The sequence below is a fragment of the Temnothorax nylanderi genome, unplaced genomic scaffold, assembly GCF_030848795.1.
Source record: "Temnothorax nylanderi isolate EJ_2023f unplaced genomic scaffold, tnyl_v1.0 TNYL_tig0280_pilon, whole genome shotgun sequence".
Classification (NCBI taxonomy): domain Eukaryota; kingdom Metazoa; phylum Arthropoda; class Insecta; order Hymenoptera; family Formicidae; genus Temnothorax; species Temnothorax nylanderi.
In genome coordinates this window covers 60098-131366 of record NW_027249342.1, presented here as the reverse complement: position 1 = coordinate 131366, position 71269 = coordinate 60098, and the positions used below count along the sequence as shown (strand labels likewise).

At 35.9% G+C, this 71269-nt stretch overlaps 6 protein-coding genes and 2 long non-coding RNA genes across 15 annotated transcripts; 4 read left to right on the top strand and 4 right to left on the bottom strand.

The window, feature by feature from the left end:
- The first annotated feature begins 5206 nt into the window (after nucleotides 1-5206).
- On the top strand, nucleotides 5207-10443 carry LOC139780462 (brefeldin A-inhibited guanine nucleotide-exchange protein 2-like). 2 transcript variants are annotated; one of them, XM_071719079.1, is made up of 10 exons: nucleotides 5207-5389; nucleotides 5780-6005; nucleotides 6149-6260; nucleotides 6348-6521; nucleotides 6913-8245; nucleotides 8491-8722; nucleotides 8833-9089; nucleotides 9192-9403; nucleotides 9484-9869; nucleotides 9939-10443. In XM_071719079.1, the coding sequence occupies exon 5, from the start codon at nucleotides 7368-7370 to the stop codon at nucleotides 8226-8228; it is 861 nt and encodes a 286-aa protein (XP_071575180.1). In that variant the 5' UTR covers nucleotides 5207-5389; nucleotides 5780-6005; nucleotides 6149-6260; nucleotides 6348-6521; nucleotides 6913-7367; the 3' UTR covers nucleotides 8229-8245; nucleotides 8491-8722; nucleotides 8833-9089; nucleotides 9192-9403; nucleotides 9484-9869; nucleotides 9939-10443. The 2 variants fall into 2 exon arrangements, with proteins under 2 accessions (XP_071575180.1, XP_071575181.1); XM_071719080.1 differs by lacking the exons at nucleotides 5207-5389; nucleotides 5780-6005; nucleotides 6149-6260; nucleotides 6348-6521 and adding an exon at nucleotides 6544-6660.
- LOC139780463 (uncharacterized) lies at nucleotides 10300-14316 on the bottom strand. Of its 6 annotated transcripts, none has more exons than XM_071719081.1 (7): nucleotides 14254-14316; nucleotides 14024-14138; nucleotides 13727-13937; nucleotides 13572-13642; nucleotides 13220-13382; nucleotides 13010-13096; nucleotides 10300-12493 (listed from the first exon to the last, which is right to left on the bottom strand). In XM_071719081.1, exons 5-7 carry the CDS (start codon nucleotides 13311-13313, stop codon nucleotides 12294-12296), a joined length of 381 nt encoding a protein of 126 aa, XP_071575182.1. In that variant the 5' UTR covers nucleotides 13314-13382; nucleotides 13572-13642; nucleotides 13727-13937; nucleotides 14024-14138; nucleotides 14254-14316; the 3' UTR covers nucleotides 10300-12293. The 6 variants fall into 6 exon arrangements, with proteins under 6 accessions (XP_071575182.1, XP_071575185.1, XP_071575183.1 ...); XM_071719084.1 differs by having other exon boundaries at nucleotides 13727-13866; nucleotides 14116-14185; nucleotides 14254-14268; XM_071719082.1 differs by having other exon boundaries at nucleotides 13727-13866; nucleotides 14116-14284.
- Nucleotides 14317-15103: 787 nt separating this feature from the next.
- On the bottom strand, nucleotides 15104-44766 carry LOC139780472 (uncharacterized). The gene is made up of 5 exons (XR_011720251.1): nucleotides 44233-44766; nucleotides 18054-18202; nucleotides 17108-17344; nucleotides 15523-15762; nucleotides 15104-15347 (listed from the first exon to the last, which is right to left on the bottom strand). It is a non-coding gene; the product is annotated as an uncharacterized lncRNA (long non-coding RNA).
- On the top strand, nucleotides 31158-34616 carry LOC139780473 (uncharacterized). 2 transcript variants are annotated; one of them, XM_071719114.1, is made up of 5 exons: nucleotides 31158-31298; nucleotides 31573-31711; nucleotides 31819-31998; nucleotides 32097-32232; nucleotides 32313-34616. In XM_071719114.1, exons 2-5 carry the CDS (start codon nucleotides 31676-31678, stop codon nucleotides 34100-34102), a joined length of 2142 nt encoding a protein of 713 aa, XP_071575215.1. In that variant the 5' UTR covers nucleotides 31158-31298; nucleotides 31573-31675; the 3' UTR covers nucleotides 34103-34616. The 2 variants fall into 2 exon arrangements, with proteins under 2 accessions (XP_071575215.1, XP_071575216.1); XM_071719115.1 differs by having other exon boundaries at nucleotides 31165-31298; nucleotides 31557-31711.
- LOC139780475 (uncharacterized) lies at nucleotides 35659-40783 on the bottom strand. The gene is made up of 5 exons (XM_071719116.1): nucleotides 40503-40783; nucleotides 38057-38072; nucleotides 36466-36711; nucleotides 36248-36365; nucleotides 35659-36181 (listed from the first exon to the last, which is right to left on the bottom strand). Exons 1-5 carry the CDS (start codon nucleotides 40603-40605, stop codon nucleotides 35882-35884), a joined length of 783 nt encoding a protein of 260 aa, XP_071575217.1. The 5' UTR covers nucleotides 40606-40783; the 3' UTR covers nucleotides 35659-35881.
- LOC139780471 (uncharacterized) lies at nucleotides 38463-39638 on the top strand. The gene is made up of 3 exons (XR_011720250.1): nucleotides 38463-38600; nucleotides 38946-39046; nucleotides 39174-39638. It is a non-coding gene; the product is annotated as an uncharacterized lncRNA (long non-coding RNA).
- Nucleotides 44767-45497: 731 nt separating the features above from the next.
- On the bottom strand, nucleotides 45498-48565 carry LOC139780470 (uncharacterized). The gene is made up of 2 exons (XM_071719112.1): nucleotides 48142-48565; nucleotides 45498-47220 (listed from the first exon to the last, which is right to left on the bottom strand). Exons 1-2 carry the CDS (start codon nucleotides 48196-48198, stop codon nucleotides 46546-46548), a joined length of 732 nt encoding a protein of 243 aa, XP_071575213.1. The 5' UTR covers nucleotides 48199-48565; the 3' UTR covers nucleotides 45498-46545.
- Nucleotides 48566-50561: 1996 nt separating this feature from the next.
- On the top strand, nucleotides 50562-56033 carry LOC139780477 (uncharacterized). The gene is made up of 2 exons (XM_071719117.1): nucleotides 50562-54698; nucleotides 55219-56033. Exons 1-2 carry the CDS (start codon nucleotides 54633-54635, stop codon nucleotides 55927-55929), a joined length of 777 nt encoding a protein of 258 aa, XP_071575218.1. The 5' UTR covers nucleotides 50562-54632; the 3' UTR covers nucleotides 55930-56033.
- The last annotated feature ends 15236 nt before the right edge of the window (nucleotides 56034-71269 follow it).

The following is a 71269-nucleotide window of genomic DNA, read 5'->3' as shown; positions in this document are numbered from 1 at the left end:
ACCCTCACACAAACGGATACAAGATGATTATTGATAGCATCCCGATCGCACTTAACTCGCACGCATAATCTGGAAAATATTATTATTAAACGGTTAAACATCTTACATTTAAACATCTTACATTTACTTATACATTACATACAAAGATGATATTTATATATAAACAGTACCTATCTAAGTGAGCTAATGTCGACAGCAATCCTGACGACATCTGATTAAATATGCGATATAAGGAGATCGTTTTTGATAATCCTCTCGAAGTGATTTGAAGAGCTTTCTACATCCATCGTCATTAAATAGACGCACGCAACATAAAGTTTCATGAAGATGAGCTATTAATGCCCTATCCTGCAGGATTATAGCTTCTGCCAATTGTAGTTGTAAAAACGCAACCAGGTTCGTTTTCTTTCTGAGACCAACAATGTCTCTGTAATAAAATTTTATATGCGAATATTTGAACATTAAGTAATTAAGTAATCCATAAAAAAATCCACACTTTTTGTTTTGTACACCATGATTGAAAATAATACAATAAATACCTCTGAAGTATTCCATGGAATGTGTCCATGAAGGTCAGCAGTGCTAAGTACCATACGTAATTTTCTTTTAGCATCCGCAAAAGCATAAGAGAGTTCTACATTATTCGGATCGATTGAAAGTCTTTTCGTCTTCCACCTCTTTTGTACGGGACTGATTGCTTTCGACCAAGGCTGTATTGCTAGCTGCGCTTGGCTTTCTTCTGTATTTCGCTAATATATCATCGGTAGTATCTGAAATTAATCAAAAGAACAATTTATTACTGTCTAAAACTTGCAGGAAAACTTTTCCTTTTTTTTTTAGCATTACTTTCCGATTTATCTTCGATTCGATTCTACAAAACTATTAAAACAGAAACCGTTATATTGTAACAAAATAATATTGCTTGAAACAAAACTTTATATTGCTTGTCTCGAAAAGAACATTCTCTGTTCCAAATAATACATCTATCCTGTCATCCTCTTTCTTATAACGCACCTGATTTGGCGATGCACCTAGCTCCAGAGCTTGACGACCTTGAGCAATCTTAGAGAGATCATTGACGAGCTTCTCGAAGAGATTCGCTGCTGAGAGATCGCAATCATAGTTAACGTAGATGTCGACGACGCTCTGGGCATCCTCGTAAGCGCATGTATGACCATCCACTTGTGCTCGAAAGAGCTGCTAGAGGTCTCGAGAATGTTCATAAAGATCTCCTTGAAGAACACCTCAATCTGCATCTTGAGGTGCATCTTGAAACGGGCGAGCAACGCCAGGAACAGTGCTAACGACAGCTCGAACACTTCCGGCACCCGAAGACACGCCAGTCTTCGACAGCGCGACACACAAGTACTGTTTAATGGCGATAACAAACATCTCGTTAGAGCGCAATATTGGACCGGCATTCTGCAAGATTCCCAGAAGTAACTGAAGCGACAAGATCTTGGAACGGAGCTCGTGCGATCTTGGATCGGGAGTGCCGTCCGGCAGCGGTTTCATAGAGAGCTTGCAGAGAGCGCGAAATACCAGGACTGCATCCTTTTGCAGCACATGGGTGAATTTCGCAGTTACCATGTTGTCATTCTCAGCGGCCGCCTCGTCAACGTTGTCCTCCGGACTGCCGTTCTCCAAACTGACTTCCTCTTCCAATGGCACCACGGATTTTACTACATCATCAAGAATACTCTTGACAATAATTGTTTGAGAATCAATGTTATCATTACTAGGAGCATTCTCTGGACTTAGCTCGGCTTCAGTTTCGCCGTTTGCTATGACAGAACCCTCCTGCTGATGTTCCCCATCAAGCCTCACGTTCTCTTCCTCCGCCAGAGTCTCCATTCGCGCGAAGATCACGTTGATAATCTGCGTGAGTCGCATGGGCTGTTTGATTCACCAGGTTGCGCGACGCCAAGTAAACGTTGTAAACAGTACGAATTGTTAACAGTACCGTACCCTCGTGTACCTCCACATGCTGGCTTGTCATTACAGTCAGCAAAGCTTTAATAATCTGCAGCTGCACACCCTCATCGGTCTGTGGACCGGTGAAGCAACCGCAAATTGTCTCGACAATGCGCACAATCAGCAGCTTGTTAGGCTCCGTTGAATCAGGCACATTGCCAGTGAGATGGCCATATGCGATTAACTTCTGCAGGCAGTCCAGTGCTGTGTCATCACAATCCGCGGTGACTTGATCTGACATGCTAACTCAAATGGCAAGAAGTACTTCTCAGCGGTAATGACATTTGAGTCGCTCTGGGGCTATGGCAGGGCGTTTTGAGATAACATCTTCACCCTGCACAGCTGGTACATCTTTGATCTCGTTACGGAGGTCCTCTGCAAGATGGAAATATATGAGTGACAAACTTAATTAGCAACTATCGCTTATAGCTACAGGCTTATAGCCTGTATATTTATTTATTTCAGTATAAATAATTTTTGAAACGTTTATATTAATTCTGACTGCAGACGGACCTTCGGGAACACTAGTGCCTTCTTCTTTTAACATGAATAACTAAAAATCTATATTTCGGCTAATTACCGAGTTTATAAATATTTAATTAAAATTATCTGGGTGACTCACAAACCTTTTTAATCACACTTCATAACTCTTCATACAAAATACAAACGATTCCATATAAAAACTTTTATTAATTTATCTATTTCGGCTAAATGCATGGTGTAAAATAAATAATTAATTACAATTAAACGAATGACTCACAAACCTTTTCAATTGCACTTCAAAAATCTTCATACGAAATACAAACGATTTAATATAGAGATTCTTTAAAAAGACGTTTATTTCCGGCCAAATACATACGAATGCTCCGTAACGTCAAACATCCTCATTATCGATACAGGTCCTACCTTACTGCCTGGCATTCCCGGAAGGGGTTTACCTACATACAATTTTTGCAATATCAGTATATTTCTAATTGACAGAGTTGCTGTTACTTTTAACACATATTTGAAAAATATATTATTACCTATATAATGGTCAATTTCAATTTGCTGGAATGTCAATGTATCAACTTGTGGATTCAAGGTAGCGGAGGAGCCCTGCTCCATTTTGCAGATGTATTTTCTTGTTCAGGTCCCTGTGTGCATAAAAGAGAATTATTAATAAGTAATATAAACATATACAATTAACGTAGTATCATGAAAAACTGTTGTTAATAACTGGAAATATAATGAGGACAGAGTGAGATGAACAAGTTCAATAGTGAAATGAATGATTACCTAAATTTGGGCTTCTTCTTGGGAAAACGGTTTGTAATTTATTTACTCATGTTTTCTCGTGCACAGGAACATATATCAACAGAATCCTGATCCTAACTCTCGCTCCACCCTAGCAGAGGGAGGCTGACCCAGGAATCTGCGTGCGCAGCGAGGGCTGCGAGGGGAGTTTCCACAGCAGTAAGTATGGCGTTCTCAATTCAGCCATGAAGAAACAACTGCAAACACTCTAAAACAATAAAAACAATATATTTTAAAAACATTTTATATAAATAAATATGAATAAAAAAAAAAACAAGAAAATATATTCTTTTGGGCTTCATTTCTCTGCTGTTTTCTGCGTGAAGTTCGCGAATTGATTCAAATGCTATGAACACCAGTGCAAAACAAATTAAAGCAAACAAAGTATTCGTCGCATTCAACTTTTTCCATAATACTTTATTTGTTTATGCGGTCGCGACCATCATAACTCCACACTCTTGATTCACTCCGCATAAACAAATAAATTAATATGGACAAAGTTGAACCTCACTAATACTTTGTTTCCTTTAATTTGTTTTATTGTATGTACGTAATGGTAATTATACTAATTATTTAGTTTAGAGTTTAGGGGCCTTACCTCAAATATCGATGAAATTATGCTCAATCGACGCGTTTTTGCACGAAACGAAAGAAAAAAGTGACGCTCTGCCCCGCGACGCGAGATATTAAACGTTTTAAAGTTGACAGGAATCAGGTTACAGGTTATGAATGTTATGATTCGTGTCGTAGCAACACCATCAAACACTGAACGACACATGCGCGCGCATTCATCGAAATATCAATGTTCGACCACATGGGTTGATATTCGATGAATCGCTAGTAACCCGAGGCAGAACGTGTGACGTCATTAATCGATCTCGGGTCGATCAAATCCGCTTCAATCGAAAACGCTATTAAGGTGATCCTAAAGCCAAATTACCGACAATTGCAGGGAAGGGTCTAGCTTTGCGTAGACTGCACAGAACTTAATTTTTTTTACACAATTAAAGTATGCACGAAACACATTGCGCGAGTGTGATTTCAAGACAAAATATTTTAAAAAATTACAAATTTACATTTTCATAAAAAATCGATAAAATACTTTGCAATACCTTGTGTATATAATAATAAAATAATAAAATTATTAACACTAAATTACACATGATTACATATGAAAAGCAATTGTATTTCCATCTTTTGGCATTGTAAACTGAAGTAAATAAATGTTTCTATTCTTATATATTAATAAAAATACTAGTTTATACTTTGTTTTAAATTATGATAAAATATTCTATAAGTATACCGTCACTGGAGAAGCTCATATTAAAGACTCTTTTATATTCGCTTCTCCGTCGCGTATCGTATAAGAATATTTGAAATCATTAACAACAAAGATTAAAACGAGTGTTTTTTTCGGAATATATAGAACAGTCGATAATCAGTTTATCTTCAATTACCACCGGGCCCCCGGCCAGTCACGAAAATTTACCCAGGATTGTCTCTTTAATAGTATCTCGTCGGTGGTCTAGCTTTGCGTAGACTGCACAGAACTTAATTTTTTTTTTACACAATTGAAGTATGCACGAAAACACATTGCGCGAGTGTTGATTTCAAGATAAAAATCGATTTTTTATGAATGTATTTTTGTAATTTTTTTCGATTTTTGTCTTGAAATCAACACTCGCGCAATGTGTTTTCGTGCATACTTTAATTGTGTAAAAAAAAATTAAGTTCTGTGCAGTCTACGCAAAGCTAGACCCTTCCCTGCAATTGTCGGTAATTTGGCTTTAGGATCACCTTAATAGCGTTTTCGATTGAAGCGGATTTGATCGACCCGAGATCGATTAATGACGTCACACGTTCTGCCTCGGGTTACTAGCGATTCATCGAAATATCAACCCATGTGGTCGAACATTGATATTTCGATGAATGCGCGCGCATGTGTCGTTCAGTGTTTGATGGTGTTGCTACGACACGAATCATAACATTCATAACCTGTAACCTGATTCCTGTCAACTTTAAAACGTTTAATATCTCGCGTCGCGGGGCAGAGCGTCACTTTTTTCTTTCGTTTCGTGCAAAAACGCGTCGATTGAGCATAATTTCATCGATATTTGAGGTAAGGCCCCTAAACTCTAAACTAAATAATTAGTATAATTACCATTACGTACATACAATAAAACAAATTAAAGGAAACAAAGTATTAGTGAGGTTCAACTTTGTCCATATTAATTTATTTGTTTATGCGGAGTGAATCAAGAGTGTGGAGTTATGATGGTCGCGACCGCATAAACAAATAAAGTATTATGGAAAAAGTTGAATGCGACGAATACTTTGTTTGCTTTAATTTGTTTTGCACTGGTGTTCATAGCATTTGAATCAATTCGCGAACTTCACGCAGAAAACAGCAGAGAAATGAAGCCCAAAAGAATATATTTTCTTGTTTTTTTTTTTATTCATATTTATTTATATAAAATGTTTTTAAAATATATTGTTTTTATTGTTTTAGAGTGTTTGCAGTTGTTTCTTCATGGCTGAATTGAGAACGCCATACTTACTGCTGTGGAAACTCCCCTCGCAGCCCTCGCTGCGCACGCAGATTCCTGGGTCAGCCTCCCTCTGCTAGGGTGGAGCGAGAGTTAGGATCAGGATTCTGTTGATATATGTTCCTGTGCACGAGAAACATGAGTAAAATAAATTACAAACCGTTTTCCCAAGAAGAAGCCCAAATTTAGGTAATCATTCATTTCACTATTGAACTTGTTCATCTCACTTCTGTCCTCATTATATTTCCAGTTATTAACAACAGTTTTTCATGATACTACGTTAATTGTATATGTTTATATTACTTATTAATAATTCTCTTTTATGCACACAGGGACCTGAACAAGAAAATACATCTGCAAAATGGAGCAGGGCTCCTCCGCTACCTTTGAATCCACAAGTTGATACATTGACATTCCAGCAAATTGAAATTGACCATTATATAGGTAATAATATATTTTTCAAATATGTGTTAAAAGTAACAGCAACTCTGTCAATTAGAAATATACTGATATTGCAAAAATTGTATGTAGGTAAACCCCTTCCGGGAATGCCAGGCAGTAAGGTAGGACCTGTATCGATAATGAGGATGTTTGACGTTACGGAGCATTCGTATGTATTTGGCCGGAAATAAACGTCTTTTTAAAGAATCTCTATATTAAATCGTTTGTATTTCGTATGAAGATTTTTGAAGTGCAATTGAAAAGGTTTGTGAGTCATTCGTTTAATTGTAATTAATTATTTATTTTTACACCATGCATTTAGCCGAAATAGATAAATTAATAAAAGTTTTTATATGGAATCGTTTGTATTTTGTATGAAGAGTTATGAAGTGTGATTAAAAAGGTTTGTGAGTCACCCAGATAATTTTAATTAAATATTTATAAACTCGGTAATTAGCCGAAATATAGATTTTTAGTTATTCATGTTAAAAGAAGAAGGCACTAGTGTTCCCGAAGGTCCGTCTGCAGTCAGAATTAATATAAACGTTTCAAAAATTATTTTATACTGAAATAAATAAATATACAGGCTATAAGCCTGTAGCTATAAGCGATAGTTGCTAATTAAGTTTGTCACTCATATATTTCCATCTTGCAGAGGACCTCCGTAACGAGATCAAAGATGTACCAGCTGTGCAGGGTGAAGATGTTATCTCAAACGCCCTGCCATAGCCCCAGAGCGACTCAAATGTCATTACCGCTGAGAAGTACTTCTTGCCATTTGAGTTAGCATGTCAGATCAAGTCACCGCGGATTGTGATGACACAGCACTGGACTGCCTGCAGAAGTTAATCGCATATGGCCATCTCACTGGCAATGTGCCTGATTCAACGGAGCCTAACAAGCTGCTGATTGTGCGCATTGTCGAGACAATTTGCGGTTGCTTCACCGGTCCACAGACCGATGAGGGTGTGCAGCTGCAGATTATTAAAGCTTTGCTGACTGTAATGACAAGCCAGCATGTGGAGGTACACGAGGGTACGGTACTGTTAACAATTCGTACTGTTTACAACGTTTACTTGGCGTCGCGCAACCTGGTGAATCAAACAGCCCATGCGACTCACGCAGATTATCAACGTGATCTTCGCGCGAATGGAGACTCTGGCGGAGGAAGAGAACGTGAGGCTTGATGGGGAACATCAGCAGGAGGGTTCTGTCATAGCAAACGGCGAAACTGAAGCCGAGCTAAGTCCAGAGAATGCTCCTAGTAATGATAACATTGATTCTCAAACAATTATTGTCAAGAGTATTCTTGATGATGTAGTAAAATCCGTGGTGCCATTGGAAGAGGAAGTCAGTTTGGAGAACGGCAGTCCGGAGGACAACGGTGACGAGGCGGCCGCTGAGAATGACAACATGGTAACTGCGAAATTCACCCATGTGCTGCAAAAGGATGCAGTCCTGGTATTTCGCGCTCTCTGCAAGCTCTCTATGAAACCGCTGCCGGACGGCACTCCCGATCCAAGATCGCACGAGCTCCGTTCCAAGATCTTGTCGCTTCAGTTACTTCTGGGAATCTTGCAGAATGCCGGTCCAATATTGCGCTCTAACGAGATGTTTGTTATCGCCATTAAACAGTACTTGTGTGTCGCGCTGTCGAAGACTGGCGTGTCTTCGGTGCCGGAAGTGTTCGAGCTGTCGTTAGCACTGTTCCTGGCGTTGCTCGCCCGTTTCAAGATGCACCTCAAGATGCAGATTGAGGTGTTCTTCAAGGAGATCTTTATGAACATTCTCGAGACCTCTAGCAGCTCTTTCGAGCACAAGTGGATGGTCATACATGCGCTTACGAGGATGCCCAGAGCGTCGTCGACATCTACGTTAACTATGATTGCGATCTCTCAGCAGCGAATCTCTTCGAGAAGCTCGTCAATGATCTCTCTAAGATTGCTCAAGGTCGTCAAGCTCTGGAGCTAGGTGCATCGCCAAATCAGGTGCGTTATAAGAAAGAGGATGACAGGATAGATGTATTATTTGGAACAGAGAATGTTCTTTTCGAGACAAGCAATATAAAGTTTTGTTTCAAGCAATATTATTTTGTTACAATATAAACGGTTTCTGTTTTAATAGTTTTGTAGAATCGAATCGAAGATAAATCGGAAAGTAATGCTAAAAAAAAAAGGAAAAGTTTTCCTGCAAGTTTTAGACAGTAATAAATTGTTCTTTTGATTAATTTCAGATACTACCGATGATATATTAGCGAAATACAGAAGAAAGCCAAGCGCAGCTAGCAATACAGCCTCGGTCGAAAGCAATCAGTCCCGTACAAAAGAGGTGGAAGACGAAAGACTTTCAATCGATCCGAATAATGTAGAACTCTCTTATGCTTTTGCGGATGCTAAAAGAAAATTACGTATGGTACTTAGCACTGCTGACCTTCCATGGAACACATTCCATGGAATACTTCAGAGGTATTTATTGTATTATTTTTCAATCATGGTGTACAAAACAAAGTGTGATTTTTTTATGGATTACTTAATTACTTAATGTTCAAATATTCGCATATAAAATTTTATTACAGAGACATTGTTGGTCTCAGAAAGAAAACGAACTGGTTGCGTTTTTACAACTACAATTGGCAGAAGCTATAATCCTGCAGGATAGGGCATTAATAGCTCATCTTCATGAAACTTTATGTTGCGTGCGTCTATTTAATGACGATGGATGTAGAAAGCTCTTCAAATCACTTCGAGAGGATTATCAAAAACGATCTCCTTATATCGCATATTTAATATGATGTCGTCAGGGATTGCTGTCGACATTAGCTCACTTAGATAGGTACTGTTTATATATAAATATCATCTTTGTATGTAATGTATAAGTAAATGTAAGATGTTTAAATGTAAGATGTGTTAACCGTTTAATAATAATATTTTCCAGATTATGCGTGCGAGTTAAGTGCGATCGGGATGCTATCAATAATCATCTTGTATCCGCTTGTGTGAGGGTATTTTTGGAAAAAAAGGAGGCTTTCCTCCTGCGTTTCTGCGAAGAGTTTAAAAAACTTACGCTAGCTGAGGAGAAAGAGGATCTCGTGGATAATTTTCTAGGGAAGGTCCACGCGGAAATGGACAACGATCCGATCTGGCAATGTACATGAATATAATTATTTATCTCGCAATTGATCTTAGCGGAGTGCTCAGAGACGTCTGAACTTACTTCTTACTTTCAGCGGCGAGCGCCAACCAGTTAGATTTGGCGAGAGTCGTGGTGGAAAGAACCGTCATGGCACGGGTATACCACAATGCGCTCTATCTAAATGAAGATGGAGATGTATATAGGGACCAGCTTCTTCACGGTCACATCAAAAAGTTGGCGAAGGTCGTAACTCCAAATCACAAGGACCTACGCATTTCAAAGGTTTATCATTACGAATGCCCCTGGTCATGGGCGCAGGCTGAATTGGCTGTGATATCGGCGTATAAGACTCCTAGGGATAAGTTGCAGCTTGTATTTCGTTGCGCGACTACCATCATGAATCTCCTCTCCATGGCGTCGGAAAGAGGCATACCTGCTGCCGACGATCTGACTCCCGTGCTGGTCTATGTCATAATCAAGGTATGCGATTGAAAAGAGATAATGTGATTTTAGCAAGAAGAGTGATTGTTAACGTGTGCTTAATTTCAGACTAATCCGCCGTCGTTGTATCGACTGTTCAATATGTAGACAGCTTTTACGGGAATCGATTGGAGGGAGAGGAACAATATTGGTGGACGCAGTTCTCTGCGCCGCGATCGAGTTTATTAAGACAATGGATTAACAGTTTCTCAAGAGTATCACGATAAATAAGATTAGATTCGATGCTGGTGATAATGTAGAAATGTATCATAATCATAATTTGACGATTTCATAAAGAAGAAGCTAGCTGAACAGTTTTATGCTTCCAGTATCTTGATTAAAATTCTTAAATAGCCTCTTAAATAGTCTAACTGTTAGTTCTTTCGCACGTTATTATGTAACATTAGCAAAGACTGAATCAGATTATACGTAAAGTGTGGCTTTATCTTTATTTGTAACTCTATTGTACAATTTCACAGGACATCGAAAAAAAAGAAACGTTTAGATATTCATATATGAACACGATTCTTTCTGTTGTATCACAGCTTTAATAAAAATATGTACTTTCTAGGTATTGGTCCGAGATTATAAACTGTGAGATCTTACACTCTAAGCGCGGTATCATATCATTTCCTTCAAGAACAAAAAGAAGATGTCCAGCATAAGGATATTACGGGGATTACAAAACAGAAATGCACAGACACGTCGACGTCTCGCTGTATATTGTTTGAAAGATGCCTACTTACCACTTAGGCTGCGTTCGGGGAGCGCGCTATTAGCGCTATTGCATCGTTCTATCTTTATCGCTCATCAGGTGTAAAACAAGGATAGAATAAGCAAATAGCGCTAATAGCGCGCTTTCCGAATCCAGCCTTAGATTGTTGGACAAACTAATGTGCATTATTATCTATATGGAAATGGCAAGAGTTACAGGGGGGGGAAGGAGAAATATCCATTTCTAGCTTATTGACTCGCGGGCAACAAATCAAAACATAGAATATTTATAATAATTATAATTGCAGAGCGTTACCGCTTATGGACGCACTATGATAGAACTAACAAAGCAAGCAGTGGAGGATCGCTTTCGAGTAGAAAATGGATACAAAAACGATGCGACAGTCATATGCGGCGACACGGATTCCGTGATGATAAAGTTTGGCGTAAAATCTATAGAAGATGCAATGGAACTCCTCGGTAGAGAGGCGGCCGATTACGTGACGTCTAAATTCATCGAGCCTATAAATCTGGAGTTTGAGAAAGTGTATTTTCCGTATCTCTTAATCAACAAGAAACGTTATGCTGGCCTGTATTTTACCAAACCCGATATGGCCGTAGCCGTGATTAATGCCAACCGGTGATGTTCGTTGTAGATATGTGGGGTCCTGAGAAGGGCCGTTTGTGTTCTAATGTGGCCCTGAAAAGGGCCGTTTGGTTGCGCTTTAGTGTGGCAGACGTTCGCTCCAGATAATGCACGGTGCCGTTCGCGTACGGTGGAGCGGCTGCTGCGGTCCCCACGGGCCGGGCTTCCTCCAAGCCGGAGGTGTACCGGACGGCATGTAGGAGGCTCGGTGGTCGAGATCCGTATCCTCGGTCTGATGTCCTGAGGCTGCTGTTTCGGCGGCGGCGACGTGCGTGAAGTAGATGGCCGCGTATTCCGGCGGCGCAGTATCACGGCTTATCCAAAAGCAGAGTTCTCGTTCGGTGGCTTCCATACAGGAAGATCACTGAAGTGGAATTGCCCGCTGATGCCTTTGCTGCTGGCCTTTATATACAGTGCCTGTCGAACTTTAAACGCGAGAAAGCTCAGCCGCCTGGTGGTGAAAATCCTTGTTAGGCATTTTCTTCTCGGTGTTTTGATCGTGCGGATGGCACGTGCTCGTCGCGCGTTCGGCGTGCGTACGACCGGTTGCCGTTCCGCCGGCTCGGCTTGACGTGTATAACCGGTTGCCGTTCTGCAGGCGCGATAGATTGTGTGTGTGGTCTGTTGACCGCCACAGGACCCCCCTGGTTGTGAAAAAGCCCCGGTTAGGTGAAACTGAACCGGACAGGAGGCTTCGTTGTTCTGCCTGCCCTGGTTTGTTTGGCTCGTTCTTCCGTAGATGGCTGGATTCGGGATTTGTCCTCTTCTTCTGTCAGTGTGTATGCTGGTTTCAGTCGATCTATCGAGACGTTGATTGCCTTTCCTCTGACTCGTATTTTGAAGGTTTTTTCGCCTCTGTTGAGTACCTCGTATGGTCCGTCATACGGAGGTTGTAGAGCTCCGGTTGGTGTATCCTGTCGCAGGAAGACTTTTGGTGTAGTCTGTATGTCTTTGAAGATGAATGTGGCGTTGTGGCCGTGGCGCTTGAGTTTCGGACTTAGTTGTTCCATTGTCCGTCGTAGTCTGGTGATCAGGTCCTCCGTGTCTGCTTTGTTGGCTGTCTCTCATTCTTCCAAGAACTGCCCTGGCAGGCGGATAGGTTCCCCGAAGACTAGCTCGGCTGGTGTTGCGTCTAGGTCTTCCTTCCATGCGGCTCGGATCTCCATTAGTACTATTGGTAGTACTTCGGTCCAATCGGTTGTCTCGTGGCATTTGATGGCAGCCTTCATTTGTCGATGGAATCGTTCCACCATTCCGTTTGCTACTGGATGGTAAGCTTAAGAAGTCCCATTTATGATAAAACGAGAGAGAGAGAGAGAGAGAGAGAGAGAGAGAGAGAGAGAGAGAGAGAGAGAGAGAGAGAGAGAGAGAGAGAGAGAGAGAGAGAGAGAGAGAGAGAGAGAGAGAGAGAGAGAGAGAGAGAGAGAGAGAGAGAGAGAGAGAGAGAGAGAGAGAGAGAGAGAGAGAGAGAGAGAGAGAGAGAGAGAGAGAGAGAGGAGAGAGAGAGAGAGAGAGAGAGAGAGAGAGAGAGAGAGAGAGAGAGAGGAGAGAGAGAGAGAGAGAGAGAGAGAGAGAGAGAGAGAGAGAGAGAGAGAGAGAGAGAGAGAGAGAGAGTATTAAAGTATTCAGCGAAGGAAAGTAGACGTAGGGCTACGTCAACTACCTTTGGCTGAATAATAATGACAGTTATAGAATTCATTAGAACATACAAAAACAAAATAAAGATTTTATAGTTTCTCTAGAATTTTATCCAGTTTCTCCATTAATCTATCTGATATACCCATCTTCTCATCATGTCTCTTCTGTTTCCCTTCTGCTATTTTTCGTGCTTCTTCAACTGTCTGTACGTCTGCAATCTTACGTTTACCTGTAAATATCAATAATATAAAATATAATTTATTAGAATATTAATACGGAGCGGATAAGTATAAATTAATCTTTACAATTATCGTAAAAATATTGAATAACCAACGTAGTACTTCCAACTTACCACGTTCAGCTTTGATAGCATTACTTTTACTAATTGTTAACGTATATGTCACTTGAGACAGAGGGTCATGCAAATTGATTTGTGTATAATCCATTTTTCCAATTATATGTGTATATCAGTGTATATATAGTTTTGCTAACGCTAACGTTTCAGACTCCAAAATCTGAAACAAACGCTTGTGTTAATGCATATTGAATAATACCACTATCAAAATAAAAACAGCTTCTATATAAAACTTTTATGTCCGTTTCTACCAATGTATATTAACTTTAAAGAAGAATAGAACGATTTACAATTACACGTAGAAAACACATCCTTGTAATTCGCAATAGTGCAATATTCGTTTACTTACGATAAACGATAAACATCCAAGTATTGCAGCAAGTATCCAAGTATTGCTGTTAGGATTTAACTGTGTGAAACCTAAAAAAGAATGGAACGATGTACTATTATCACGTAGAAAACACATTCTTGTAATTCGCAATAGTGCAATATTCACTTACTTACCTATCACTAGGATGAACAATAGGCATCAGGTATAATAAAGCAACAGGCTCGTGAAGATGTTATGCCGTTTCAACGTGGATCTTATATTATCCAATTCGAATTACACAAAGATAAGAAGTTGAACTGAGATTAAAGTTAATCTACGTTAGAGAAAATGGACATTATCAGGTATTGCAGCGAGCGAAGCTGTTAGGATTTAATTGTGCGAAACCTAAAAGAATAGAACGATTTACAATAATCACGTAGAAAACACATTCTTGTAATTCGCAACAGTGCAATAATATTCACTTTACTTACCTATCACTAGGGATTAACAATAAGCATCAGGTTACAGGTAATAAAGCAACAGGCTCGTGATAACTCGTGGATTAAATCTCAGTTCAACTTACATTTTATCTTTTTCCAATTCGAACTAGAAAAAAATAAAAAGTAAATTGAACGGATGTTATTAAAGTTGATCTACGTTGGGGAAAATTGATATTAAATTTAACTGTGAAATAAGAATTAATTGAATAAAATATTCGTACGAGATACGGCTACTGTTATCCAACTAAGGGTGCGGTCACATGGACTGATATTTTCCGCGTAAAGCCCGTATCAGACTGCGGATTGGGATTGAGATTGGATTGAAATTTAATCAATCAGAATAGAGAAAACTGATTTCAAGTTTAGTAAACTTTGCTCTGATTGGTCAAATTTCAATCCAATCTCAATCCCAATCCGTAGTCTGATACGGGTATAACGCGTATCGCGTAACCAATCAGAAACGCGAATATGCATAACCGAAAATGCGAAACGCTTCTAATTGGTTACGCAATTACGCGTTACGCGGAAAATACATGCCATGTGACTCCAGCCTAACCTTTTTGTCGTAATAATACAAATGGCGAACGCTACCGTTGCTGTTCGCGGAGTTCGCAAACGCTTTCAAACGCTAACGCTACCGGTGCACTACCTCGGAAGGAAGACCGTTAGTAGCGAGCAGTTATGACGTATAACACTACCAGTAATGACGTCACGACAGCGTTTGGTAGCGCTAGAGTCCCTCTAATAAGAGTCGCGACACGTAGCAGCAACTTTTGATTGGTTCGCATTTTCGGCAAAAGCACGAGAAACAGAAAGAGAAAGAAATATAAGAGAGAAAGAGAAAGCGATATGAATGTATATCACTTGTATATCGCTTTCTCTTTCTCTCTTATTTTGCCGAAACTCAAGATGTCGCGACTCTTATTAGAGGGACTCTAGTAGTAGCGCTATCATAGGGCTTCGCGAACAGCCAGTAGCGCTAGGTAGCGCTAATAGCGTCTCCCCGAACGCACCCTAGTAGTTACGATACAGGATTTAAAATTTGCCGCTCTTTATTGTCATAATATTATGCTTAACTTATATACATAAAGGTGTGTGCGTGTGCGTGTATGCTGTGTGGATGAGTGGAAAGGTGTGCGTATGCGTGTATGCTATGTGGATGAGTGGTAAAGTGTGTGTGTGCGTGTGCGTGTGCGTGTGATCATGCCCGCTGTTAATTTTGAGTCCAGAAGGATGACTCCTTATCATGCTCTCCGCAGAACGTCGTCTTGCTGATCGTCTCATATGTCTTCTTGAGTGCCGACCGCGCAACCACCTGTTAATAAAATTAATTATTGGCATTAGTCGCACGAGATATTTGCGTAATCAAGATATTAATTTGGATTATGATAATGTATTTTATTAAATGTGGTTAGGTCCGCACAAAAGATATTGGTGTTCTTGTCAAAACATATATATTATATATGCTGATGCGATCAAATATGTCATACTCGAAAATGTCCTACTGAGAATCGCTAACTCGTAGGAAGGCGGCGGGGTCTCCGGCGGGGTCTCTGTAACCCCGGCTGTGTTTGAAACCGTTGAAGGTCGTCTGCGTCTCTGGCACCATCGGACAACATGTACGCAAATCCAACATATAATACCTATGACTAAGAACACGCTTAGCCATACGAGATAAAAAACATTCGGATCCATAACTTCGGCAAGTTTGTAGGTCCCGTTGTTGGATTCTGTAACACAAATGTCCGTGTGTGTGTGTGTGTGTGTACGCTTTTGTTGTCCGTTTATGCTCTAACTTCCGTAATTTTTTAGATATCGGGATGCATTTTTTTTTAATCGATAGAGTATCATGTAAGAAAGGTTGGGATTGAATTTGGCGATGTAATCGGTAAAGCGGTTCTTTTTTAAGAAAATTTCGAATTTTTGTAGAAATGTTTGTGGTTGCTCTAACTTCCGCAAATTTTAAGATATCGGGCTGTTTTTAATTTTATTATATTCTTCAGTTTTTTCTACCCCTATTTCATATATAATTCTTTAAGATTTGGTTGATTATAGACCCAGCTTTTTATACGCGATCAAAGGTCCATATGCGAAAGTCCATATATGGACCATGTAGTCTGAATTCCCAAAGTCAATTATCAATTTGATATTGCGTCAATTGTAAAACCCCACTTGTGCTACTAAGGTGACCCTTTTTCAATTCATAAAAAGGTTAAATTTAAAATGAAAAAAGTGTGCAAATTAGAAACTTGCACATTGCTTCCTCATCATTACAGATCGCTACCATTGCTCCTACTTTATTTCGCTCATAAAGCTTCCTCTATGAGGAAGCCAAACTAATAAATACTAATAATTATGCATCAAATAAAATTCAAGCTTTCTCATAAGAGGAGCTTTGTGAGCGAAATAAAATAAGAGCAATGGTAGCGATCTGTACCTAATGATGAGGAAGCAATGTGTAAGGTTCTAATTTTTTTATTTATACATTAATTTTTTATTTATACTTTAAAATAATTTTTTAAATACCTATATAAAAGTTATTGGCAATTTTTCTAATTCTATTATATTCTTCAATCTTTTCTACCCCATATATAATTCTTTAAAATTTGGTTGATTAGTTCTTGAGCTATAACCGTTTGAAGTTACGAAGAATCCGTACATAGGAAGCAAAATGTCCAAGTTTCAAATTTGCACACTTTTTTATTATATTAGCAATTTTTTAATAATTCTATTATATTGTTCAATCTTTTCTACCCCTATTTCATATAGAATTCTTTAAGATTTGGTTAATTAGTTCTTGAAATACAGACGTTTGAAATTTCGAGGATTCCGTGCAAATATAGGGCGCTCCATGAGTTAATTAATTAATTTCAACACTATGCAGCTAGCACTAAATTCGAATCGTGATATTTTCTTAAAGTAGAATGTCTCAGGATTATTTTGGGACCATAATCACGCGAGCATCTAATTAATTAATTTATCCATGGAGCGCGCGCGCAGCGCTCTATAATTCGTTACAGGATCGTCAAAGAATTAGGTGCTCGCGTGATTATGATCCCAAAATATAGCCCCTACCTCACGTCCGAAGCGGTCCGTGTCCGTTGAGCGAGCCCGCCAACTCTTTCTTCTTCTTCTGTTTATGGCCGGACAAACACGTACGGACAAACACCTTACATCCGTACACCATACATGCGTACAGCATCGGGGATCACGATCGACTAGCCGGCCCGCGCATCGCTTAAATCCTGAATCCAGTGCCGCCTGCTGGGGGTGGTTGTTGAATGAGCTGTGTAAAGTTGGCCCCCCCCACTACTGAAAATCGAATAATAACTATTACCATTCGTTTGGTGATCGTTTGGTGGTGTTTGGTAGTTCATTCCCGATGATTGGTAGTCAAAACTGTAACTACACGGAGAGAAAAATCAAATTATTTTTACGTGATAATTTTTTCACCTTAAATTTCTATCTATTTCTCATGTTATTATCCTGTGAATTGAAGTATTTTTAACGTGTTTGACAGCTATCTTATACTAAGTACGCTTGTCCTAGGATTATTACTCGAAATAAATCTTTATTTAATAACAACGCCACTATAAAAACAGCAGACGCTCTGCCTCTTTAAATTTACATGCGACCCACCGGATTTTACCGTGTCGCTCATGTAAAGTCAGCCGCCTAGCACCATGGATCCCTAGATATACATATACGTATATACGTATTTTTACTAAACGCCCACCGAAAAATGTCGTGGGTCAATAGTAACTGTAAGACAGCTGAATGACACGCATTGATCAGGTGGCGACGCTAGTAACTAAAACTTGGTAATCGTATGATAATACATATATCTATAAAGCTTTTCTAATAAAAACAGTATCCACCTTCTAAAAGCATGAATTTTGTAGAATAAGAAGTTGAATTTATTGTAAATATAACATGAGAAAAGTATAAGGTATTTATAATACAGGTTCACATAGTATTACGACTTGATTTTTCTCTCCGTGTAATAATGCGAAAAAAATACATATGCGCGTGAAGTTAGCCTCTCCTCTTGTAAAACTCGGCTTTCCAGTTTACAGACTGCGTATATCGTTATAACTGTAAGCATTCGTTTGGTGTTCGCGAGCTGACGTTTGGTAGTCCATTCCCGATTATTGGTAGTCAAAACTGTAACTAATAATGCGAAAAAAAGACATTATATATAATCTATACTATTATTATAAAGCAACAGGGTTTGCAGTTTTTTTGTTCGCTATGATCTCGAAAATTATTTGACCGAATTTTTACCAAAAGTATATGAAATAGGGGTAGAATTTTCCGAGGAGTGTTATAGGGTGTATAGTTTTTTGTTACCGATCTTTTGGAAACCGGTTTTTTTAATTTTTCTAATTTTTCGAGAAATAATTGACCGAATTTTAAAGAATTGTACATAAAACAGGGGTAGAATTTTCCGGGGAGTGCCATAAAGTGTATAATTTTTTGTTACCGATCTTTTTGGAAACCGGTATCAGAAGTTTTTTGAATTAGCCTTTTTTTTGTTCGCTATGATCTCGGAAACCAATGGATCGAATTTTTACTAAAAGTATATGAAATAGGGGTAGAATTTTCCGGGGAGTGTTATAGAGTGTATAGTTTTTTGTTACCGATTTTCTGGAAACCGGTTTTTTTAATTTTTCTAATTTTTCGAGAAATAATTGACCGAATTTTAAAGAATTGTATATAAAATAGGGGTAGAATTTCCCGGGGAGTGCTATAAACTGTATAGTTTTTCGTTACCGATCTTTTTAGGAACCGGTATCTTTTTGGAAATTGGTTACAAAATTTTTCCAATTTTTTAGGAAATAATTGAGTGAATCTCAAAGTATTGTATACGACGGAATTGCATTTCAGTCGATAAAAAAGTAATATTTTTCAATTTATAGCATTTTAGAGAGAGAGAGAGAGGGGCGTAGGGGAGAGAGAGGGAGAGAGAGGGAGAGGGGAAGAGAAAGAGAGAAGGGGAAAGAGAGAGGGAGAGAGACGAAGAGAGAGAGGGGGGGGGGGAAAGAGAGGGAGAGAGGGAGAGAGAGAGAGAGAGAGAGAGAGAGAGAGAGAGAGAGAGAGAGAGAGAGAGAGAGAGAGAGAGAGAGAGAGAGAGAGAGAGAGAGAGAGAGAGAGAGAGAGAGAGAGAGAGAGAGAGAGAGAGAGAGAGAGAGAGAGAGAGAGAGAGAGAGAGAGAGAGAGAGAGAGAGAGAGAGAGAGAGAGAGGGGAAGAGAGAGAGAGGGGGGAAGAGAGAGAGAGGGGGGAGATGGCGAGAGGGCGAGAGGGAGAGGGAGAAGGAGAAAGAGAGAGGGAGAGGGCGAGAGGGAGAGGGAGGGGGAGGGGGAAAAGGAGAGAGAGTCTTATTACATATGTCCTCCGGGGCGAAGCCCGGGTAACCAGCTAGTTATATATAAATATATATGATTAATATGTGGTTATATATGAAAGGCCGTAGCCGGATAAGAAGGGTCAATGTGCCCCCACACGGATCATGCTCATTTTTTTTGCTCTTTGATTGCTATCAGTGTCACTTATAATTTAGTCAAATATTAGCCCTTAATATTGAACCGTTTTGCTGTAAAAAATAAAAATAAAAATGTCGAAAATAATTCATATCTTTTGATCGGCTTAACCGATTTTGATGAAATTTTAATATGTTGTAGATATCATTGAGACACATTTGTGGAAAATTCGGGAAAGGTTTCTGATGACAGAAACATTGATAAAAAAAATAAATAAATGTTCTTGATTTTTTTAGTCCCGATATCTTTCTTGTACAATTACGAAAAAATTTTTCTAGAATCTTGGAGTAGTTTCCTATAAGGCATAATTTTTTGGAAGCAATAAAATGGGTAGGTGGTACTTTTAAAAAATAAAGTTTTTTTTTATTTTTTAAAAATATGATATGCTTTTGGTACGAGCGCCATATATTTTATGTAGAATTTTGGGATAGTATTCTACAACAAGTAATTTTTTTGAACCAATAAAATAGGTAGGCGGAAGTATAAAAAAATAAAATATTGTTTTTTATTTTTTTAAATTATGATGTGCTCTTTGTACCATTGCCATATTTTTTTGTAGACTTTTGAGACGGTATTCTACAACAAATAATTTTTTCGAACCAATAAAATGGGTAGAAGATACTTTAAAAAACAAAAATTTTTTTTTCAAAATTATCATAGTTTTTTGGTACCATCGCCATATTTTTGTTTAGAATCTTAGTATGGAATCCTACAACAAGTAATTTTCCGGAATCGATTAAATAAATAGGTGCAGGTACTAAAAAAATTATAAAATAAAAGTAAATTGAAATAATTATAAAAGGATAAACTATAATCGTATTAAATCAAATGTTTATTAATGAAGTACACATACACGTACACGTACACATACACTCAAAATAATGAAATATACATACACATTCGTTCACATAATCACTCTCATACTATTATTTACAGTTATATTCATATGGATGGACTAATCTTCATCACTATCTTCATTGATAATAGGCGTGATGCCGTCTGTTTTAAATATATTTAAATATATTTAATATTTATATGTTTAATATTTTTTTATTTTATTTTATTTTATTTTTATTTTTTTATTTTATTTTATTTATTTTATTTAATATATTTTATATTTAATATTAAATATATTTAAAACAAACGACATCACGCCTATTATCAATGAAGATAGTGATGAAGATTAGTCCATCCATATAAATATAACTATAAATAGTGTAAATAATAGTATGAGAGTGATTATGTGAACGAATGTGTATGTATACTTTATTATTTTGAGTGTTCGTGTATGTGTATGTGTACTTTATTAATAAACATTTGATTTAATACGATTATAGTTTATCCTTTTATAATTATTTCAATTTACTTTATTTTATTATTTTTTTAGTACCTGCACTTATTTATTTAATCGAATCCGGAAAATTACTTGTTGTAGGATTCCATTCTAAGATTCTAAACAAAAATATGGCGATGGTACCAAAAAACTATGATAATTTTGAAAAAAAATATTATGTTTTTTAAAGTACCTTCTACCCATTTTATTGGTTCGAAAAAATTACTTGTTGTAGAATACCGTCTCAAAAGTCTACAAAAAAATATGGCAATGGTACAAAGAGCATATCATAATTTTAAAAATTAAAAACAATATTTTATTTTTTTAAACTTCCGCCTACCTATTTTATTGGTTCAAAAAAATTACTTGTTGTAGAATACTATCCCAAAATTTTACATAAAATATATGGCGCTCGTACCAAAAGCATATCATATTTAAAAAAAATAAAAAAAAATACTTTATTTTTTAAAAGTACCGCCTACCCATTTTATTGCTTCCAAAAAATTATGTCCTATAGGAAACTACTCCAAGATTCTAGAAAAATTTTTTCGTAATTGTACAAGAAAGATATCGGGACTAAAAAAAATCAAGAACATTTATTTATTGTTTTTATCAATGTTTCTGTCATCAGAAACCTTTCCCGAATTTTCCACAAATGTGTCTCAATGATATCTACAACATATTAAAATTTCATCAAAATCGGTTAAGCCGATCAAAAGATATAAATTATTTTCGAAATTTCTATTTTTATTTTTTACAGCAAAACGATTCAATATTAAGGGCTAATATTTGACTAAATTGTAAGTGACATTGATAGCAATCAAAGCAAAAAAAATGAGCATGATCCGTGTGGGGGCACATTGACCCTTCTTATTTATCCGGCTACGGCCTTTGGTGCTTTATATAAAATTATATATTGGTCCATATATCATTATATATGGGCATATATAATTCCAAATATAACTAGATATGAACAATAGATCATATATGCATTCATGTATGGATACATATAAGATTCATATGGAAGTATATATAACCCTATATGATTTTATATGATTATATATAATTATACAGGCGATTAAAATATATTTAAATATATATAAATGTTTTATATACATTTTGACATATTATATATAAGTTCATATAATTTATATATAAATCTATATATATAAAGGAAGATGTCCTGACTGACTGACTCACTCACTCACTCATCCAATAGATGGCATTCGATAGGATTCGTTTCTCGTATTTAAAATTTGACAGACAGTGGTATAAAAATGTCTCACGTCAAGCAGTGCCAAAGTTATAATATATGGAATAAATCATTTCACTTTTGATTCTATAGCTTTTGAAAAAATATAAATCTTAATTTATCAATGCTTTATTATCGAAGTTAACAGTTCTTTTTCAATATATATTGACTATATATATATATATATGGTCATATATGATTATATCTATTTACATATATATAATCTCATTTTTTTTTCCGAGTACGCAAACATGACCTACAGTATTATTTTATAATACCGAATTATATAATATTATGTAACGAATTTTTGAATTTAATATCTATAATATATATAAAAACGATTCAAATAAATTTTTAAATTTAGGATTAAATATCTGCAGCATATATGATGACTTGCGAATCTATATCTATACAGATATAGTGCTATATCTGGTTGTACATAGGACAATATTAGTCACATTAGACCGTCGTGAGACAGGTCAGTTTTACCCTACTGATGACATGATGCTGAAACTAGCAGCCGAGCGCTGGCGGCCAAAGTAGAAACGCGTAAAAAAATAGAAAGACACATTGCTCCCACTTCCTACATGACTTAAATTGTTGCTGAAGATGTCTAGAATGCTGTAAATAAAAAATAAAAAAATAAAAAAATGTCCGTGCATTTGGCAATGTATTAACGGGGCGCGCGGTCTCCAGCAGCAGTCAAACGTCGTGGCAATTTAAAATAAATTTTGTTTTATGTAAAATATTTCAGGTGGCGATCAACAAGTAATAGAAACGAGCGGCGATGCAGAGAAATATATTTTTATATTTTCTTCAGGTGTCGTGACTGCTGCTGGAGACCGCGCGCCTCGTTAATACATCGCCAAATGCACGGACATTTTTTTTATTTTTTATTTTTTATTTACAGCATTCTACACATCTTCAGCAACAATTTAAGTCATGTAGGAAGTGGGAGCAATGCGTATTTCTATTTTTTAAGCGTTTGAAATCGTTATAGAGAAGTGCGAAGCGTTCTATAATGACTTCAAACGCGTAAAAAAAATAGAAAGACACATTGCTCCCACTTCCTACATGACTTAAATTGTTGCTGAAGATGTCTAGAATGCTGTAAATAAAAAATAAAAAAATAAAAAAAATGTCCGTGCATTTGGCAATGTATTAACGGGGCGCGCGGTCTCCAGCAGCAGTCAAACGTCGTGGCAATTTAAAATAAATTTTGTTTTATGTAAAATATTTCAGGTGGCGATCAACAAGTAATAGAAACGAGCGGCGATGCAGAGAAATATATTTTTATATTTTCTTCAGGTGTCGTGACTGCTGCTGGAGACCGCGCGCCTCGTTAATACATTGCCAAATGCACGGACATTTTTTTTATTTTTTTATTTTTTATTTACAGCATTCTAGACATCTTCAGCAACAATTTAAGTCATGTAGGAAGTGGGAGCAATGTGTCTTTCTATTTTTTTTACGCGTTTGAAGTCATTATAGAACGCTTCGCACTTCTCTATAACGATTTCAAACGCTTAAAAAATAGAAATACACATTGCTCCCACTTCCTACATGACTTAAATTGTTGCTGAAGATGTGTAGAATGCTGTAAATAAAAAATAAAAAAATAAAACAAATGTCCGTGTATTTGGCAATGTATTAACGAGGCGCGCGGTCTCTAGCAGCAGTCACGACACCTGAAGAAAATATAAAAATATATTTCTCTGCATCGCCGCTCGTTTCTATTACTTGTTGATCGCCACCTGAAATATTTTACATAAAACAAAATTTATTTTAAATTGCCACGACGTTTGACTGCTGCTGGAGACCGCGCGCCCCGTTAATACATTGCCAAATGCACGGACATTTTTTTTATTTTTTTATTTTTTATTTACAGCATTCTAGACATCTTCAGCAACAAATTAAGTCATGTAGGAAGTGGGAGCAATGTGTCTTTCTATTTTTTTACGCGTTTCTACATTGGCCGCCAGCGCTCGGCTGCTAGTTTCAGCATCATGCAATGATATCTCTACGATATCTCTGCTATAATTATAGCATTAAATGCTATGATCTCTTAGGAAAATTTACTTAAAGTTTTTTATAGTTACTTAAAGTATTTTAAAGTATTATAAAGTATACTAGCCGTAATAATAGTATACTAATAGTATAATAGTAGACTAATAGTATACTGACAGCCGAGCGTAAAGTTTTCTTTCAGTTATTAACCTCAATAAAAACTTTATAAGCAAGTCGCAAATATACTTTAAATTTACTTTTAACAAACGTAATACTTATAAATATACTTTAACTTTACTTTTTATAAAGGTAATACTTAAAGCTGATTTTAACTTATGCGTGTTGTTTCAACAGTATACTTAAAAAGACAAGTTCCCTTTTTTACCACACTTGCACCACACGAGACATTAAGAAATATTATATCATATATCCAATTCAAAATTTTATTACTCTTTTTAAACTGAATTTGTTTCTTAAGATGATTTTTGGAAAATTATATATTTGCGCTGGTTATGACATATGTAGACTATATATAACACTTACATCAAATTAAGAAGTAGTCTACCACGTAAGGCAGTTGGCTCACGATCCAGAGGTCCCGAGTTCGAATCCCACCAAGGTAAGTGTGTTTTTCAAATACGAGAAAATATTTATAATCATAGACTGCATCTTAAGAAACAAATTTAGTTATAAAATAGTAATAAAATTTCGAAATAAATAATTTTTTTGTATTCCGGGTGAATATCGGAAATCAGTGTCCTCTAGTATTAAGAGGACTGCAATCTTAAGTCTAGTGTCTCATGGTTAGAGGATATTCCTCTAAATTTTAAAATATCTTCTTGAGACCGTATTTCAGAGGAAAATCCTCTAAAATCAAGCGGGAGCCACTAAATGACAGAATATTGTTTTGGGGGTGATTAATAGTAATTGCATGAGTTAACTTAAAGTAACCTTTAAAGTATATTATAGAAATACTTAAAGTTTGGTTCGAAATCACTTCTAGTTTATCAATAGTTTATCAATAGTTTATCAATAGTAATTTCTTTGGTAAACTTTCTAGTTTATTTTAAGTTTTTTTAAGTAAATTTTTCTAAGGGATCGTAGCATTAAATGCTATGTTTATAGCATTTAAACTTGTGGCGTCTTGATGGTCCGCAGTTGGTGCGGCAGCATAGTAAAATTTAATATAAAATTCTCTCCGTGTATATAATCTTTTTTTCCCGGGTTCCGAGAAGTGGCGATCGAAGAAAAACCGACGATTATTAGTCGGATTTGAACTCGGATCTTTGGCTCATTAGAGCAGCTTACATCTCTCTGCGCCACAATCGCCTGTTTACCTTTTTATGGAGCATATCTTCGTTGGCTTTGCAATGTTATATGTGTTGCGTATGTGTTACATATGCGTTGTGTCGGTAAGAAATGAGGAGCAACCTATATGTATGCTTGTCACTTTATAATGGGAGCTTTCCAGCAAGCGACACAATTAAGTCGACGCAAACATCGTTCTATCTTTCTTTTTTGGCAATTCTTTTTTTTCACATTAATTTTACGGCTTAATTTAATTTAATCGGATGATTAGATGGCTATGGTTTGGTATGGAATCTGGTCAAATTTGCTGCCAATCTGTGCGCATCTGTGCGCCGTTAACATTTTGCTTACTGAGCCGTTGTTAAGAAACCTAACAACTAAACCATTTCAAATGCATGCCGAATCCGGCCCATCGTTTCTCATTCGCTCAGACGTTTCAATTACTGGACACCCTATATGAAGGATACAACAACCGATTAATATCCACTCGGAGTCGTTGGACTCTGATGGTTCTTAGACCGCAAACGCGTGGAATATGATCTTTTTTTCCAGCGTGGTGCATTTTTCGGCCTTATTTCTAATGAATTGTAACTGTTTTTGATTAAAATAGATAAGAATTATGAAAGTTCCTTAAAAATGCCACAAGATAGCATGATCAGATCAATTTCGAAGTGGAATTTGATCGTTTTTCCTCAGTATCCTTCATACGTTTGTTTTACATTTGCATTGATATACAAGAAATACTTTGAGAAAAAAGAAAGATTTTAATGATTTAATTGCGTTGTTTCATATTATCGTCAACGATAATATAAAACAATTAAGGCAATCATTAAGATAAATAAATGTTATAAAGTTTTATTTTAGTACTGTTATTTTATGCTTTGATAGGAATACTTTGAGAAAAAGACAAAGATCTTAATGATTTAATTAATTGACGTTGAATATAAATGATTATCATTGACATTAATTATTCAACGTCAACTACATCATTAAGATCTTTGTTTCTTTTCACAAAGCTAATATTGCTATCAAAGCATAAAATAACAGTACTAAAATAAAAATTTTTAACATTTATGTACGTCTTTCTTCATTGAAGTAACGACTTCTCCTTCCATAAGTGATGCAATACTTTTGACCAGTACTGTAACTTAAATATTTAATCCCGCGCGATCTGCACGCGGTACTTTCTAATTGTAAGTATAAATGTAATAGAATTATTTAATCAAATAAACAAGGCATTCGATCTACGCGTAGAATAAAGTGACGTAATTTCTGCAAAAATATTGCTATTTGCATTTCATTCGTATTATTTGCTAAGGAAGTTTTCAAAGAAGAAAATTGCGCAAGAAAAGTCAGGTCTGAATAACGAATTGCGGTCATGTCGCCAGATACACGATGGTATATTCAGAGGATATTAAATTAAGAGAATAACTTGTTATATTGTCGCGAAATACACGATGGTATTTTCACCGGATAGTAAATTAACCGAATAACTTGTTATATTAGGTAATAATAAATTATAATTAATCTCATATCCTCGCAATTGGACAAAGTAAACAGGAATGCACTCTCGTATTAACGTATAAGATAGGGATTAAAGTTCAGATCAATACGAATACAAAAGCATGTAACAAAAGCATGTACCTCTGTTACATAATAAAATCACGTACTTTTTCATAAATGAAGGATTTCTCTTTTTTAGTATTATCTTGAGTTTCAGTGTTAAATTTTAGTGCCATTTCAATTAACTCTTCTGCATGAGTTTTTCTACTAAAAATTGCTTTCATGTTAATCAGGTCAAAATTGTCCTATAAATAATAAAAACTCAGTTAACTCGGTTTTACGGACAATAATCTTTAATTTTATGATTTATTACACCAATAAATTAAGTATATTAAATGTAGTATTTATGATATTTTACAATATACATATGAGTTTGAAGTTTGCACCGCTGGAATACAGCGAACAAATCTCTCTCTCTCTCTCTCTCTCTCTCTCTCTCTCTCTCTCTCTCTCTCTCTCTCTCTCTCTCTCTCTCTGCATTCAACAAGTTTCAAATGGTGATGACCCTTGAAATGATTTTCTTCACATAGTACAAGATCCCGACCTACATCGACCTTCACCCATCTGTTTTCCTAATAAAAGGTATTTTTTATCAAACATAATGAATAAACAAACAAATCGCGAATGGGTTGCCTAATTAAATTAGCTCAAGGCTACCCTTAATTAAAAATAACTTAATTAATTTTTTTTTAATTTCTACATTCATTTGTATTCTCAAAACATTCAGTACCAATCGAAAGTACAAAGCATAAGTAGAAAGGAAAAGTTAGGTTGCCTATCTTTTACTGCTCCCTATTACCGAGTTGCCAGGTATAAACAGGTGAGTTGGTATTACTAATTTACACTCATCTGTATTCTTTAATTGAACTATACAAAAAATAAAAATAATTTTATTGCGAACACAGTGGTATTAGGTTGCCTAAGAAAAACCGATCAAGACTTGCGGTTGCCGCGCTTTAAAATCCGAATATTTGAGTAAGCGAGCGGGGTGCGACAGAGAAGCGCTGAACGTACTATTCTATGCAATAGAGGAGGACGCAGCATAGCAGTTGTGCGTGAAGCAGTTGCCGAGTGAAAGAGAGTGCGCATGCTCTTTTCTCCGTGCGATAGAGAAAGACAACTCTATCGCTCGAAATCATATACTGATATATATAAATGCGTAATTACTCCAAAAAAGATTTCGAGCGATAGCGAATAACAATGTTCCAAGGGGTTTCTAGGCAATAATTAAACCCTCACGTTTTACTGTAAATTGACAGAACGGCGAGTTTCATCGATTGTGCCAGAGGCACGAGATTGATATGGACGGTAAAAATTGCATATTGCGTTTTGTCGAAATTGTTTATTAACATTCAGATATAGTCGCATCTATAGTGCAACTCAAATATAATCCTTTTCACTCTAGCTCGCTATTTCGCCCAGTTTTCTTATTTTAAGCGCAGTTTAATCCAGTTATAATCCTTCGGATATGTGCTTACGTCACTTATATATTTTTTATAAGAAAATTACATAATTTTCTCGCAAACGCTGAGAAAATAATGCACGGAAAAAAAGGATTTGCTACGAAGAGGCTCGTCTTGTAGATGAAAAGATATATTTTTTAGATTTATGTAAATAATATCTAAAAGTCATATAATACGTCACATTACATTAGCTTCTATCGGTCAAAGCTAAAAATTACAAAGTTGCAAATTTATCCTTTACGTCGTCATTCGCAATCGCATCGATGCTATATACCTTGTGCGACGATACTTTTGATAAATAGTAACTGCTATTCATATCGCTGTTACTACGTTCATAATTATAATGTATTCTCTCATAGACAAATAAATGGCAGCGAATTCAAATTCCCAGATAGCCAAGCGTGATGGAGCATATTGAGCAAACTATAATGCATTGCATGTGTTTTCATATATTTGCTGTAAATTTGCTGACATCAAAATAGAACACGTTACAAATACAGCTACATTACTGCTTGTACATGCAATCAGTTGACGCGATTTCAAGAGCAAACGTGTCTGTAACATGTGCTATCACGAATTCCTCACAAATTGATGCTGTCACGTTGCAATCGATTTGCTGTTAATAGAAATATAATTCATATGAGTTCAACCCGACAAGCATAATGCTGTCTCACCTGTCCCTTGAGTTTATCAAAATTAGTTGCATTAATTTGTTGGCAACATAGCAGCAAACTCACAACATTTGGCTATCTGGGTTGTAAGTGTTACACTCGGCTTTAATATGGTATGTACCGCTGAGAGAGTGTAACCTGTTGCACTTTAACCTCTCTTTAAACTTTCGTTTACCTACCTACGTCCCAATTCCGTCGTGTTCTTTTAATGCAAAATCAATTTAGAGGAAGATTTAGAGGGAGATCTAGACGGAGATGTATATTTATTTTTAATGTAAAAAGGATTATTAAATCCTTTCGATACATCGCATCGCTACCGTATTTCTTTAATTTAAAACAAATTTTGTTATATTTAAGAAATTTAAAATATATTTTAAATATTGCATACAAGAGATAATATATGAGATAAACATAAGCAATGTATAACATATTTAGAATATTGATAGCTGCATAATTTGTTAACATGTTAAATTATATTTGTGCGGAAAACAAGATTGACATCTCAAATCGAACGCATTCGCGAATATATATGAAACGTTTTATTAATCTTACAATTAACGTCATAAATCCGTAAATATACTTCAACGACATTAAGTTATAACATTAATAACAACGTCGTAGCACACGTTACTGGATCCTTTCATCGTTGTAAAATATTCTGTTCGATAAACATTACGACGTTACAGCGTCGATTCCACGTGAGGCATTTAGCCTGATTTCTATAATGTATTCCATCAAGAGCGGAAGATTAGGTTCATGTATCGATACTTATTATATATATCACATTAAACCTTCAGAGACGTTCCTACAAACGATGAGATATGTCTCGGGAAACACGGAAACAGTATCATTGCACGATACTTGATACAATATCTCTGTAATGTGTAATTAACCCGCTTTCAAGTCAAGCGACTCACGAGATAATCTCGTTAACAACGAATAAGAGTAACGTAACTAATTAGACCTAACGAGGACCCCACGGTTATATCGTATACCACGGCCTACGGCTTGAAAACGAGCGCTAGCTCTTTCATTTGTCCCGAAATCATTTCCTCTCTGAAAATTCGAACACGTTTTCCAGCAAACTAAAAACTGTTTCCGTTTTAAGCAAATATTTAGTTTGAATTTTATTTTTAGCGGACAAGATTTCAATGATTTCAAGATTTATATATTATCTTTTCCGTTGATTAAATCTATCGCCATTACAACGATCGCACCGTTGTTATGATTTTATTTTATTATAAATAATGCCAGACTTAAAGTACGCACTCGTCGATTACTGAAACCTTCAAAGGGACAAATCAATAGCTTCGGTAGCTAGTTGAAATATTTTTAATTACAAGCGTGCGTTTGCGATGGAAAACATTTTACCATTTATTTTATTTATTGATGCAACAATTGTGTCACGTATTATGAAACTTTTCGGAATGGATTCCGATCGTAATTGTTGAGTTATTTCTATCTGTTTTTTAGGGAAAAAAACAGAATAATTGCGATCGGAATCCATTCCGAAAAGTACGTTTATACATTTTTTAATTAAGCTTATATATATAGAAAGGAAATATTACAATCGTTATTTCACCAACGTCGATTAACTGTAACCTTCGATTAAACTCACTCTTCATCTCTTTCTAACTGTCCCCCTTAGAAAGAGACGAAGAGTGAGTTTAATCGAAGGTTACAGTTAATCGGAGATGGTGAAACCGGCCCTTACAGTCGTTGAATATTGCTTTTCACAGAAGACAAATATTAATGGAATGTAATGTTTCAGGTGTTGCAAGATTGTATAGATAATTTATACCCTAACACAGATTAATAGGTTAATCTAATCTGTGTTATCGCATTGACAGAACGTCGTCGGTACGCTCATCTAGTGTCGACATCTACACATCCTTCTCTCTGTCTACACGATACCCTCAGTAGATCTTAAATGGATTGCGACGATATCGTTGTCGAATGCGCTGGATGATGGCGCATAGCGCATCCCGTTTAAATCGCTGTCATGCCGCATGCGCTGTCAGTCGTAAACAAATGTAAACAAAGCAGGCAGGAATTTGTCGGTGACGCGAGAATTATACTTTATAATCTTTACAAGAATTAAGCTATACTATTGTATCTGATAAATGAAGTAAGTATCTTCCACAATCATAAATAGTGTCAACTGAAATTTCGATCAGTTTTGTGCCAATATGATGGTAAAAGTAACCTAGGAGGTTATTATTGACTAATTTTCTTTATTAAATTCGCTTCTTTTAATTGCATTATGTAATACATTTTGCGTAACTCTCTTTTTCCGTTTTCTTTTTAACGTGAATATAAATTTTCTTCTCGACATAGAATGTAAATTAATATAACATGGTTGTGAGAGATCTATTAACCTATACAGGCTATACATTTTTCAGATAAAAATATAAGAAGGGGATTGTTTCACAACTAAATTTAGTTTATTCTGCTGATTGGTATCTATTTAGATTGAAGGAAATATTTCTTATAAACAACATAAATATGTCTAAAGCTAAACACAGCGTAAGCAACAACAAGGTAGTTATCGACAATTATATTTATAGAACATCATCTTGCTTTAAATTATGAAAATTATACAAAAACATTTTTAGTGCACGTTATTTTAAAGATTACTTCGTTATTAGGAATATAGCAGTGCATCTTCTTATACATCTTCGTCACTATCATCGGACGAAGAAGAGATTGATGCAAGAGATTTAAAACCAATTAGAGATTATTTGTCTGATCGTAAAGAATTGTCCCGACAGCTTTTTAAATCTGTTAAATCAGAAAAGATTCGTCTCATGTTGCCACAGGTTCTTAAAGTGAGTTATGGTATTAATTATTTCAGCTAGTTTAATAATTTTTATATGAAAATATTCGCTCAAGCACAAGTAATATATATCATGTGTTATTTATATAGCAAATGGATTTAAGTGAACTCGAAGAATGGTGTGAGAGTGAGTTAAAGGGTATGTCTAAAGCTCGAATATTATCTATATTAAATGGCAAATCTATGTTGGAATCCTCAGACACAAGTGAAGTTTCTGATAATTCAGGTATATAAATATTAGGTATTACGGCATAGAATTTAAATTTTGTAGAATAATCTGCTTATTTATATCTTCTCCTATAACAGGACCCTCCTTAGAAATCATTTCTGATACAGAGGAATGGTTAACCGAAGATGATTCATCAAAAAAGGAGAATGGTGGGAAAGGAAAGTTAAAAAGAGATAAAACAAAAACTAAAGGGAAAACACAAGTTAATAAGAAAAATAATTTAAATAAGTATAATGTTAAACCAAAATGTAACATTAAAAGCGAAAGTAATGATAAAACTGAGGATGTTAAAATTAAAAAGGAAGACGACAAAGATAAAGGAAAAGAAGGAGAAAGCTTATTAGATTTATTAGAATTAGAAATGCGAGCTCGCGCCATAAGAGCTTTGATACGAAAAGAGGAAGATATAATTCCACCTATTAATCCATCACAAGCAAATGACAGTAAAGCAATAGAAAATAATACTGGAACATCTCAAGATGTTGATGACAAAGCGAAAGAGAATTGTCGCAAGCAATTAGAAAGAATTATTGGTTCTCAGCAAAGTAACAAAGGCGAGGAAGAAGATGTTGTTTTAGTAATTCCTAACCCTGCTCCAGTTGTCGAGTTATTATCTAGCGATAGTGATAGGGAAGAAACACGAATAAATCAAGAGCTGAAAAACGAACGTGCGTCGAAAGCTGGAAAATCCACGAGTAATTCAGATGAAAATTCTATTAAAACCAGCACCCAAGATTCGAAGGAAAGAAAAGAAACTCAAGAAATAACAGAGAAACATAGTAATACAAGTACTGTGAATAAAACGCATCTAACTAACACAAGCAAAGCAATAATGCCTGAGAGAAATGTAGATATAAAAAACAATGTGTTATCAATATCGATTTCTGCGGATAACGTTGCCGAGAGACGGAAAAAATCGAAGAAAAAGTCACGCGGAAAATTCCAACTTGCTTCTACAATTACGACCTCCTCAGAATTAAAAGAGATTGATATTACTGATATTACAGAAAAATCAAGTAATGAAAGTATTGATGTTAAATCGAGAACAAATCCTTCTGACGAAAACGAAATTATTGTTGAAGAAGAAAATAAAACAGAACAGAAAGTAGCGGAAGAAAGTACAGTTGAAGAAGAGAGATCGACAGATTTAGATGATATTGATTTAGATGATTACTGTGAAGTTATGGATATAGAAAATAGCGATGAGGATAAAAGTCAAGATAAAGTTATCATCCTTTCTGAACAAGAAAATAAGCAGTCTGTATCCCAAACCACTGTGCCAAAATCGGATTCAGCAGAAACTTGGGCGTCGCGTTATTATCAGACTGACGACGTCCAAAATGTAATAAAAGAATCGAAGATACAGTCTGAGATTCGGAAACGTTTAAGGGAACGTCAAAGATTATCCAAGCTGAATAAATCACCAAACTTGAATGTATCTGCACAGCCATCGACAACTGATGCAAATGCTACATTTGAGAAAGCTCCAACAGGATCGGTAGAAGAATATTTGGCTTTGAAGCGTGCATTGAATACAAATATTAGTAACAGTAATAATATTACCACGCAAGTACAATGTACTAGTGACATTAATAATGATACTATGCAAGATACTCCTGCAGTTACTAATTCTGATAGTGATATTAAAGAAAAAGAAATTCTAGTGCAAGATGAAAGTATTTCTTCCCATCAAGAATGCACAGATAATGACAAAGAAACTGTACGAGAAACTGTGCAAGAAACTGTACAAGAAACTGTACAAGAAACTGCACAAGAAACTGCACAAGAAACTGCAGTCTCCGAAGCTGTTACTGCCGAATCAACGGAAGTAGTCACTGATACGGAAACTAGTACACAACCTAATTGAATCCAATGAAATTTTACTCAATATTAACGTCACTCAATATTAAATAACAATTTTTAGAAAAATATTTTTTAAAAATTATACAAACATATACATATATATATATATATGTATATGGGACGATCCACGTCACTTTTACCCCCCATCTGTCCAAAATTGGTATGGACGAATTTTAATGACCAAGGGCGGAAAATGTTTGTCTTGAAAAGAGCTTTCGAAAGGCGTGTGGCATATATGCGCAATTCAACATGGCGTCATAGTTATGGCTGCTTAAAGGGATAAATTCAAAATTTCAGATCCAACATGGGCAGATAAAACGGTGAAAAGTAACTAAATTCATGTGAAACTCAGTATTTGGGAAATTTTGGGGTCGCTGATTACGAATCTGAACGTAAAATTGTGAAATTCAAAATGGCGGATCCAATATATTGCGGATGCAAATATGAGAAACGGACGAAAATTCCAGTAAATGATCTGAAAACTCTTACTGGAAGGTTTTTTGGGTCGCTGATCACGAATTTGTAGCTAATTTGTTAAAAAACAACAGACAAACCGTGTTAATTGAAATTCTACTCTTAGCGTTACCCAGAGATGACGGCGTGGACGTGGCAGAAATTCATCTCCTTTGGAGTGCTTTATTTTCGTGAGTTCCCCTGGCCTCTCACGCTTCGGGGTGCTTTATTTTCGTGAGTTCACCTGTACTGTAGAATGTTCAGTGGTTGCTCACTAGCAGAGTATTTCATGTACTGTAAAATCTCTTATCAGTACTCTGCTAGTGAGCAACCACTGAACATTCTACAGTACAGGTGAACTCACGAAAATAAAGCACCCCGAAGCGTGAGAGGCCAGGGGAACTCACGAAATAAGCACCCGAAGCGTGAGAGGCAGGGAACTCACGAAATAAAGCACTCCAAAGGAGATGAATTTCTACCACGTCCACGCCGTCATCTCTGGGTAACGCTAAGAGTAGAATTTCAATTAACACGGTTTGTCTGTTGTTTTTTAACAAATTAGCTACAAATTCGTGATCAGCGACCCAAAAAACCTTCCAGTAAGAGTTTTCAGATCATTTACTGGAATTTTCGTCCGTTTCTCATATTTGCATCCGCAATATATTGGATCCGCCATTTTGAATTTCACAATTTTACGTTCAGATTCGTAATCAGCGACCCCAAAATTTCCCAAATACTGAGTTTCACATGAATTTAGTTACTTTTCACCGTTTTATCTGCCCCTGTTGGATCTGAAATTTTGAATTTATCCCTTTAAGCAGCCATAACTATGACGCCATGTTGAATTGCGCATATATGCCACACGTCTTTCGAAAGCTCTTTTCAAGACAAACATTTTCCGCCCTTGGTCATTAAAATCCGTCTATACCAATTTTGGACAGATGGGGGGTAAAAGTGACGTGGATCGTCCCATATATATATGTTTGTATATATATATATATATATATAATATAAAATGGTGAGAATAATAGAAAAAAAATTTGAACTATGGGAAATTTTTGATTTATTACACATTTACTTTGCTATATAATACAGTAGAAATCATCGTTTATTAAGAGGTGTTGACATTTTGTAAAAATTCTTGATATATTAATGATTCTTATTTAAAGAAAAAATAAAAGTACAGCTAATATTGTAATTTAAACTTGTGTACCATATGTAGGCCTTTTTTTAAATCCATGCTTATCACATACTCATCTAATGTTTGTTTTAATTTATAAGGCTTGCATGATTATAATTCAAAGAAATATTTTATAACTTCATTATTAGGTTAACAAATAAATTCGCTTAATTGTTTTTCAGCAATATTTCTAACATTAACTTCGATAGTTTTAACAATTTCGTCTTGCCATATTTTTTCTGTCAACCCAGTAAATACTGTGGATGCTAAACTATTAAGTGGACCTAAACCAGTCATTTCTAGGTTGAGTTTGCCAAATTCCGTCACTTTGACATACTCCAAATTCACGCCGCACGTTTTGTCATAATCAATGACTAGTCTTGCTCTTATTGCTAATCCATCGACAGTTCCGAGTATATTGCCACTGACTGTGATTGGTCCAACTTCAAGCTGTATATTAAGGCAAATATTAGAATTTAGAAAAAAATGAATCTTTTTTATGTCTAATATTTTTACCTTGTAATAATCATACTTAAACTTAGCCATGGAAAGTTTAAAGCCAGTTTGTATAATGTGTGTTCGCCCTATGTTAAACATAACTGCGTCTTCCGTTCTCTCTAATGTCAAGAGATCTCTGAAAAATTAATTATCTTGCAGAAGTAGTGTTCAATAAAAATATCATTATACAAAAAATATTAATTTTCTCGATTGTATTATGAGATAATAGTGCTCACTCGAAAATTCCGTTATCCGTTTCGAAATGACATTCTATTCCAAGTCCTATGTTACATGTTTTTATTACACCAGGAATTTTAATTATGGATTTTTTATTCTGCTTAATGTAATTTATCACTATTTTGAGAAGAATGTCCACAGGAACGTTCATTAAAATTGAGGGGGTCAACGATGTGTCTTGAAAAAAGGTGAAAATTACAAAAGTGAACAGATTTACTAGATTACGACCAATAAAATCATAGATACTTTAGTGAATTTTCTCTTTTGTAATTTTTACCTCTTTTCAAAATATATGATCCCCGTATTACTACGAATAAAATATAATTTAAAAATTAAGTTAATAGGACTACTGCAACCGTTAGATAGTTAGGACGAATAATACGAAGTATATTATATCCATATTCTTCATATCTACTGATATTCTGAAGTTGTTCTGCCTTTAATGTTCCTATTTTCTGACAACAAAGCTCTTGGGCACAAGATTGAACGTAATAAATAATCGCTTTTTCCACAGCCCTTGATAGATTAGTACTAAAAGAGAATATCCATTTGATAAAGAAATTTTATTAATATATTAGGCTCTATGGCCCATTAACTTAACTTATCTCATGAATTTTAATTCTTTGACAGCCTCTTAACTTTAATTAAATGTTAAGGAAAAATTTATTGTAAAAATTATCTACATTTAAAAAAAATATCTAAAAAAATATGATTAATACGTACGTTTCCGCAACCTCCCGCGTCGCGAAACAACGAGGGAGATCGCTTAAACTTGTTCAAAAGGTTTAATTAGAAGGTGTCACTTCTTAAGCGCACTTGACAGAAATTACAGCGCGCGCAAATTAAAAAAATATATTCTTACGACGAATTCGTGCTTGTGCAACAAATCCCTTTCAAAATGCAATTACTTTCAAAGATCGATAAAGATTAGGAAGGAAAAGCATATTATTATGCTAAAATCGAATTTCAATACATAAAACGGTGCGCTATCTTGATAATCAAATAACATATAAGGTTCGGCAATGCGGCAAATCATATATTATCTATAATACAATTTCTCTCTCTTGATCTTGCCTTTCACGCAATCATATAAAATCTCCCGTAGTGCCTACAGCGGCATTATGCAATATATTCTTTCGTAAATGCTTCTTTGCTATAGAAAAATGGAACAACATAAAGTTAAAAATCATTCGTAACAAAATGAGGAGCAGATTGCTTATTATAAGTAATGAAAAAAAAAACAGCTTAATTTATTGCATTTGATTTGATAGTTGTAAGGTAGACCGAGGCGAATCGGATTAATTTTTCTTTCTCGATAAAAAGTAATAAAAGTAATAAAAGGAATAATATTATTTAAACTACTTACTAGACTGATTTAGCAAACTATACACTGTACACGCGATCTCTACACTTCTATGATTCTATCATCGACTGACACTAAATTACACGCAATACAGAGCTGTTGTCTATTATTTCCGGTGCGGGGGGAAACGTATGGAAGTAGCTGGCACGATAAGACAACTTGTTTGAAACAAAACATTAACGAAAATTGTCTCAAAGCTTATACTGATCCGATTCGCCTCAGTTTACCCTACATACATAAATCCTGTTGCAAATTGGAAAAGATGATTTACATCCGTTCGGAAATAAAACTTCACTGTATGTGTAAGACGTAATTCCCGAGTTAAGTTTGCGACATCATGATAATTTCGTTTTAAATGCAATAACGTAAAAATAATGTTTCCGCTCAACCTTTCGCAACGTGACAAATAGCAGGACGGTGAGGGCCGTCATAATTATCTTACCTTACCACAGTCGCGACAAGTGATCAAAATTATATACGAAACGACCTTAGACGTATCTAATATGTACTATCGTTCAAAATTCCTTTTTACATGACGTCAATATGAGCGGTTCCACACGAATAACTGTAAAAATTGTTATTACGACCCGAATGTTTGTGTCTCAGTATGCAGTCAGCCGGATAGTTTCACGGTCCAAATAACTGAAAACGAACATGTTGTTTACGGCACCGAATTATTAATCAGGCACAACCCACACGTCGGAATTTTCTCTTACCCCGAAATAAAGCCAGTGAATGCTGTCTTCAACAAAACCGTCATAGAATTCAAAGGTAATTATTAATCCACTAAAAATCAATTTTTCTATTTAAAAAATTTGAAATATGATCTTTTTTTCGATTATTATATTGTCAGTTAAACTGTATTATTACCTTAATATATTACTGAATATTCATAAGTATAGCTATTTACTTAATTATGGTAAAGATTGAAGCTTTCAATAGAAAACTGATGACAAAGCAGAAATTAATTCAGTTAACACATATGTAAATTTCTGATTAAATTGATCAGTTATATAATTAATTTAATACCAATTTTCACGTCTGCCAATATTATTCTGTTTTTATTTATCCTGCGATATCCAGGCTACATTAATTACAAAGGATTACATTTTTCAGGATATGTGTCACCTAAATATCCGATGACTCAACAGTATATCTCATCCGAAAAACTTTCTTGGAACACTAGTGGTATCATTTTAGGAATCGGTACGCTTCAAGTAAGTTTAACGCTCCATAATCGTTTAAATAACGACCGGAAGAAAATTGAGCGCGACTATTCGCTTTGTAAGATAATTATAGTTCGCCCGTCCGATAATTATTATCCTCGGCTTTCCATCGTTACAGAAACTAAGCAAAGAAGATTATGCAGTCCAAGACTGTCGCTTATTTTTACCAACGAATATCAAAGGCAGGTAAGACACGGAACTCTTTAAGAATTTTATTACGCAAATAAAATATTTCTCCGGGGAAAAATTTGCAAATTAGACTGATAAAGAAAAATTTATTTTAAAACGATTTAAAAAATCTAATTTTTGATAAACTTGTGCATAGAGCTGAATTTAGCATGAATCCAATAGACAATAAATTAAATTCTACATATAATATATAAAATATATCAATAATTAGATTTTAGTTATAAAATCTGCATATCATCGCGCGCATCGCGATGTAATTTTAAACCGCGCTATTCTCCCCAAGTGCAACATTACACGGCAAAGTGGCTAACGTTACGGGAAACCGAGTCGTGACGGCGCAATTTCCTTCGCGTTTATATCCTAGACGAGGAACAAAAAGCCTCGCGGGAAAATCGCGCTCACGTGAGGCGGCCGGCAGAAGTAGTCCGCGCGAAAGTCGATGCACTTTTACACCGCGCCGGTAGTGATGCATAAGCGATCCTGTACACGATCGAGGAAGTGCACAGAGTCGGTTGTAATGCGTAATCGTGGTTACTGCACTGCGAATAGCGTGCTGTACGGCGTATAATATTACGACACCATCGCGTACACAACCCTTCGGATCTTCCCTAGAATTTCAAAGCTTTCCCGCGATGACATAAATGAGGCAGAAATCGACATAACGAAATGAGAAATATTGTCAACGCATTTTACCGTCGATAATGAGCTCGTGCGACATTTATATCGCGATTGATTTTTTTCTTCAATTTTTTTTTCTTTTATTCTTGAATTAATTATTGATTGTGTGATGGATGATACAAATAGATCTTTTCCAATATTTTTATTCAATAAATTTCATTATTTCACTGCTGTTTAGTTTCTTTTTTGTTTTATAATTATTAAACGCGAGTTATCACATTTACATTTGAATCATATAGTAAGATTATTACTCGAATAATTCAAGCACCAAAAATTTGAGGAAAGTCAAAATAAAGATTATCTAAATGAATAATTATCTATGTTATTTCGTTATCAACGGATTTTTGAATGACGATAAAGTAAGTTTAATTCTTTGTTGCATGGTTGTTTAATCGCGTAATATGCAGTTTACTAGACGTTCCTCTTTGATGAAAGTTAAACTCGATAAATTTAACCGCACTTTTTGCGACGCGCTTTATAAGAATTCTGGGAATTTACATTCAGATATTACGTAAAAGAAATTAAGGTAACAACTTCGTTGAATTATTCCAGTCTACTTGTACCGTGCGATATTACTTACCTATCAGCTGCGACGGCTCTCCCGCGGATCGATATATTATTGTTACCAGCGCAATTAGGAAAAACCACGCGGACCGACTAGAACTTCCAGACAATACGACCATTTTCTGCAGTTTAAGATTAAATGGTCAAGTTGGGAGAACATAAAGCTGTGGCTTGTGGTTAACAGTAGAAGTTTGATCGGTCTTAAAGTAAGCAAGAAAGAAGCAATGCGCGTGTTAGTTTTTATTAATAAACTGAAAGAAGTATATTGAAACATCTCTATAATTACGCCAGATAATAGATCCGCTTTAAATCAAAGAATATAATAACAATTATGATCCGATTTTCAAAAGAGAAAGAAGAAAGAGATTATTAAGTGACTCACGATATTGATCAAATTGACTATACAATAATTATCTAACAGTCTAACTGATTCGAAGAAGGCAATCTACAAAAACAGTCTTTTAATATCAACATGACATATCAGTAAGCAAACAGATATCTCTCTCTTGCTACAGATATCTTTGTTCATGAATTTTCAAATAACGGTCGTAACATGATACAATTTGATCAGCTTCGTGAGTCACCGTATATCAATTTTGAATATATCATACTTTTCATTATTTTTAAAATTTAAAGTAATGAAGTTTATTTATTGTATACGCATATATATATATATATATATATAATTTGAACAGCAATATACACATAGGGTCTGTTTTTTTAGCTGCACTGGTGCACACTGATGCCGTAAGTTAGAGTGAAACTAAATGTACTTGTCTCACTCCAACTTATTGCACCAGTTCAGTCTAGTTCAGCCAGTGCAGCTAAAAGAAACAGACGGATATATATACACTTAAACATAGAGATATACAGTTTAAAAAAAAATAAGAGTATTTTTCTTATTACAATGGTTTATTAACTTTTAATTACATTTCTTTCAAATGTGTCACTCAAGTAAAGCTATATGCGTGCGTCTTGACATCTTGTCTCAATTATGCAACATGCACTTTTTGCATTGTATTTTGAGGAACCGTGACTTATGTAAGCATCAATCTTGGTTACGAACGTCTACTTTAGAATTTGAAAAAAAAAAAAAAACACAATGAGGATGTTAAGATCGATGATATTAATTCTGAATTGTCAAATATAGTATTACGTCAAGACATTTCCCATAGACATAACCCGAAGCACAATGCACATTTACGATGTAAATGCGGCGCGAAACTGTAATTTCACGTCGTGATTTTATGCGAGCGCGACCCCCGACCGTTTCTTTTTACGGATGTTCGTTACGTCGCAACCATGCCGTTAATAAGATTCCAGACGGCGATCTTATCGCGCTCAATTAGAGAAATCTCGTGGGCGGAGATGCGACGCGGCTGAGTAAGGCAGAAAACGATGGTCGTTGCGCTCTATGCACTTTCGCGACTGTCATATTTCCTTATTCTTCCACGAAAAGTGTATCGTAAAAACGCGCCGATACTGCCATATATGATTGCAATTTGATAACACGAATATTAACACGCCTGTAAGTCTTATCTTAAAAAAAATTTCCTGATACATCAATTTCAAGATAAATTTACCGCTAATTTACAGCTAATGAGACAATAATGGTTTGACATATATCTCTAGAATCTAAAAAAGTATATAGCATTTCTATAATGTCTAATTTTTAATAGAATTGCAAAAATATATGACACTACTCGACATATTCTGTCGAGGTGCAAAAAGAGTGCCAGTATCCTTTCTATCGCGTACCTCGATAATCTCACTTGTTTGCACAGAAGAATAAATGATGATCGACATAACGTTAATATTGATGTTATCAATAATGTAGAAAGTTTGTGTTTTACTGGTAAAACTATACTTTCGTAATAAGGTAACCAAAGTAAAAGTTTATTACCTCAAAAAAAGAAATTCCAAGATATCGATCAAAGAAAACGTAATATCAAATATGCGTCTTTTCTTTCTATGATAATCAAACGAAAAAAACTGTTTCAATAGGAAGTTTTTGCAATACCGTCTTTCAGATACGATAACCGTATTTCAATTGTTCAGATACATAGTGAATATGGTTACGGTATCTGAAAGACGATATTGCAAAAACTTCCTAATAGCAATTTAATTAGTACATAACGTTAACGGTATTAATAGATATCACTAGTTTCATTTACTATAGGATTGTTTTTCGATTACAATGTTGAATATATTTTCTTTGATCTTCTGCTGTGTACGCACGTTCCATACAATACAAACGGAATAAAATTTGCAAAAAACGCAATTAATTAACATCGTTTTGTAATAATATTAATCGTCGATTATTTTTTCTTCCCATAAATTCACTTAATTAAATAATTATGCAATCATTAACATCATGCGTCTATGTGTGTATATTTATGCGTGTGTACATGTATATATAGAAATTCAATCACCCATACACACTTCATTTTTTTATTTTTTCTCTTAATTATTACCACAGGTGGCCTCTCATTTGAATATTTATCTCAAAGCAAACATCATATCCTCATGCATTTAAAGTGGAATACAGATATTCTTCCATTGTAAATCGTATAAAATGAATATGAAATCTCTATTATATCAGTAATAAAAAAACAGTTCAGTTTTTAACTCATAAATTATAATATTCCTTTCATAATTCTCTCTTTGCAATAAATGCAATAATTGTCTGTAAAAATAACCGATCTCAGTCTATTATTATAATTAGAAGTAATTGATCATGGCGAAATTGCACATTAATTCTTGTACGTGCGAAATGGTAATAAATCCGAGGTTAGCCGAGCGGCCAAGTAAATTGCCACACTATCGATCCGAAATACGGAGGTAATAACCCTAAAGAGTGAAAAGAGCGTGTGGACCATAATAAATCGGTATAATTGGACGGTTCTAATTGGCCCGCAATTCAAGCTAATCTACGATATTTTTGCATAGCCCTACCGAAGTTCTTAGTTGTAGTAAAATCTGCCAAATTGGCAGAGATGGAGGCCTTCAATAAAATTTATAATCACCCAATGTATTACATACAAAAATAGAGATTTATTTGTATATTACCCACCATACCTCTTAAAAAAACATTTATCAAAAAATGTACTCACGTATTGCTTTTTGTTTCACGTATTGCCATTTGTCTAAAAAAATATCAGTGATAAGTTTTATCTCTGTATTCATTATACATAAATGTATAAATTTTTATCAATTTAAGTCAATATTATTAGAACAGAAATACCTTTAACGTCATTAAAATAAGTATGACAGAAAACCAATGCATTTATTAGATCAGGAGATCTTGTGTGATACGGATTATCCTATAATAATGTTGGGCAAGTCAATATAAGACAATTTTTCAAGTGTTTTTTATATTTTGAGAGATAAAAAATAATGTAACAGTTCAATAACGGTACATTTATCTCGAATCTGTATAGTTGGTAGGAAACTCCACGTCTTTATGATTACTATTACAGCCTTTACAATCTCCGAGAAAAAGCAATCGCGCGCTTTTCTTGAATGGTCTGCCGCTTGTTGAAGAGGATTGCATCACATTTAAACGAAACAGCGTAGTCACCATGCATTTACATATACTTATTATATAATCCTGCGTCGGGGCTATACCGAATGTTTATAAACGTAACATGTGCATCCCAGTTTATTCCTGTATGCACATTCGCGACTAATCGAAGAAATCTCTCTTCCCTTTTACGCGAACTTCCTAGGCTATTAACTATGATTACCTGGCACGCAGCGTGTTAGATAACTCGGGATTTGCTCATCGACCGACTGTGCGTGTCTCGATCAGCGTGTAACACTTTTGCACACTTGTAAAAAGATAAATTTAGTCGAGGCTTCACTTGACGTCTATACCATCTCAGATAGAATAATGTTTATCAGTTTGACGTTTATCTAATCGATTATATAGGCGATATTGAACGTGTTGCTGTCCCATGACCAATTGATTTTCGCGACCGTAATAATGGTATAGTTCACCTATAACGAAAGTATCGCTCCCTGCGGCACCTAAACAAAGGCATACCGCTGTTGCTACCCATAATTTCGCCAAATTGCATCGGGCGTGCGAGCGATGCATATTATGTAACGCAAGCGTGACGGTCTCCCTCATCCCAGGAGCCAACTTCCTTGGATTTTAAGATCGCTCGTGTGCCCGTCGCGCAAGTCTGCAGTCGCTTTCAGTTTCTAGCCTAGTATGTGCAGCGGAAGCGGACTCAGCATGCGGAAATGAGTCCAGGGTGTGGTGAAACGACGTTCTATCCGATCATACGATATCGAGACGATGAAAGTAAAGCGCCGGGGAAAAGGAGGAGAGCCGCGAGAACGATGTCGATGACGATGTCGGCGACGTTGAATATCTCTCGTGTGGCTCGTGTCTCTCGAGCCGGCTCGGTTTCGGTTTACGCGGTATGTAACCGCGTATTAACGAGAGACATACTATCGTCCGGACGAATCATGCCGCCGCAAGATGTACATAATGGTACATAAGATGCACGTAGGTGGAGGAACTTGCATAGTCGACGTACCAGTCTATAACCGTAATTAGGAGATAATTAGGTCTACCTCCTATTATCGCAAAGTTATCTTAGCTATATGCGTAAGATGGACACAACCTATCGTACGGGAAAGTTTGGAGACGATACAAACCTGGAAATGTAAAAGCGAAACTAGCGGCAACATTATTTGCCTACGGTAACTTTTATGGAAAAGAATGCGAGGAAGTCTATTAATTCCAACGATGCCAATTACGTTCAGAGTAATCTAGTTATATCTCGCATAGAACTGTCTAATTAGATTACCGATCAAGCTATTAAATTGAGAAATGCACAAACCGCAAGATTGCCTATAACACAGTTGATTTACCGTCGTTTGTATATAATTTATGCGAATTTCTCAGATATCTCGGGAGCACGAGCATGTTTATGATTAATCGACAAAATATGATATTAAATAAAATGATAGGCTTAATATTTTGCAATTGATAGGCTGCTTCTGATGCGTATATTGAAAGCATTTATTTAACTACCTCCATACCAATTTACATAAGAAATATTTGCATAGGTATGTGTGATAGAATTTAAAAAATCACGTATTTCGGAACACGTTACGCATAATTAGGCTAAACTTGCATGAAAAAGCAACTATCTAAAAAAGACACCGATATATCTGACCATAAATTTTGATAATATCGGACAGATGTCGTAAACGCGTTTGCGCGTAAATGGCGTTTCGAAATCGCGCGACTGTTTGGCAACAGCCCTTTCCGATTTTTACACACTTCCCACTGCGTCCCCAGGAATGGATCGCCGAACGATCGGTGTAGCCCTGAAAAATCAAACGACGCAATTGACGGCTTAACGACTTGGTCGCGCCAGGCGATTCTTTGTGGCGCAAGGCGTGCATACGTCGCGCACGATAGCGCGTGATGCGTGTGTCGAAAGTGTGTCCGCAAGATTAATCTCCCAGGGAGAGAGGCGAGAGGATATTCGCAGATATTTATTCCGGGCTTTTCGCACACTCTGACATTTACGTCTTACGCTTTCCCCTTCCGCCGGCCGCCCGTTTACTTTAACGATCCCTACAAGAGACGCTTTTTCTATGCGGTACATATATGCCTCTTATGGTGAAACAGGTGTACCTTTCTTGGTGCAACTCGCGTAATATCAAGGAGTGAAAGTTTCCTCGCAATTCCTCATAATCGCATAACGTGTCCGGCTAATACGTCTCTCTCTGCTGCTTCCTCTTCAGCCCTCCCAACATCATTCGAGTGTTTCGTAAGCATGCAATCGTTACGTAAAAAAAAATACTTTATTCATTTTTACATTTACGGGGTGTATAGTACAATTCGAGGATAGGATCGCGAAGAATACAATATTTGCGCATTGACTTCTATTAGAACGATGTGGCAGGTTTGCCGGTCAACTCCTCGATCCTTCGACGATCAATCCCTCGAATAGATCTCCTGGTCTCCTGGGTCGCGAGCCGTCAAACAAAAGGGAAGACGATGAAAGTCTTCGCTTCTTCTCGCGCTTATTTTCTCAATGTCCAAATCCGCCGAAATCATGACCGCCAAAATCGTGGCCGCCAAATCCACCGCCAAAGTCACCGCCGCCGAAACCGCCGCCGAAACCGCCGTCGTCGTGACCCTTAACGAGCACGGGATAAGCCTCTTTGACGACTACAGGTACCTTGACCGGATAGGGCACTGGTTTCGCCACTTCGACGGGGACCTTGACTGGTACCTTGACTGGATAGGGGACCTTCACGGGCACCTTCACGGGTACTTTGACCGGGTAGGGCACTGGCTTCTCCACTGTGTAGGGAACGTGCTTCGTGACCTCCACGGGATAGGGTTGTGGTACGTGGACCGGATAGGGACGGTCGACGGGCACTTTGACCGGCACCTTCACCGTGTAGGGCACGTGCTTCGTGACCTCCACCGGATAGGGATGCGGTACTGGTACGTGCTTCGTGACTGTCACCGCCTTGATGTGATCATGGGAGATTATTTCGCCACCGCCCAGACCGCCTCCGAATCCACCGCCTAAATCATGGCCATCGAAACCGCCCAGACCGCCTCCGAAACCACCGTGATCACCTAGGCTCAGCTCCAATCCGCGCTTCGACTTTTCATCCTTGGGCTTAGCGCTAGACTCGGTCTTTTTCGCCTCCTCGGCTACGACCGATAATACTAGGCCGCACAGGAGTATTACCTGCCGGAAGCGAAGAAACGATGAATCTCTTTGATTTTATAAATCGTTCGATAAATGTGGTCGTGTGATTTACGGAGCATGTATGAGATTGTATAAGCTTCACTGCAATTTACTTTGATAATGTATTGCGGAACTAATGAATGTTTGCGAAACTTGGTGAGAGGTTCTGTATTGTCATATTGCATTATTACAGTAATTTGTTCGAGATTGGTATTAGTATTTAACGAGATAATACATATCGATGGATGTTAACATTTTTTAATCGCAATTTCTTTAAAAGCAATGTTTGGATATTAAGAGTATTTATCGTATTTTTAAAAACTTTTAAATTTTGAAAAATATTTTAAAGAAATGTTTAAAATTAGATATCGAAAAATTTTAAAACAAAACGGAATTGTTAGATAAATTTGGAGTTGTAATTATACTGTATAATACTGTTGAAATTTTTGGAAATGTGATCTACACTGAGAAAAAATTTTTTAGTAAATATTAGGTTGCATACAACTGTGACTCCATTTACTAAAATGAAGAAAAATGTTCTCTTTATTAATATATGTGTATTCACTGAGAAAAAATATACTGATAAAAAGGAAAAATTTCTTTATTTTAATAAATGGAGTTACAGTTATATGCAAACTAATATTTACTAAAATGCAGAAAATTTTTTTCTCAGTGTATGTTTTGATAATGGTTTCAAAAGGAACGACGTATTCAATTTCGGAACCTTGAATGATTTCGAGATTGGTACATGGAAGTTCGCAAGTCAAAATTTGCCTTCAAGGCTATTCATAGTTGTTAGAAAAACCGGTTATCGCTTGGAAATGAGAGACTGCGCCTACAACAGACTATTGCAGACTCGTAATAAGTGCGGATCGTACTTCTACAAGCGATTCGAGCGGCTATCTTATTGGAGCTACTCACTTTTAGCTTGTCGGTGCTGTTCATGTTGGTCGGCAGTGAGCACACTGGTACCGTCATGGTCTACCCTCGCTTTTATAGGGGACGCAACGGTGTGTCCGCTGGGCAACTCGAGCGTGCCGATGAAATTGTCGGCGGGTAGGAAGTTAGGAGGAAAGGAAGACAACGCGCCGTCGTGGACGACGCTTTTCTTCGTCTCCCTTTGTCTTCGCGTCTGTTTTCTCTTTGTTTTTTTTTTTCTTAACCGTCTCGCCGCGTTTTCGAGTTCGTTTAATTCGAAACAGAAACGCGTTTCTGTAACAAAAATCGAAAAAGATTTTCATGCTTGATACGCTTGCGTGAATTTCTTGCGTAAACTTTGCTCGTCGATGGCAATGCATATGAGTAAACGAAGATAAATATACCTAAATCATCCACAGATAAAATCTTTTAATTATTATCAAATTAATTTTTATTTTAACAGTCATATTTTCTCTACTTTTATCAAATTTGAAACATTATTTATGAAATCAAGTTTATTATATTTTATTAATGTAGGTATATATACGTGATATATTACTTTTTCTTAGAATGTTTTAATACTTAATAAAAATATGTGCTTGATACGTAAAATATTTAGCAATTTTTTACATATTTCCTTTATGAGAAAAAAACTGTTTACGTAATTCTTTATATTTTAATTAGTAACTTCACTATCAATTTATTTTGTAATTACGCATTATAAAGATATTAATTACAAAACAGACACATTAAAATAAACTACAGCGATAAACAATATTACACATTGATCTTTCATTAATGTACTTTGATTGATACTCTTCTGTATTCTGTGCTTCGGAGAGCTTCATAAATATTAAAAGCTTAATTAATGCGAGAAGAGAGAATTGAAATTTTTCGACAACATGGAAGTGTTCTTTCTTACTTGTTTCTTTTTCCTCTTCATACCGTACGGATATATGAATGCGTTGAAACATTTGCATTCAGTCTCAACTTGTTCGAATTTAATATACTCGCCTCATTTCCATAGTCATAGCATGTTCAACGTATTATCTCTTTTCTACAGTTTCGTATGCCGCGACATTTGTCGCCAAGAAGAAGATAGCCGTCGGCACCAACCGTGAAATTAAAGAGAATGATTTGAAGACGTTGGCCGCTACTGTCGCCGCTTTAATAAGAAGTTGTTGGAACTCGTTAACGCGATCGGATAAAATTCTTGCATACCGGAAATGGTTTTTCGCTGTGAAACGTAGAAACCTGGTTTCGCTCAATGTATAATGGCGATTTTTGGTTTATCACGCGTAGTTCCCACGGGCACAGTTAATCTCGGAATGACTTTGTACCTCGATCTCGGTTCGAAGGGTATTAGAATACTCGCGTATCCATGGTTTATCAGGGTTATCGGTACGAATAAATTTCCATACATCTGAATTTGGATTTCCATATTTGAATCCGAAAATATTGATTTGACTTCTAGCCGGATAGGAGCATGTTTCGAGAGAGGCCGAGTGTTCCCCTCCCTCTTGATTGACCGTCGATCGAACCGCAGCGAAAATCGAGGGGGCGATGTATACGATAGTTTCCACTTGACCTATACCCGGGGATTAAATCGTTTTCGATGAATTTATAGTGATTCACTAGAGACCGCAATCTGCTCGCGGTGCTGTTTTTCGACACGATCCCGAAATCTGACAATTGATGATTTCGGGCGCATCGGAAACATCAGCTTTCTTTCGAGAATTTTGTTTCTTATAAGAGTTGTCTCGGTAGCGACTTATTGAAAACTATTTTCTTTAATGTATTTGCTGCGAAAATTATACTCGAAAAGTTCTTTTGGAAGGTATATTTATTGTACGTTGAGCCATTTAGTGATAATGAAAAAATTTTTGCCATAGAATGCCACGTAGTGGTGAGCGTTAATTAGCTGAAACATCGCTCCTGGCTAATCGACAATTGCGCGAGCGCGCGTGACGACTAGCCATTAATTTCTGAAGCCGCAAGTCTAATTCATTGAATTCAAAACTAATGACACGCGTTGGTGCCGAGATGGCTAATTTTCCACGGTTATTTCTACTCTAAACCGGCTATATATGTTTTTATCGAGCAGCAGCGACTGACCCATATAAATCGATCGAAAATTACCGATTGCTGTGAACTTATTTCAATGTATATTGCATGTCTGCATAACATATATTATGTAGTAAATTAATGCTATTTATTTATAACATTTATATTAATAAATCAATGTTATATACGCACTAATTACATTACTAAATACATATACAACATTTATAGTATTAACGTAATATAAAATGTTACATTTGAAAATAATATGTAGATTTGATATGTTAATATTGAACAATGTGCGATTGAAACGATCCTATCACGACAGGTATAACTTTTATGTGGTTATTGCAGACGTTCTTGTTCGTCGCGATGCATGGTATGCGTAACGTACGTAACGCTAAAGTTAGTTCTTTCCCAGGTTAAACTTCTCTGTGCACTTATTGTGTCATAAGTGGCTTTGCGCAAAATGTTATTATATGTTCTGAATTACATGTAGCGAGCCCGCGATTTTAATTGCGAAGTTATTTGCTCGAAAGTCTTCCTGCAGCAAGAATAACGTCAGGAAACTGTTGAGCCTACTCGCTATATGAATACCAGATTAAATCTATCGCGGTGAAAACTTCAGCCTGTTTTTTTTTCTTTTCTGTTCGAACGATTGTAGTAACATTACGTATACGGAACTTCGTGAAGTAAGCTGGCTGATTATATTTGCCGGATATAATGCAAACGATACGTGCTCGCGTATTGAAGGTGGCGATCCCGGTGATCGTACACTTTCTACCAATCTCCCGATATGAGGCCGCAATTATGTAAATTTTGACACATCGCTTACTTCCTCTCTACAAATCTCGCTTTTTCACAAAACCGCTAAAACCGCTTTTGATCTCATACGTGACGCAAAACCGAGCTTATGTGCGCCATATGCAGATTAATCCTTTGCGCCTGTGTCTAATGTCAACTTAAATGTCTGCATCTGATGTACCTTTCCCCTGCCAAAGTTCATTAGAATCGTAGAGACAACGTCATTAATTTAATCAACGTGGTATTTTTTCAAGTGATGGTCTCGTCCACGTAAACGCAAATTGATTTTGCAGGAAGCCATCTCCGAAGCCATCCTTGAGAAACCGTGACGCGAACTTTCAATTGGCGACCCTTATCTCCGCAAAAATTTTTTTTTCTCGAAGTTTGAGTTGCTTGAACTTTAGACCGCAGAGAGGGTGGCAACGGTGGCGTATAAATGCGCCCTAAGTGCACCAGTGGATTCTCGCGCGTTACGAGACGGCAGTGCGGGCGGACGTCGTCGGCAGCGGGATTTTCGCGTAGTCTGCATTTCTGCTTCACCGACCGCAAGCGTAACCTTATGCAATAATGGGAAAGGCTTTGGAGTCGACCAGACCGCGGCTCTCATGAATATATGGATAGATGTTCTCGCTCAAGGTGTTTATCAAGCCGTTTTCTAGTTACGCCCTTCCAACTTCCATCGCCCATCGAACACAAACATAATTTGTGCAATTCTCTTTCATCTCTCTATCTAGGATAAGAGATAAAAGAGAATTTCAGTTTTCTGGTCTCGAGGTAGTCTTAGTCTCTTGAAGTCTCTTCGAAGGTATGGATATTTTGATACACGTCTGGCGTGTCTAACGGCGATTGTAGGTTCACGAATTTTCACATTTGCTTGTATTTGATTTATTTTTTTTCACTGTGCGTGTTTCGGTAACGCGATTAGTAAGCAAATATACTTTACGCATGGTTAATTTCATGAATATTTACCAATCTTTGGAATATTGCAAAATTTTGCAATTTTTTTAATTATGAAATTACGCACAAATAGAAGTGTTTACGTATTACTCCTATAAATAAGATAAGACGCAGTTTAATCATTAAAATACAAGCTGGCCATTTAAAAAGAACGTAGGTATCGGTGGCAAAAACTGCTTGTTGCGTAAGTCATGGACGCTTATAAGTGAAATTATAAGTAGGCTAATCTAAAAGGATTGTACTGAATATAAAATGCTTTATTGGGCTGCCAAAGAAACGGTTGAATAAGAAACTGATATTCGACTCTCTCTTTCACTCCTATTTTATTTTTATTTCTTAAACTAGAATGTTCAAAAATACGCGAATTGCGCATTGAAGATATTATCGTATATTTTTTTTTAAAATAATTATTTCGTTAATAAGTTATAGCAGCTTAGAAAAGAGGAAATTCAATTAATGATGCAAGCAAGCGAAGCGTAATGGCATATAAAATAGACTATAATTTTAATAATTAATTAGAAAGAAGTGAACATTATCACATCATATACAATATATCATATGCAATATAGTTGTCCAATTATCACGTGTATTTCAGCCGAGAGAGTTCAGCATATTAAATAAAAGTTTAACTCGGTTAAATGAATTTGTAATAAGCGTATCTTTATTAAACGAAATCTGTGACCAATGCATTAAATGATTAATACGACTGTTTACTGAATAATGCAAATGCTCGCAGTGTATTGAAACTTTGCGATGGTCTATGCGAAATGTAAATATTTATTTGATATGCATATCATATCTAGCATAATAATTATACGATCAGTATATTAAACGAAACGCCATAATTGCGTATTCCTTGCGTACTAATCATCTTCGAATAAAATATCATCTGTAAGTGAGACCTTTTGCAAAGATGTCATCAGAACATGTTTACCTAGAATTACATTGGTTCACCTAGTTGCCAATAAAATGTCACTTGAGAATGATACAAGTAAAAGTTACGTTTAATGCCAAAGTATCCATGAATCGATTATGAAAGTAGTTTTAATAAAAAGTTACTGCGTCAATGACTTAAAGCGGTGGTGTATGTCTTTATAAGATCTGATAATTGTATATTAAAATCAAAGCATATAGTGTCAGGAAAATGAAAAAAAACATTGCCTTCATTTCGACATCAGGTGATTCAGGCGTTACGTTACGAACGACGCGGTTGATTGCCGGTTTAGACCTTCGATTACTTAAAAAATATTACTAGAATGTAAAACTTGGCGAAAGTGATTGAGAGAAAAAACAACAATAGCGAGTTGATTGTGCCATAGTGTGTCGAAATACAAATTTTCGCGTCGTCTCTTTCACAGTTATAAATGTGTGTATCATCGACCGCGCATTATTATTAGGCGTTGTAATTTTATTTTTGCAACTTCCTTCGTGTATTGCGAATTTATTTTTTAATTAAATAACCATTGAGCATGGTGCCGGGATATATAACGCGCTTGTCACACGGAGAAAGTCGAATCGTTGCACCGTTTTGTACGTACGTCGTTTCACACTATGGATTTTGTCACGCTTATGAATCTTCTTAGATTTACGGCGCAAGCCGTCGAAATCGAGTTTGCTCGTAAAGTCGGTCGTAGATTAATTGAGGAAGATTTCGATTTCTGCACGCGAACGTAAGTTCCGTTCTTCCAAGTGGTATAACGCAGCTTAATTTTCACGAAAATTATGCGATATCAAAAAGTTTCTTTTAAGTCACAGCAGTTAATTGCCTGATGAACATTGCCTGAGTGTATCAAAAGGAGTTATGTCTCGAACGGCACTCTATGAGTGCCAATAAAATGTTTCTCGAAAGTCTGCATACGCGCGAACGACCGCCGAGATCGTAGAACTAAATTTAAGATTGTAGTCAATTGCGCGCTGTCAGATTAATTCGAACGTCCTCCATCATATTACATCCACTTATTTCTCGGGCGAAAGCATGGGCATTGGAACCTGTTATGTCTATTACAACTTCCCTGAGACTTTCGCAATAATAATAATATTGTACCAAATATTTTAAATAAATAATATATTTAAAACAAATAATATATTAATATTTTGAACAATTTTTTGAAATTATATTTTGGCTCGTACGAGTCACACTTGGTAATTGTACACCAACTTACATATTACTTAATTGGTTCTTGTCATCCAAGAATTTCCTAATTGTCTCTGTCTATGGCGAATAGCGGTACATTGCGTAATGCGTTGAGAGCTACGATTGTTATTATGTCCGATAAAATTTACGCGAGGCGCAAACAAAAAAATGAACAAGTCTAGCATGCCCATAACGTTTCTAATGTTGAGGTGAAAGAAAGAAAGAAAGTGCGGATTAGGACCAAGCACGGGAAAGAGTCCGGATCAATTCCGGAGTCTTGAATCGCGGCTCTTCCTTGGTGAGGGGATAGCGATTGAAGCTAGTTGGAATTGACGGGGCGGCGACGTTACGCGGCTCGTATCCGGGCATCAGTAATCAACCTCACCCGGACGGGTAGCCCGTGGGAAAACGGCTTAATGCCGAACGGTTTTGTGCGGGATGGCGGCACAATCGGTCCACCTTAAAGCCGGCGTTCCGGCGTTGGACGAGCGATTTTCCGGGGAGTGGGCCAGCGAGCACGGCGAAAGTGCCGGTATATATGCCGCTGATTGGTACGATGCAACTTCAGTGTGCACTCCCGAAGGCTACTATGAGCACTTCGCAGGTGAGCTTGCGCTGCTGGCAGAGCGGCGCGTACATAGGGCTCTGGCAAGGGTATCTTTAGGGTCTCGCGCGGCGGAGGATTATGCACGGAATTATGCGCGATGTATGAACGCGTCGGGATTTAGTATTGGCAGTGTGAGATCATGGTGTTGCGTTTCTCACACCGTCATATACAGTGTTAGAATCGTATAGAGATTATAGTGTGATTCCTTGTTTTTTTTTTTACACGAGTGAAATCTCAATAAATTTACATAGAATACAATAAGATATTATATACCAATTACGCTTGTATCTCGCAAAGTTTGTCAATGTTTGATGTTCATAACTGACTATCATTGAACTTTGCTATATATTGCGTCTCATTCCCTTTATTTGCATTTCTTGTGTTGTCAAATCGTCTGTTAAATAACATGCGTAAAATTTTTATTAACTTTAGCGAGACCTTCAAAGCTTCCCAAGTTAACCAAGCTAATCTAAGCCTTGACCATGAAGGACCGCAATTAACACACGTTTATTCACAGATCCTCGTGCTCCTCGCCCTTGTGGCGACGGTGGCTCTGGCCACTGAGACCAAGAAGTCCGACAGCAAAGGGGCTGTCGACTCAAAGGATGCCAAGAGCAAGCGCGGACTGGAACTGAGTCTGGGTCATGGCGGTGGCTTTGGTGGCGGCGGTGGTTTTGGTGGGCACGATTTCGGTGGCTTCGGCGGTGGTGATTTCGGCGGAGGATTTGGTGGCGGTCTTGGAGGAGGCGGCGGCGGCGGCGGCGGCGGCGACGGTGGACGAATCTCCGGCATCACGATCCATCGCGAGGTCTCAGTGCCAGTTCCGGTGCCCTACACCGTCGAGAGAAATGTACCAGTACCTGTACACGTACCGGTGAAGGTTCCAGTGGACAATCCGATACCGTACCACGTACCAAAGCCTTATCCAGTCCATGTAGAGAAGACTGTACACGTTCCCGTGGAGAAACCGGTCCCAGTACCCTTCAAGGTGCCCGTTAAGGTGCCCGTGAAGGTGCCTGTTCCCTATAGCGTACCTGTTAAAGTACCGTACCCCGTGCACAAGGAAGTGCCCTACCCAGTCAAAGTTCCGGTCGTCGTTAAGGAATCATATCCAGTCCTTGTGCACGAGCACGGTCATGGAGGCGGTCTCGGCGGAGGCGGCTTCGGCGGCGGATTCGGCGGCGGATACGGTGGCGGTCATGAAATCAGCTTCGACCTGCATCATTGACGATAGTCTGACGTCAATCGATATTAACGATACTCTTGTATATAATGATTATGTTTCTTTTTTTACACTGTGCTGTCTTAGCAGAATAAACATTAAATTATTAACTCGACGTTTTATAAAAACCAGCGTTACCTTATCCTTTGCGTTTGCATGAGAGTATTTGTTTGAAGTTGAGCTTTATTCTACGGCAAGTGAAAATGATTTTTCTGAGTGTATCATGTTTATTCTTAACTACTTGTTTGTCTCTACGGTTTTAAGCGCATTGCGCAATCATGGCGACAAGAAATAAATTATCAATTTAAACGTCTATGAAACCGGCTTGTTGAATTTTCTTACGTAATGCACTTGCGAAGATATTGCGAGTTATCATAACCGCTACGGTATAAACCGATTCTTAGCCACTTCCTGTGAAACTAGGCGGAACATGTTACAATGTTACTAGGCGACATGTGAAAGTATCTCAACTAGTTATTATGACTGTTACGGGTCCACACAAGTCAGGTGTACGAGGAAGCTTATTATCTACTTAAGGATTACACAGTCGAATATCGGGGAATACTTAAGTGCATGAAATGATACTTGTTATTTTTTTACATACTCGTTTAATTATACGAGACTACTACACGATAGATACGCACTCAAAAACGATTGATAGATTTAAAGATCTTCGAGTGCTCGCTTTCTAATTTTATCACATTGTTGTTACGTATAATCGCTATTTTAATTATATTAAAATTATTCAATTATATTAAAACACAAATTTTTATTTTACTTATATTAAAACATAATTTATTCGCGAATTGAGCAATTATAATATAAAGTCACGTTCAAGAGGTCAATATTAAGCGTACAGTTGCATAAATCATATGCAGACATTATATTCTAAAGGTAAAGTCAGATGTTTGTTTAGCATACCGGTCAGGTTTCTTTACCCGACGTACAAGGTAGATCATGCCACAGTCAAGGTTGCTAGAAGAAATAATATCGAATATTTGCCTCGGGCAAATCATATTCAAGAGTATATAGGAACGCGCGTACAGAGATTGCACGGTTTCTCTCGAGTAAGGGGAAGCCAGCTATGCGAACGGAAAGAGAGCGCAATTTCCGTAATCTTACTTCCTTGATGGTAACATTTCTCAACGGCCAGCTACGGAGGCCATCAGCGTTACGTAAATAGATCGATCGATCTTACGTAACTATTATGAAAAGAAAGTAAGCACCTTTACCATTAGCGAAATCCGTAATGACGATATTGAATTCTATATTGGCAATCTGTAACGGCGTTTCGCTCAGCGAGTTAGCTAAGTATATCACTTTCATTTATAATCTGCGCCATCGCTGAATACGCTTTACATGCGCGCGATGCTCTGTTTTCTTTTTCTAACTTCAATGATAATCTCGTAATCCACGTTACATCATGCCATTTACGAGAATCAACGCTCTGATTATTTTTCAGCACGTTGTAAACGAGTAATTGCGATATCTTGTTAGGAATCCGAGTATCGACAAACTGATGAATAACTTATCTTAACCCGAGGCAATCGTTATAACGGTGTATGCATGGAGATGAATCGAAATCATAATTTGTCCTTGTTAGAAGCTTCTATTCTTGAACCAGCTCCCTTTATGCACAATTATTATTACATGCCGTCGTTAATGTATGGGAGGAAGAAGATTTTATGTAATTCTTCATATGATAAACAACGCGCTACGTATCACGGTGTGCGTTATACATTTAATTTTGAGTCGTCATCTCTCGCCTTGTTTCTTCAATCAAATATCATAGGCTCGTAATGAGAGATGACTGGTGTAATCAATTTCTGAGAGATTTGAGAATGCCGCAATCGCAATAAGCCAATCGTAATAAACCAGATGGTTGAATTAATTCTATTAAATCATCATAATAAAAGAAACGATAGAGAATACCATAAGTAAAACCATAGCAAGCGATAATTTTTCTGAATCGAAATCTTCAGTTTTTAAATATAATACCCTCACATTTTTCCATATAAAATAAAAAAATAACGAAGAGATAACGAGAACTGTTAACCTGAAACAGATTGATAATAAAACTGTAACTTTCCGCAGGGATGACTGATATACACAGTCATTTGGGCTTAGCGAACCCGAGGTTAACGCATCGTGGAATTTTATGAGTAGTAAAAAATAAGAACAGTAGAGAGAACGTGTGCCACATAATTTTATTCTATGCACTGTGTGTTGGAGGTATTTTTCTAAAGAGAGAAAGAAAAGATGATCTTTATATTAGAACGTTATATTAGAGATACGTCGTTTAATCGATTTAATGGAACAGATGTCGTGGAATGTTTAGCGAGGGGTACGTATGGTCTGCCAAAAGAAAAGACAGAAAAATACGCGAAAAGAACGCAAGCGCGACAGGAGGCGTCGCGACGTCTCGTCAGTCTAGCGACGTCGTTGTCGCCACGAACATCCGGCGCTTTAAACATCGCCATTTACTCTCACGGTTCGTTAGCCACGTGTCTCCCGCATTGGGATGGGTCGTTCGTAAAACGTAGAGCTCCACTTTAATACTTTTGTTTGTTTAGCGTAAGATATCGTGATCGGGCACAGAAACTGTAATTCTGTTGTGCTCGTGAAACGAACTGACAAAGTCCACGTGTGAATGCGTTAAAGTAAGGTAAATCCGTTCCGAAATTTCCGTACACTTATATTAACATGAAATAATGATATTATACATATACAATATAACACAGGAATATACCAAGATCATATTATTACACTCCCTCTCCGCTATATTTCTTTATGCTGGCGAGAGAAATGTTATTGTTACATTTCCTGCTCGCCGCGTATGTAACTATCTATAATGGAAAGTTATTTATTTTACAGTAACATGAAATATATTAAGAAAATATGTAATTGTGATTCATTAATCTGCCACGATATTTACTTTAAAATAAGATAGAATAAGATAAAATAGAATTATTATTATAGATATAGAAAGTTTATTTTAACGTGAATTAGATAACAAATATAAAAGTAATTCGGCTGATAGTAATTTTTTGCACAATGTGAGTAAGATATCTTCCTATCTTTTTATATGTTTCTGTCTTAAATTTTACTATGCTGCAATCTTGGGCAATTAGTTAGCAATCTTCCGCTTTGCAAAGGTAGAACTATACGATACCGTATGTGCCGCAATCTCGCTTCAGTGAAACCGCGTAAAGAACCAGCGATCGTTAATGTACATTTCGTTAGACATGCATTGAGGTAAGTGCGCTTTAAATGTAGTCTAACAGAACGACCTAGATAATACCGAGAAGTAAAATGATAAATTACTTATGAGATAAAGGTATTACATTCGAGAGGGATACAAGTATTGTAATAATTAAATTCTAAAAAGAATATAATATAATAAAGAAATTATCAAAGAAAAATCCTTTTCAAAGAGAGCTCTTTTAAAACAGAAAATATAGATATAATTTTCACTTGTAGTATCTACTTACGTTATAATGACCAGCAGGAAGAGATACACACATTAATATTATTAGGCAAAACACGTTACATTTTCCCCGTATCGTTACGTTAGCGAATGCTTGCAGCGTTTTAACGTTATCTTTATTTTGACGACACAGTCTTAAAATAACGTCTATGTTTTATTTTAAGCTCGTGTTCATGTAGCGTCGTAAATCAGGGAACATGATCTAAAGTCTTTCTCGTATAGTTTTACCTTCATTTTTCATGATATTCCGCGTTTCAGAACAGATGCTCCATTATCCTGAAACTGTCCATTTTCTTCCGTTTTTCCGTGGGATACGCTTATATGCAGCGACAATGATAATCAAATAAATTTTTAAATATATAAAAACCTATTTATATAATATATAAAAAACAATTTATATAAAATATGAATTTATTTATTTATTACTTTTTATTAAAGAAGACATTTACATGATGTCTGTCTTAATCACTACAGTTATTTATACATAAACATAATTTAATTTATCATGAATATTTTGTTGGAGATCCACATTCATATAAAATAAACTTTGGAACTTTTTGTTATGGGTATTGTATAATACTACTTATACTATATAATGAGAGAGAAAGAGACAATATATTGTACATCAGTTAACTGATTGCAAACTAAACAAATTTGAAATAAAATTTTGTTTTTAAGAGCAACGATCTCTTATTTTATACACGATTTCAATTAACTATTCATTAATTGTTAACTTGCTAACAAAATTTAGTTGTTTGAGATTTTTTATGACAATCTAGTGTCAATTATTCCTCAAAATTTATCTCACTAATTGATAGTTAATTGGTGATATAAATATAAACTTCAGACTAGTTTAGTTTTGTTTGTAGCATCGAGTATTGAAGAAACACCCTCACTTGTAATGAGACACGTCTTGACGGATTCTTAAATTAGCAAAGTTTTCTTTAATCTCATCGTATTCTTTTATGATGTTCGTACAGCTGCAGCACCACCTATACCCAACATGAGATCGTGTTCTTTTTTCCGTGTTGTAACTTGTAACTCCCGCGCCTTAAACAGACTTCGTTTGCTATTGCCGGTAGCGGAGAGAAAGGTGCGGCAGAGAAAAGAAATAGTATGATACAGCGAGTGTTAAAGATCGATTTGAAATCGGCACTATACATTGAAGTCGCACTCCGTCTCCTTTCGCTCTTCCTCCTTCCTCTTGTCGCGACTAATAAAACATCGATTGGGAAACTTATTTTAAAGCCGTTCCGCTGTACCATAAAGGGGCCTATTTACATAACTATAATAGTATGTAATTATTAATTCATGTTTAGCTGTCTGAACTCCTCTGTTCTCGCTTTTCTCATGTTTTTTATTGCGTTTATTTTTCGTTCTTTTTCGCCGCATCTCTTTCTTTCTATTCCCGTCCCATCTGCTTTCATAATTTAGACGGTTCTATATAGCTTGGCAAACCTAGATTCGTATTTGTAAATTATTACTTGAATCTTATCTCAAGAGCGTATCAGGTGAGATGCTCAGAGTGGGATTTCGAATCTTGAGACGTGGATAGTTCAATAGTCACGTCTTGATAGAGATCAATTGTGATTGTGTTTAGAGAAACAGAACGATTACTCACATGAAATCTAGAGAGCGCGATAGCTTCTTTTATATATATATATATAAAATTTCTCATTTAAATTAGGATATAGGAGTAACAAATTGTGCAGAAAAATATCGATATCTTTCACTATTCTCCATATTTGATTTGTTATGAGATCAAGTCCTCTTCCTCAAGTGTATTTGCCCCTTTGCGAAACGCGATAAAAGTATGTCCCATGCAATAGGAGCGATGCAGTTTCTCCGGAAATAATTTTCACGAGCGTGTTAAGTAACGAACGTTATTGGTGTCTATGGACAGCGTACACGAGAACGGCTTGTGTCCTTGTAGGTACGATCTGCGGCTTCCAGGCTTTACAGACACATAAATCATACATTAAGCCTGGTTCATACTAGCAGCTTCGTGTTAATGGACGCGTAATATGCGATCGTTCGATTTCACGGAGCTCGCCACAGCTGCTGCAGTAACGGCTGATATCTCGAGACAATGTTCTATCGAATCGATAGCCAAGCGGGAATTTGGAGCACCTGGTAGATTGATTCGAGGACACAGCTATCCGTCTATTCTGTACTATAAATATATATGTAATTTATGTAAATTTTATAGTATATAAATCTTATATCTAGAATATCCTAGATTTTTCGGTTTTTTGGTCTAAATTAGGAACCTATGGCATTAATATTTTAATGAACCATACGTATTTACTAAAATTATTTAATTCAATCTTTAAACAATTCGCGTAAGTTTGCAAAGTATTGCTATAACATCGAGATATAATATAAAATGAGGTAGAAAGGATCTTTCCTTTGTTAAAATAAGAAAATAATTGAGTGTTAGTCTTCTATCTACAAATAGACTCATCAACACGGACAACAGTATCTGAATTCCAGACGCGCTTAAGGTAGTTCTCCGGTCCTTGTACTAGAAAAAATCGATTTTCTCTAGATTTTCTTGAAACTGTGAATATACGTTAATTTAGGTGTGCTTTATGCGTGGTATAAACTTCAGTACCTCTTGCGATATAAAAATCGAGATACTGAGCCTCCAAAGTTTCAATTTTTACCAAAATTTACTAAAAGTTGAAACTTTGAGGCTCAGTATCTTGATTTTTTATACCGCAAGAGGTACTGAAGTTTATACCACGCATAAAGCACACCTAAATTAACGTATATTCACAGTTTCAAGAAAATCTAGAGAAAATCGATTTTCTGTAGTACAAGGACCGGAGAACTACCTTAAAAGAACACTGGATAGAACAACGCAATGCAAGAAAGAGAGAGAAAGAGAACGAGAGGCCGTTCTGAAAATAGCATTAGAAAGATAAGTAATATCGAAACCAGCATTAGCGCGATCATTATTTAAAGAGACTAAATATTTGTATTTTATATTCCATAGTCCACGAAAATTGTTCTTGTATGTGCTATTTGCAGCGCGATGTGTAACGTGCGATAATGTCTACAAATGAAATTAACGATGCCCGGCATGTTAATAATGCATTTAGATATGCTCTTCATACACGATAATTAAAAGATTTAGCGGATAATGCAAGTGTTAAGAGCCGATGGGCTGGCAAATAGTTTGCCAAATATAATTCACGTATTACGCGCATTTAATGCACATAGAGTATGCATTGCAAGCACATAATGTAAGAGGCGTAGAATGAAAATCAATAGCAGCGTTGCGGGTATGCTCTATCCTCCTCTTCTAAAAAGGGCATGTCATCGATACTCGAATCTATCGAAATATTGTTGTCGCTTTTCCGCGATGCGGATTGGTTCTCTTGTTGCGCTTACTTCATGAGCGGCTGTCATGGCATATTTTGACAGTTGTATGGTTAATAGTGTAATAGTAACAATGAAATATTAAAGTTAAATAGCGCGCGCGTAGCGCGCGTCTGTAATGCCTAGTCTATTTGAAAACGTACGTTTTGATAATATAATTGAATGCTGATAATGACTCAGCGTCAATAGCGATCTCTCATTATTATTAATTATCAATTGTAATGCAAAAGCACACTTTCCCCACTATAAAGGAGGACTTTCATATAGTTATAGACTTTATTCCCACGTGTAGACTTTACATCGACGATTAATGATTTTTCATTGTTTCAAATATTTGAAAGAGATAACAGTTGGAGATGCATTCGTTTGTTTTGGGGTCGTTATGAAACGAACACGCGTCGACTAAAGGTAGGAAGGCTTCCGTTAGAGCGCACACGGAAATGCTACTCGTTGCAGAAATTCCTTTTCGTTGTTCTATGTCATAGGGATGATCAATGGCAACGGAAAATGTCACTGGCTGTGCATACACATCTCATTTTTTTTACAAGTATGCGGTGGGTTGGAAAGACTTTCTATTAATTGCTTCCGCGAGTTGAGCTTACGTCTATATCACATGATTATATAGAGAATTCTCGAGTTTATCCACTTGATCGATTACTTCCGTAGACTCTCTTTATTACGTAATTTAATAAATTCCTATGTAGAGTAAAAATTATCAAAAATTTCTTTAAAATTGCCTTCTTTTAAAGCGAGCATCTCTTTATAGGAAATTAAATTTTGATATGTAAAAGTATAACATATAATAATAAATAAACAAATTAAATTTTCTGATTTATAAATTTTGACATAACAGGTTGGAATAATTATAAAATTAAATACATTATTTGTGAAATATACATAGTAATTAAAAAATTGTATAATTAATATTTTTAATATTATAATAATGAATAAGTACTATGAGACATTATTCAAGTTTTGGTTTTAGTCTCTACCATTTCAACGAACCATTATAGCTTCTAAAGCTTAGTAAGCCAATCAATAAGTTACAAATCGAACAATGACTCATGATTATCAGGAAAGCTTGGAAAATTTTTGTACACTTCTGTACAACGAAAAGCTTTCAGGTGGTTTGGAATAATACATGTATAAAGAGCTGAGCCAGCATCTATATCAACTGCTCGATTTCCAGAGTAGTGAATGCTACGAGTTGAAACATTATATGAACAAGTCACACACAACGTGGACTTGTAATTACCTCATTGTAATTATATTCGATGTATTATATTAGGTACACTCTACATAATTAATAGATAGGCATTATTGAAGCTAAAATAATAAAATTTATATAAATTTATTTTAAATTATTGTGATTGATATGTTTTTCATTAATAAGGGCAATGCACTGAAGACAATTTTAATCTATGTTTTTGCTTTCACTAATGTGCCGGTTTCTTTATATATTTTCCATAGTATCTATATATTAGACATTTAATTAAAAACTTGAATTAAAAAAATATATTTTTTTTTGTTCGTGTTTACTGCTAAATCAATTTATAGGTCAATTTTAAAATTTTGGTATCTTGAATCTCAAATCAAATTTCATGTGACTAATCATTCCGTTTCTCAACTGAGTAGCGCCTTAGTTGTTCTCTAATCAAAAAGTGAACAATTTGTGTTTCAAATAATGAATCCCGATTTGGAGTATCTCTCATCCGATACGTTTTTAAAACAAGATCCAAATAACAAATACAGATGATAGAAGGCCGTGCCCGTACATATGCGTTAATGAAGTAAAGTAAAGCGAAATGTTTAATCGCACTCGGGTGATACGCAGTTAGCTATATCGATCACAGACTGTCCTATCGAAGCGAGGAAGCTGCAACAGGACCGGGTAGGCTCCCGAAGCATCGGGAAAAGCAATATGCGCTGGGTCAATACCGCAAATAGTCTCGATCAGCATATTCGTGGATTAATATGACGTTCAGGTAGGTAACGTACCATCCAGAGTTGTATGCCCTGCAACTTTGACCACCCCCGTGTGCCCCGCGTCCAACCCGGCGGCTCGGCGGCCGAAATTGTTTCGAATTCTGCCGTTGGCGAGTAAACCGCAACTATATCGACCAGCCGAACCCTAGAAGCAATTGGGTCGTTTCAATTAACGAAACTAAATTTTCGTCATCTGTTAGGCTCGAAAACGCGATGGCTCATCGCGGGAAATTCTATAGGCACGCCGTCGACCGAACCGCGAAAAGATGGCCCGCGCGCACGAAAACTATCTGAAAAGATAATTAGATCAATTGGATTTTCGGGATAACGAAGCAGCGCCGCTGCTGCCGACCGAACGTCGATACGCTCCGAAGGTTAATTAGGTATCTCACGTGACCACACGCACGCAGCCAAACGGATTCGGCCGATTTATTTTTGTGGTTTATGTACGATTATAACGATTATATGTTCGAATTCAGAGGTTTTTCGAATAATTACGCAAAAGCATTACGAGTACATGCTGATCAATGCTATCGATGTTAAAAAATTTTGTTTTGTAATACTTATCCGTTTTTAAACAATTATTATTTTAATCACTAAACGTTTACCCTCTCCGTCTCTCTATTTCTGCTGCATTGTAATATTAATTATATTTACTTACATCAATTTAATTCTTTTTGCGCATATAATTAGCAAGATACAAAATTAAATTCATTTATTGAAGAAGAAATATATTTAATGTACATATATTTTGAAAAATGATTGAAAAATAATTAATATCAATTAATATCGTATTAACTAGAGCTCATGGGTTTTCATGCAATCCCGCATGTCCCTTTTATTCCGTCGAAATCAGTGCGCGTCGATGATCGAATACAGGATAAGCTTTACTTAATCTGGTGATCCCATAACGTATTTTAGAGCCGCTAAAATTCCATTCTATATATATACGAAATCCTATAAATGCACATCCTCGTGACGACGAGATTCTATTGGCATCGCAATGTTATTGGATCGTAGCACAGACCGCGAGACTCTCTGTCGGGATAAAGGATTCCTCGGCTTAGCATTCTTCACAACTGTCCTCGGAAGAAGTCGGACTCTTGTTTGCTTGCTCGGAAGGGACTATCGCTTGTATAAGACGTACACGCTCGTCCACGTGGTAGTGTGTTCTCGTAATCGTAGTCGATCGTCTGAGTTATTTGGCTGACCCTGCGAAGGTTGATATAGAAGTATTGTAAGAATATCCTCGACCGTCGTTGCGGAACTATTCCAAGGACGCTCGTTGGATTTTAGAATTCCTCGATCCGTGATCGCGATTGAGGACAATTCTTGAATTGCTTCGCCAGATTTACTGAATTATGAGTACCCGAGAGAAATTGATCCAAATAAAAAAAGTCGTAATAAAGCTAAGTATATATTTGCGCGTACTAAATAAAATATTTATAATAAGCCATATATTTTATCTCGTTCTTTGCTTCTATCTATTTGTGAGGAAATATCAACGACGTGATAATAAATTTATGAAAAATATGCAGCAGATAATACAAAAAGTTTGTTATTATACAACGCTTAAGCGAAGATAGACGATAATAGCATCGCTCTCGTAGGATTTCTGCAGATAATAGGAACACTTTCTAGGGCTTAACGACATAGCTTTGTTAGATTATCGAAGCTTGCAGCTATTGGGAATTTCTATGCTTAAGGGATAATTGGGGATTGTAGTGCCGACAAAGAAAGTATCGAGAATGAGATGGGAATAATGTCACTATGGCTTATATCAAATGCACAAATAATCGGCTTCCATGGTGAACCGCTTAATAAGCCGAAGATCGCGGCATTTGGATGTATATAGAGACATATGCACTTTGTGGTTTTATTTGTCATTAAATAAAACCACAAAGTGCTTTGCCTTGAACACGCTTCTATGTTACCGATATTATGGTGGATTAGATAAACTGGAATAATATGTTTGTCAGACCTTTAGCATTAACACGTAATCAAGATTTTAATACTCAAAACTGCAGTGTATAGCATTAAATTATATACACGTGTAAGGGTGTAAGAGCAGAGACGTGCAATATATTGTACTGCACTATGAAATAAGCGTATTATGTGTCTAAATAATATTGTTGTAAAATAACATATTTAAGAATAAAAATCAATGAAGGTGTATCTTGAAGAGTGTCGAAGTTTTTTGGATCACTTTCCACAATTTTTCCAAGAATTGTGCAAAGTAGAGGCTCTGAAGGGGTAAAACGTAGATACTGCGACTGAACGGAACCTCGGGGGATTTGAATTGAATTAAGAAGACTAATTTAGACTTAATCCTTAGGTTAATTTAAAATGGGGAGGTGAAGCTCTTAATCCTGATAGATAAAAGGCAACATAGCGACGATGCTCAACGGCGAAGAAACGATGAGACTTTACCACAAACAGAACTATGGGAGTGGTTAGAATCGCATAATCCTTTCGGAAATAATACACTGAACTTAAAATAGAACTAATATTTCGAGGACTGTAGCTTTATTTACAACTTGTGATTGAAATAGGGTGTTTAAGGATTGTGATATATTCCTTTCGGGATATTTATATGTAATTATAAACATTTTTATGATTCAGCACTTATTAAATGTGTTATTAATTTCTAATTTCTATCGCGTTTTACGTTTCACAATTAAATCGTCCAGATTCTAACGTCATTTTTCTTTACGATCTTTCAATATTACCGTCTTTTTCCTTTGCGAGTTTCATCGAAAGCTCCTTGCATTCCGTTGTGACTAAATTTTACGCATACCGCTACGCGCGCGGAATTTTTGTCAAAGCGTCTCGTGAATAGGCGATGTGCGAATATTTCAATTTGAAATACCTACTTGTGCCTTTTGTTGCATTACACTTTACTCAATAGACGAACTTTTGTAGTTTTTGTAACGAAGAAAATGTGACCAAATGTGATGAAATGTACTTTTTTCATACATATGTACGTCTTTAGAGAAACAAACAAACATTTAATCAATTGATTTTTTACATAGTAGTATATTATCATTGTTTGCCATTAGTTGGAGTCAGTCGTATAGCATGCTCGTGAAATATTTCGAAACTATTACGCCCACTTGTCTGACATTAAGAATCTAGACAATCTAGACTATCTGTAAATTTATTTAATTAGCGTTACTTCTTTCATTGCCGAATCGTCTTTCAAGAAAGAGAGAACTACTGTCTACTATCTTATGGTAATTAGCTTTACCTTTTGTCAAATAAGACAAAAGTGACAGCAACAGGAAAGTCAATTAATAGGATTAAAGCGAGAAATTCACTGAAATATTTCATAAAGCGCGGTGAAAATTATTAATATAAGACAACTGTTTTAAAGGAAGGTGTATTATCAGTTTCTTTTTGTTATTATATTATAAAGATTAAAAAGAAGGATAGGTGTATTGTTAACGAACATGAGGCATTCAGTGATTAAATCAATCGCGTTGAAAACTATCAATCAATTTTTACTGAAAAAGTAAAAAAGCTTCATTGAAATTGTTTAATATTTCTTAATTTTGTTGTATTTATTAGTGCCGAAATAGTTTTTAAAAGTTACTATCGAGGAAATGACAATATTCTTTGACAGTCTGGATGTTGCCGGTTACGTTTGATGATTATCCTGTAACGATAAGCGTAAAATAGATATTACTTGTTTATAAAGGAATTTAACCGTGATGGAAATAAGGCGAACTGTGTCGATGTCGATGACTTGGGAAAACCTTGAGGCGAACCTTATTAAACGAATGAAGAAATTGAGCAAGCTGCGTCGACGATATCAAAATGGATACTCTTGTTGAGAATTAAGTTATCGCTACACGAGCACGACACCATTCAGTTATCATCATTTGCGGCGCAAATTTGCGAAAGTAAAGTTATATAGTTTACGAATAAGATGGCTATAATAAAGCCATATTTTAATACGCTCGAATTTATTACATAAAAGCATTTATATAATTATATTATATAATTTGGAAAGTATATTTTTTATTGAGGTGTAATTTTTAAAAACTTTATTTTTCTTTTGTCTTTGTCGATTTCACAAAAATAATAACTTATCGAGAGTTTGATTTTTCATACCTCTCTGCCAGTTTCTAATAATTTTTTCGCTTTTTGCGACATAAACCTTCAAATTTGAAATTCGGAATATTTAAAATCGCAATTATTTGATTTAATTAGTACAAATTAATTTAACGAATGGACATCCTTATTTACAAAACAAGGGCTTCGTATTATTTATAGTTTTTATTACATTGAAAAAAATTATATGTATGAGTGGACATTCTTATTTAGAAAATAAGGGCGTTGTATTATTAATATAGTTTTTATTACATTTTAAAAAATTACAAAGTATATCTACATTATTATTAATCTCCACAGTGTTATTAACTTTTATTTTTATTATATTTACCTAAACTTGCTAAGTTAATCTATCTTATCTTAAATATTTTCGTTCTGCACACAATACACGCTGCTCTCGCATACTACAATCTTTCTTCTATTTTCCTTATATTCACTATATACTTTTCTCTGTTATACTTGTTATACTTGTCTGTTATACTTGTTTCACTGTTGCAGTTATTCTAATTTACAGACTTAATTTATCTTACCCTAAATTTCCATTTTTTAAATAAAATATGCACTTTCTATGCTCTCATATGCTCACATTCTTATTCTACTTCCTACATATTTATTTATATGCTCTTCCGTTTATTTTAATTACATTTATTCATTTAGAAAAATCCATCTTTTTTCATTCTTTTTCATCCTTACGTAATACATACTTTCTTTTTTGCTACTCTTTTATGCACTCACTCTAACATTTTTCTGTTTATACATATATTATGTTACACTTTGTCTAATTAAAATTTGTTAAAACTAAAATGAATAAAATTACAAATTTGTTTTAAGTTATATAATTACTTTTATAATTAAAAAGAGCCTTATTTAATCGTGTTTTTGCTGAAAAACTCAGTTAAAACTTTTCTCAATTCATGATACAGTTGAATAAGTAGATTTTGAGAGTCAATTTAATATTCATGCGTCGTGGATCTATTTGCGATCGCGATTCAATTGAGGAATTCAGATAAAATTTATCTTGAGATGCAGTCTCAGTTTTATTTACTATTTAATTAATCGATTATTGAGGATATAAGTATATGTTAAGTTAGTTTTTGAATCTTGTTCCGAGGATGATTTAAGAAGAGAATGATTATTTACGTGAAAAGCTTGACTTGAAATCCAAGAATAGATCTTTAAAGCATTAAAATTAAGAATTATGAAATATTATTCCTTGTTATGATATTTTCAGCTTAGAGATTCCACGCTCTTTCAATCGATGAAATTAATTGTTAGTTTAGGTAACGCTAATTCGTAATATAATACAAAACGCAAAATTCGCAACAGTGATTTATTTATCGAAAATAATTTGAAAATCAAGGAATAGAATGTCTGGCACTTATTTATGAAAAATAATGCTAGACGATAATTTTTTGTATTTAATTATTGTATCTATATTAGCATTGCTAATAGATGCTAATAGATAACTTTATCTAATGGGTTTTTGATCAAAACAAAAATAAATTTTATTTTTTAAAAAAGTTTAATAATTTTTTAAAAATAAATTGATTAGTTAACCAAATTGTCAATAAAGAAAATAACTAAATATTTGTAACTATTAAATTTGTTATTAATAATATATATTTATAAAGGTATACTTATAAAGGTATAATTATAAAGGTATAAAGGTAAAGGGTGTATTAATCAGATTGAAGTAAATTCTCTGACAATGAGAATTCACGTAATAATATTTCCATTTCGAAGCGCTCTTTCAATCGAGCGAAATTAATTGTTAGCTTAAGCAACGCTAATAAGTTCATAAAACAAAGCGCAAAATACGCAACAGTAGCTCGTTTATCGAAATTAATTTGAAATTCAAGGAATAGAATGCCCGGTATTTATATTTGTTTTACAGTACGTTAAATATTTCCTAGCAGCGAGATTGGCTGGGCTTGATGTTTGTTTGGTTGAATACCGCGTGTTCTACTACGTATACAAGATCATTTTACGCTATGTTGTCATTTGTACCATTTGTGCCACAAGATTTGTGCCGGCAGGTCGCTGCGCGAACTAGGCCGTGTGTCGTATTATCCTTCGAAATGTGATCGCGATAAGTAGTAGAAGATACACTATTATACCTCACACACACGACTATTAAACGATCATAAGTTAACGAATTAAACTATCAAAACGACTATTCTTTATCCTAGTAGGTTTATCATTTCGTGCGAATTATTCATTTGGAATAGAAACGGTAGAAAATTAAAATCATGAATTATTGTTTCACAATATTTATTATCCTAATACTTGGATTCCGATGTACTCCGTATCGCGCTTTGAAGCTTAAATTAAAAAACACTTAAGCCCAGTTTCACCAACGTCGATTAATTGTACTTA

Bases quoted from the DNA above. Each gene is read 5' to 3' on its own strand.
- LOC139780462 (XM_071719079.1), top strand. From the start codon at position 7,368: ATGCGACTCACGCAGATTATCAACGTGATCTTCGCGCGAATGGAGACT.
- LOC139780463 (XM_071719081.1), bottom strand. From the start codon at position 13,313: ATGGATTATACACAAATCAATTTGCATGACCCTCTGTCTCAAGTGACA. The intron at 13,097-13,219 runs GTAAGTTGGAAG...TGATATTTACAG, and splicing joins TGCTATCAAAGCTGAACGTG to GTAAACGTAAGATTGCAGAC. The intron at 12,494-13,009 runs GTATATCAGATA...CTTACCATCCAG, and splicing joins GAGACATGATGAGAAGATGG to TAGCAAACGGAATGGTGGAA.
- LOC139780473 (XM_071719114.1), top strand. From the start codon at position 31,676: ATGTCTAAAGCTAAACACAGCGTAAGCAACAACAAG. The intron at 31,999-32,096 runs GTGAGTTATGGT...TTATTTATATAG, and splicing joins TGTTGCCACAGGTTCTTAAA to CAAATGGATTTAAGTGAACT. The intron at 32,233-32,312 runs GTATATAAATAT...CTCCTATAACAG, and splicing joins TGAAGTTTCTGATAATTCAG to GACCCTCCTTAGAAATCATT.
- LOC139780475 (XM_071719116.1), bottom strand. From the start codon at position 40,605: ATGGTCGTATTGTCTGGAAGTTCTAGTCGGTCCGCGTGGTTTTTCCTA. The intron at 36,366-36,465 runs GTGAGCACTATT...TTAATTTTTCAG, and splicing joins ACGGATAACGGAATTTTCGA to AGATCTCTTGACATTAGAGA. The intron at 36,182-36,247 runs GTAAAAATATTA...CTTAATATACAG, and splicing joins TTAAGTATGATTATTACAAG to CTTGAAGTTGGACCAATCAC.
- LOC139780470 (XM_071719112.1), bottom strand. From the start codon at position 48,198: ATGACGGTACCAGTGTGCTCACTGCCGACCAACATGAACAGCACCGAC. The intron at 47,221-48,141 runs GTGAGTAGCTCC...CGCTTCCGGCAG, and splicing joins ACAGCACCGACAAGCTAAAA to GTAATACTCCTGTGCGGCCT.
- LOC139780477 (XM_071719117.1), top strand. From the start codon at position 54,633: ATGCCGCTGATTGGTACGATGCAACTTCAGTGTGCACTCCCGAAGGCT. The intron at 54,699-55,218 runs GTGAGCTTGCGC...GTTTATTCACAG, and splicing joins CTACTATGAGCACTTCGCAG to ATCCTCGTGCTCCTCGCCCT.